General features: G+C 39.9%; 1 long non-coding RNA gene across 1 annotated transcript; it reads right to left on the bottom strand.

The window, feature by feature from the left end:
• Positions 1-29,664: 29,664 nt before the first annotated feature.
• On the bottom strand, positions 29,665-52,658 carry LOC141362164 (uncharacterized). Its single transcript, XR_012368167.1, has 2 exons — positions 51,416-52,658; positions 29,665-31,488 (listed from the first exon to the last, which is right to left on the bottom strand). It is a non-coding gene; the product is annotated as an uncharacterized lncRNA (long non-coding RNA).
• Positions 52,659-72,089: the final 19,431 nt, after the last annotated feature.

Here is a 72,089-nt window from a genome sequence, read left to right as displayed (position 1 = left end):
AACCACAAAGACTGCAGTGTTATATATAAAGCGGATCAGTGTGTTGCTGGTGATATGAAAGAGTAATTCAAATGGTGCTTGTGTGTATGGTTTTGTTACAAGAATTTCATTTTTAGAAAGGAGTGCTAAGTTTTGATTGCAGTGTTTCATTTTGGCATGGATGTGAGTTGTTAATCTCCAAGTGCTATGTCTGTGTGGCTTGTGTGTAGAGTTTTGACATAATGAGCCAAATTTTGCAAAAAGTGTGTAAGCAATAGGCAAAAACTGTAAGTGTTACAGAATAAAAAAAATTGGCATGGACTAAACGGTTACGGGGTTACCGGTGTTGTGTGGAAGTCTGTTCCCGCTATGTTTCCCTTTAGTGTAGTGTTTTTATAGCGTTTTTATCACATTATACGTTTATTTTTTATATACATTGAACGTTTTAATGGCTACTGAGATGTGTGTGTGTGTGTGTGTGTGCATATATGTAATGTATCTTGATTGTTCTTGATTGTAAATTATTTTTACAGTATTACAGTATGAATCATATTATATGTATAATTTATTATGTATGGAAACATAACAGTTTTAAAACAAACAGTAGAGAAAAAATGGAAAAAAGACAGGTTAAAAGATATAATCTGTCAAATAAGAAATATTTAATAAATTGTATAATAGAATACATGATATTATTGCTTTTAGTATAACAAATTCAAATCTTTAATATTTCTAAATAAATTATAAATGTAAACGCTATAAACATAGAGGAAACAGACTTCGATGGGGAACAAACTTCAACACCGGCGCCTTCTTTGATTCATTCTGATACCAAATAAAGTCAACTGCATAAATAGCCCTGTATCCATTGCAAACATATTTTATTATAAGTCTTAAAATGTCCATAACATAAAATCATTGTCAGCATACCATAGTTTGACTTGTACTGCGCTGCGCTGATTTCTAAAGACTGCGGCGATAGCGTTTTGCGCTCAAACAACGCTAAGAGAGAGCTTACGAATGGTCCAGACCAACCTTACGAAAATGTGACTTACAGAAGATATACTTAGCGTACGAACGTTTTGGGAATCGTGCCATAGAGTTAAGAGAGAAGTTAAGGAATAGGTTAAGAACTACTTAGCGATAAGAACATTTTGGGGAACCGGGCCCAGATCCTTCAATAGATAGATAAAGGGCCTGAATCTGTTCACTGAGCTTTGGAACAATGGATCCACAGAGAAATGAAGGAATAGGTTGAGGAGGAGAAAGAGGAGGATGGAAAGGATGTGGTGAAGGAGGAGAAAGAGGACATGGTGAAGGAGGAGGGAGAGGACATGATGAAGAAATAGGTCGAGGAGGAGGAGGCAGAAGAGGAGGGAAAGAAGGAGGATGTGGTGAAGGAGGATGGAGAGGACATGATGAAGAAATAGGTCGAAGAGGAGGAGGGAGAGGAAGAAGAGGAGGCAGAAGAGTAGGGAAAGAAGGAGTACGTGGTGAAGGAGGAGGAAGAGGACATGGTAAAGGAGGAGGGAGGGGACATGATGAAGAAATAGGTCGAGGAGGAGGAGGAGGGAGAGGAATAGGATGAGGGAGATGAGGAGGGAAAGGAGGAGGACATGGTGAAGGAGGAGGAAGAGGACATGGTGAAGGAGGAGGAAGAGGAGGAGGAGGTGGTGAAAGAGGAGGAGGGAGATGAAGGTCAAGGTGACAAGCAGTCTCAGATGAAATTCAAGCCACTTTAGTTGACCATGTCCTGGTCCATGACTATGAGGGAGGCTGAAAAAAGAGTAAAGCCTAATTTGAGTCGCTTCACTGTTGCCTCCATCTTCAGAGCCTTTAGGGAAGAAAACAGATAGATGTACTTACAGTAAGACTGTTCTGTACAGTAACTTTAGTGTGCATACACTGTTGGACTATACTGGAATAAAGAAATGCATCAAATTGCCTTCCATACAGATCAACATATCAGTAGATGAATGCAAGGGGTGGATCAGGCAAGAGGATTTTACCCTTGACGTTTGGCTAGGACCAATATAGTCTGTGAGGTGAATGAAATTCTCTGGCCTGACCCAGAACTACAGTTTTTTCCAATTGCTAACACACTAAAATGACATGAACAGCACAACTATTTAAACTGACACACAGAGAGCAACACCTCTTCTCAAGTCTCCAAAAGTCTAAACACATTTCCTGCTTTACACACATTTTGCAATTCACAATGGCACTTTTTAAATGCACTGAACACGGTTCTCTGCACAAGACACAACAATCTGACATAAAGTCACATGTTTGCCTTTTCAAAATACTACCATTCAAAATGACACTACACGAGCTAAATGGCCAATATATGTGCCACCTGCCCAAACACCTGAACGGTTAATTGTTAACACTTCAATCAGGATGTAAGCACTAGAAAAGACCACAGGTACGTCATTGGCCACAGAGCCATTATAGATGTTCCTGGCTAATGTGGTGGGAACATCACAATGTGTGCTGCCATCTCCAATATGGATGGTGTCCTCCACCGTCATGCCAACCTTGATACAACACAGCCCATATTCTCACATTTCTAGAAAGACTCCACAACATTCTCAAACCATAAGAGTGTATGAATGATGTAGACCAAAGAAACCGTTATGTTGTAGTATGGCACAACGTGAGCTTTCATCGTGTAGCTCCAGTCCAAAACTGGTTTGCTGACTACCAAACATTTATTGTGCAATACCTCCCATCATACTTGCCATTTTTGAACCCCATAGAAGAGTTATATGGAAGGTATATGACCACCAGCCCTTTGTGCGCATGCCTCTTTTACAGACTATGGAAGAGACATATGATGAGATTGATGTTGGTGCAATTTAGGGATGGATAAGGCGCTCAAGGTGCTTCTTCCCTCGATGTCTGGCAAGGGAATATATTGCCTGTGATGTGGACGAGGCGTTATGACTTGTTTGTGGAAAAATAAAAAAAAATCAACAGCATGTGTGTGTATCTGCAAATATTTTTGTGCATGTGAACAATCTAATACATATTTTAGTATTATGGCAAAGCATAATAAAGAAAAGTGCACTTTTCATTATGCTCAACTGTGTGTAGTTGGTTAGACAAAAATCTGGTAATATGAATGAAGTGTGTTCCAATTTGTGTCAAAGTTTGATTTTGATAATGTTATATGTAGTTTAGGTTGGAGTGCTTCATTTTGCAGGATATATGTGGTATTTTGCTATTTGGGTGTGTGGTTTTGTAAATTGTGTTATGTTTTTGTACGCACGCTTTATAAATGAGGCCCCAGGTGAAGTGCAAAAGCATGTGTATATAAGTCATTTAAATCAGTGAAGAGCCAAGATGGAATCCTAATCAGGATAAAGTACTGTTCTTTTGGAAATTTATTTCTTTGCTTTTCCATGTTGCCAAAGCTCCTTGAAAGTTTGTTTATTATTTATTTATCTATTTTTGTCTGTGCATTTTGTTTATATTGTATTTTTAACTGTATAACGGCACTGCTGAAAGTTTTAAATAAATAGACATTGGTAATTTAAATTGCTTTAATTTATATTTTGTATATTTTCTTTTTAATGTCACTCTTTTAACATGTAATTTATTAAAATGTAATTCAAGACATTTTTGTAATGTAAAGCAAACCACATTGTCTGACCATGTGCAAAACGTCTTGTGGTTGTAATAGGTCTGTTTAGCTCTCTACCTCAAATTGGTTTTAGTATGTGTGCCTGATTAAAAGAAAATAAAGGTGGGTTTTGATAGATTATCCATTAGTCTGTGTTAATATGTGGTATAAATGTGTGTACATATTTTTATGTATATATTTCTATATAATTTTACATTTTATTTAAAATATATTCTACCATATAGTAAACATACATGTGCCACTATATCTGTACATATATTGTTAATACATTTTTGCATATCAATCGGAATACAATATGGGGGATATTTATAAATATAATATTGCATATATTTTGAGATATATATAAACACATATATTATATTCACGTGCAATATATTAAAAGCAACAATTATTTATATTTATCAATATACTCCAATAAATTACATATATATAGAATATATATATATATATATATATATATATATATATATATATATATATATATATATATATCAACATATTACTCATGTATTTTAAAATATACTGCAATATATTGCATACATTTAGAATATATGTATCAACATATTACTCCATATATTGCCAATATAAACTGCAATATATTACATACATTTAGAATATATGTATCAACATATTACTCCATATATTGCCAATATATACTGCAATATATTACATACATTTAGAATATATGTATCAACATATTACTCCATATATTGCCAATATATACTGCAATATATTACATACATTTAGAATATATGTATCAACATATTACTCCATAAATTGCCAATATATACTGCAATATATTACATACATTTAGAATATATGTATCAATATATTACATATATTTAGAATATATGTATCAACATATTACTCCATATATTACCAGTATATACTGCAATATATTACATACATTTAGAATATATGTATCAATATATTACATACATTTAGAATATATGTATCAATATATTACATACATTTAGAATATATGTATCAACATATTACTACATATATTTCCAATATATTATGGGATATATTAAATAGTATAATTCAATTCAATTCAATTCAATTCAATTTTATTTATATAGCGCTTTTCACAATACTCAATTGTTTCAAAGCAGCTTTACATTAATAGAAGCAGTAAAAGCACAGAAAAATGACAGATAGCACAACATAATACACAATAGCATAAGCTGTCAAATTTGCTGAGGCTATGACTCGACATTATGAACGAGCGTATTACTAATGTAACGTCTAGGAGAAGAAGCTAAATTAAGCCCAAGCAGGCTACCTCCCCGGGGTAAAAAACCCCCTAGGAGAAAAAAAACAAAAACCCCGGGTTGTTTAGCCGAGGAAATAAAAAATAAAAAGTCCTAGGAGGGAAAAACCCTTGGGAGATATATATGTATATAAACACATATAAACGGATCAGGAGATTAAGCGGGGATTAAGCGGAGATTAAGGGGGTTCTGCCGGTGGTCGTTGGTCAGGCATCAGCTGGGCATCACAGTGATGGACGACCAGTAGATCAGAGGTGAGTCGACTTTCACATCTACCGGAACTGGGTCTGTTTGTCCCATTGTCCTCAGGGTCGAGGACAGGACAGGGAGAGAAAAACAAAATCATATTAGCGTAGGGGCCGTTCACATGTAATGCAAGTGTCACACAGTGATGTGGTTTAATCAGCTTAGTTTCAGACAGACTAACTATTGCGGCATAATTATATTATCCACAGTTGAGGATTTTGCAAATTGGGGGCCCACTGCGACGGTATATATGGTAACTAAGGGTCACCTTCTGATTTTTAAGAGAAAGAGAAAATGAAACCTGTCGACCCGTTTGACTAAGGCCTGTAACCCCACTGTCGTCGTTAATGCAGGTTCAGTGGCAAACGGGTCTATATTGCATGCTATTTACAAGATCACGAGAAAACGCCAGTGTTCTTGTGAATAGTATGCCATACAGCATCGCAACCTGACCATACGTGCCAACCCGTTTGACTAAGGCTGGAGGCCCCACTGTCGTCGTTAATGCAGGTTCAGTGGCAAACGGGTCTGTATGGCATACTATTCACAAGACACAAAAAAGCGCCAAAATCGCAACCCGACCATACGTGCCAACCCGTTTGACTAAGGCTGGAAGCCCCACTGTCGTCGTTAATGCAGGTTCAGTGGCAAACGGGTCTGTATGGCATAGTATTCGCAATATAAATAAAGCGCCATAAGCCCAACCCAACCGTACGTGCCAACCCGTTTGACTAAGGCCGGATGCCCCACTGTCGTCGTTAATGCAGGTTCAGTGGCAAACGGGTTTGTATGGCATACTATTCACAAGAACACGAAAGTTCCAAAATCGCAATCCGACTATACGTTAAGATAAGGTTTTTTATTTATTTATTTGGTTGGTCTGTTTTATGACCGCGAGTGCTTTGTTCGGTACAAATAACTATTTCGAGTTAAGTACTTTTACTAGACAAATTATGCGAATGCTTTGTTGAAGAGAAAAGTTTTAAGTCTAGATTTAAAATTATCGACTGTGTCTGATTCTCGGACATCGGTTGGTAAATCATTCCAGAGCTTAGGGGCTAAGTAGGAAAATGACCTTCCACTTTTAGACACTTTTGATAGTCTAGGGATAATCAAGAGACCAGAATTTTGTGACCGTAGTGTGCGTGATGGATTGTATTCTGATAGTAATTCTCTAAGATATGAGGGTGCTAGGCCATTTAAAGCTTTGTAGATGAGTAGTGATATTTTAAATTGTATGCGATATTTAACTGGTAGCCAGTGTAAAGATGCCAGAATTGGGCTTATGTGGTCATATTTTTTAGATCGAGTAAGTACCCTTGCGGAAGCGTTTTGAACTAGCTGAAGCTTGTTTACTTGATTTGCATGGCATCCCCCGAGTAGCGAGTTACAATAGTCTATTCTAGAGGTCATAAAAGCATGGATAAGCTTCTCTGCGTCAGATGTAGACAGTATATGGCGTATTTTCGAGATATTTCTAAGGTGGAAGAAAGCTGTACGGCAGACGTTGGCGATATGACTATCGAATGATAAGTTGCTGTCGAACATCACACCTAAGTTCCTTACCGTGGAAGATGGCACCACAGTGCAGCCATCTATGTGCAACGTGTAATCTGACATATTATGTTTGTAGCGATTCGGTTCAATAATAAGTATCTCTGTCTTATTGGAGTTCAGCTTAAGAAAGTTATGTGCCATCCAGTCACTAACATCGCTAAGGCAGTCTGTTAGCTTAGAAAACGTGTGTGTTTCGCTGGGATGTGAGGAGATGTAAAGCTGGGTATCATCCGCATAGCAGTGAAAACTTATGTTATGTTTCCTGATAATGTCTCCTAGAGGTAACATGTATAACGAGAACAGGATAGGACCTAAAACCGATCCCTGCGGTACACCGTATTTAACCAGGGAGTGATATGACTCTTCCTCGTTTACATAAACAAAGTGATAGCGATTGGTTAGATACGACCTAAACCATGCTAGCGCCTGACCACTGATACCAACATAGTTTTCTAGTCTATTGAGTAAGATTGTATGATCTATTGTGTCAAAGGCTGCACTAAGGTCTAATAATATAAGAATTGAGATTTCACCACGATCGGATGTTAATAGGAGGTCATTTGTAACTCTAAGCAACGCTGTCTCTGTGCTATGGTGGGGCCTGAATCCTGATTGGAACTTTTCATATGTACTATTATTTGTCAAAAATGTGCGTAACTGGCTTGCCACTACCTTTTCTAATATTTTCGAAAGAAAAGGGAGATTTGAGATTGGTCTAAAGTTATTAAGCTCTCCCTGATCAAGCTGTGGTTTTTTAATCAGCGGTTTAATAACTGCTAGTTTGAAAGATGTTGGAACATATCCTATTTCTAGCGATGAGTTAAAGATATTTAGAACCGGGGTTGACACTACAGGAAATACCTCTTTAAGTAGTTTTGTGGGAACGGGGTCTAATATACAGGACGATGATTTGGATGACGTTACTAGTTTAGAGAGCTCTTCTATTGTAGTAGGTTTAAATGAATCAAGATGTTCGTGTGGTAGTCTAGTGTTAAGTGAACTAACGGGTAGAGTGGTGGCTGCCTGTGTAGCTACGATGTTTTCCCTTATAGCCGTAATTTTGTTAGAAAAGAAGTTCATGAAGTCGTTACTATTGTGTTGGAGTTTACTATTGGTTTCTGTTTGTTCTTTGTTTCTGGTCAGTTTTGCAACGGTGCTAAAGAGGAAACGAGGGTTATTATGATTCTCATTTATAAGCTTGCTAAGATAGGTAGATCTGGCGGTTTTAATAGCCTGTCTGTAGTGTTTAACACTATCTTTCCATGCTGCACGCCATACTTCTAATTTTGTGCTTCTATAATTTCTTTCCATTTTCCTAGTTGCCTTTTTAAGAGCTGCGGTGTGATGATCATACCATGGAGCTGGCGGTTTTTCTTTGATTCTCTTTTTTCGAATGGGAGCAACGGCATCCAATGTGTTAGAACAGACATTGTTTAGGTTTTCTATTACAATATCTAGATCATCACAGTTATCTGCATGTTTAATTTGGGACAGGTCTGGAAGAGTGCTAATAAAGCTATCTTTAGTGGTGGAAATTATTGTTCTGGCTAATCTGTAGCATGTTGTGGATTGAGTGATCCTATCTAGAAGTACAGTGTATGACACAAGGTAATGGTCAGAAACTGCATCACTCTGAGGTGATATTGTGATGTCATTAATATTAAGCCCGAGTGACAGAATTAAGTCTAATGTGTGCTTACGAGTATGCGTTGGCCCTGTCACGTTTTGTCTAATATTGAGAGAATTTAGAACATCCATAAACGCACGTCCTAATGCATCTTTATGGTTATCCACATGAATATTAAAATCACCAACGATAAGAGCTTTATCTACAGTGACTACAAGCTCAGACAGAAAATCTGCTATTTCTTTAAGGAAATCTGCATGGTGGCCCGGAGGTCTATAGATTGTAGCTAAGGCAAAAGAGAGCTGTTTGTGGTTACGATCAGTTATTTCCATATTTAACAACATTAGTTCAAATGATTTAAATTTTAGTTCAGATTTTTGGTTTACTTTAAAAATTTTGTTGTATATTGTAGCTACACCACCCCCTCTCCCCTTTAACCTAGGTTCGTGTTTATAATAATAGTCTTGTGGGGTGGATTCGTTTAAACTAATGTAGTCGTCTGCTTTAAGCCAGGTTTCTGTTAAACAGAGTGCATCTAAGTTTTGGTCATTAATTATTTCATTAACAATAGGTTCTTTATTGGTAAGCGATCTAATGTTAAGAAGGCCGAATTTTAACATTCGAGGTTCATCTTGTAATGTATTGTTTTCTAATTTTATGTTGGTCAAATTTGTACGTGATGTGGCAAGCGGTGCTCTGTATTTGCTTGTTCGGGGAACAGATACAGTTGAAATGTGTTGATATTCTGGTAAGATCGACTCGAAGTGCTGGGATATATGTGATCTAGACATATCATGCCAGCTAACAGACGGACAGTTAAGCTGATCCGTCTGTTTCCTGACCTGGGCCCTGGATAGTCATACTATATCAGAATTAAGAATATTAATCAGATTTCTGGTGAGTATAGCACTTCCTTCTGATGTCGGATGAAGGCCATCTCGGGTTAGGAGAAATGGTCTACCCCAGAAATGCTTCCAATTGTCTATAAACCCTACATTATGCTGAGGGCACCACTTTGACATCCAGCCATTGAGAGACACTAATCTACTATGTGTTTCATCTCCCCGGTAGGCGGGGAGGGGACCAGAGCATATTACATTGTCTGACATTGTTTTTGCAATTTCACACATCTCCTTAATATTATCTTTGGTGATTTCCGACTGTCGGAGTCTGGTGTCATTTGTTCCGGCGTGAATAACAATCTTAGAAAACTTCCGTTTAGCATTAGCCAGCACTTTAAGTTTGGATCTAATGTCAGACGTTCTGGCTCCCGGTATACAGTCGACTAGGGTGTTTGGTGCCTCAATGTTAGTGTTCCTGAGTATAGAATCTCCAATGACCAGGGCACTTTTAACAGGTGTTTCAGCTAGTGTATTCCTTAGGGGATCGAATCTGTTAGAAAGTACCGTAACGTTATGGGTCTTAGATGGACGCCGTATATGACTAAGCCGCCTGACAGTCACCCAGTTAGACCGCCGACTTGACTCTGATGTCGGAACCGAGCCATGTGTATTATGATAAACACTATGCGCGCTCGATACAGTATTTGTAATGTTTACATTAGCATCTGATGTCGGAACACTATGTGCGCTCGATACATTGTTTGTAATGTTTACATTAGCATCTGATGTCGGAGCCGAGCCATTAGTCTTTTCGCTCGATACAGTATTTACAACAGTAACATTAGCGGTTTTGCTATCCTCAACTAGCGTTCGGATGCGCGATTCTAGTTCAGCAACCTTCTCAGTTAATCTTAATACTTCAATACACTTAGTGCATGTAAACCCATCTATGCTAACGGCAGAAGCTAAACTATACATGTAGCAAGTAGTACATGTTACAATAACAAGCGGAGTCTTACCGCTTTCATGCTGGGCGATGGCGTCTTTGTTTACCCGAACGCGCTCCGCGGAGCTGCATCGCGTTGGGGGTTTGGTTGTGGTACGCCTCAGTCGCCTGCGAACGTCTGGGTCCAGGGTGATGTTGGGCATGCTGAATCTGCGAAGGCCGGGCAGCGGCTCCTCCACAGCTTCCCGATCGCTTTCATGTTGGGCAATGGCGTCTCCGTTCACTCGTTTACGGTCCGTAAAGCTGCATCGCGTGGAGCACTCGTTTGTCGCATTCCTCGGTCGCTTGTGGACGTCCGGAGATATGGTGAAGTGGGCGCTGTAGCTCGCGTTGGATCTGCTCAAACCGATCAACTCCTTCGCAGCTTCCCGCTCAGGCGAGGACAGGTCAGAAAAGCATATATCAGATGAATCCGCCATTAGATCGGAAAATGCTAGCTTCAGTCGGCAGCGTTTGTTGAAGCTAGCGGGCTATATGCTAACACTGGGTGTTTATTAGTGATAAATAGTTTCACGTGGTAGTACTGCTCAATAATCCTCACGGTAAAGTATTCCTAGGTAAAACTTAATATATAAATAGGAATAAGATAGTAAAAAAGGCTTTTAGATGAAGAACTCGACGGAGCTCCGATGCACGATCTGTTCAGCGTGACGAGATGTATTTACTCAATATATGAAAACGGCAATAATTGCAGTATTGTTTAATATATTGCAATATATCAATTTCATATATATAATATATTCTTATATAATATATCATGATATATATTACTATGTAAATTTCACAATATATGGAGACACATGAAATATATTGTCATGTAATATATTGAGAATTATACAACAGTTCTTTCTGGTTCTCGAATCTGATTGGCTAAGAGGGGTGCAATATTCTACTGATAACGGCAAAGTAACCGCTTCACCGTTCGTATCATTCCGCCACCTAGTGAATGGAGGTCCTATAAACAGGCTCATCTCTGAATGGAAAAACTGCCCACACATGGACACACACAAACACGCTGTTTTGAATCACTCTCCGTGTGTCTCATTAGTTCACTAGCTCGTGAATCAGTGTGTGAATCCCAATCGGAAGTTATTATTCCGTCAAAGATCAGCGCTCTTGGATGTAACATTAAACTTAATGGAAGTTATGTCTTGTCACATCGTGTGGACGATTAACACTTGGAAAGAGGAATGTAAACAATTTTTTTTCTGGAGCTATATCTCTTCTCAGAACGCGAAAACACCGTAGAACTGCAGGTAAGCACCGCAGCTTTTAAATGTGGACACTGATCATTTACTTTATCGTGACGTGACTATTAAAACATGTTATGAGATATCGCCACTGATATATTTATAAGCAGCATGCAAAAACATCTCTGACACTTATAAAAAACGTTTTATATAGTACTGACAAGAACAAAGTTTAATAATAACCGAGTGCTCGTATCGGGTTAAGAGTAAATGGGAAAGCAATAGCAACGTTATACAGGTATAGTTTTATTAACTTTTACCTCGCGCCAAAACAATAACAACACAAAAGACACTAAATATGAATAAAAAAACAAGTAATAGTTTGATCATGACACCAAACACTGCTGATTTGATCTCATTTTGATGATCAAAAACAAACAAGGCTAACATGAGAGCCAGGGAATCCCTGTCAGAGATGTAGCCCAGAGAGGGCGGTGGTTAGCGGGGCGAGTGAACACTGACGTCCGCTCATGCTTTGGTTCTCATTCGTACAGAATCTCACTAAGCAAGCGTTCAAACAGGCGCTATCTTTACTAATCGACTGCAGATTTAAATATAATACATATACATTCTCGACTGAACTACTCTTAAAACTACACTTTGTGACCAAGAAACGGTAATATAAAGAAACGGCTTTTCCGTCCATTGAGTTGTTATGAGATTCAAAGCAACCGAAAGTGTTACCTGTCATTCTGGCCGCCCTCAAATCCGTGGCAGAAGAAGTAGTTCTCAAACAAAGAGCCTTTTAAAATAACTCTGTTGTTGTTTTCTAGTTTTCGTTTTTCAAATGTGTGCCGTCGAACTGTTGTATAAAAGCTATATCACACTCCTACTCAAGGGATATTGCTTAAATATATTTTTGTTGCATAAGGGTGAGCATGGAAGATTGTTGTCTAAATGTAGGAGAGGTCGTTGGGCATGAACATATCATGTCGGCCTCTAGAATGAACAGTGTTACTGTCATTTTTCTTAGTTCTGTTGATAAGGCAAATGAGTTAGTTGAGACTGGAATAGTCGTTGATAATCTTTTCACTCATGTTCTTCCTCTTTCTATGCCATCAAAAAAGGTGCTGTTGTCTAATATTCCGCCTTTTATAAGTAACGAAATGTTAGTGAGAATCTTGTCTCGTTATGGCAAATTAGTATCGCCTATTAAGATGATACCAATTGGAGGAGGCTCTCCTCTTTTGAAACATGTAGTTTCGTTTAGGCGATTTGTTTATATGATCTTGAAAGATGATGAAGATCTAGATCTCTCACTGCATCTCAAAGTTGACGAGTTCGACTATGTTATTTATGTTACTACAGACAGGATGAAATGTTTCAAATGTGGTGAAGCAGGACATTTAGTCCGTGCTTGTCCTGGCAGGAATAGAGAAAACAGGGCACCAGCTGATGACACTGTTAACGGTAGCAAGCCGGTCACGGCTGGTGCGCTAAATGCGGCTCCGTCTGTGACGGAGGCAGGTGCAATGGGAGATCTAGCAGCGGAGAACCCGCTCGCAGTTGAGGGAGCGGTAATCCAGGTAAATTGTCACAAAAATATGGATGTGGAAAATATGCTGGTTTTGTTGGATAACGTTGAAACATTGAATGCGCCTGGTTCGCTTTGTGATGGCATTGAAGTGGATACAGAGCAGAGTGAATTCAAAATTCCATCAAAAAGGAAGAATTCGGACGATTCTCAAACGGTCAGAGCTAAGAAATCTGATATTGATTATTTTTATAGTGACGGCGAGTCTTCTGATTCTAGTGTCGGTCTCTCTCAGAATGATTTCTTTAGCCGCGGTTGTGAAGTGGATGACATTAAACTTTTTTTAAAAGCAACTAAAAACAAGAGAGGGGTCTGTGTAAACAATTATTTTTCTGACACAAATAAGTTTGTGGATAAAACCAGGCTTTTCAATGTCGGAAGGTTTGTTTACAAATAAGGAGATTTACCGATTAAAAAAAGATAGTGACAAAACTCACTTCTGACAAGGCAAATGAAGGTGGTGAGAGAATATAATAACCTGACTAGTAATGTGATGTGGGTGTGTGGAGTACTGATATGTTTCTTAATCTATTTCCTTTTTCCAAACATGAGTGAAGTTAATATTGCAACTTTGAATGTCAATGGGGCAAGGGAACAGTGCCGGTCTTTCCTATACGCAAACTACGCAATTTGCATAGGGCCCCGCACCACTAGAGGGCCCCCTTGATCTCAGAATTATTTAAAACCATTATATCAAAGAAAAATTATTATTATGTTTAATGAAAACAAGACGCTATAATTTAAATAATTTGCAAACTTCCGAATTTATGCGGGTTTTTAAAAATACTTAATGATTTCTTAAATCAGTGATATACTCGGACAACATGCAGGCAGTTTCTCAATCCGAAGGCTGCAGCCTTCAGAGGTCACATTTGTAGGCTGCATATGCGTCATAAAAACGTATTTCAGAATATTAACAATTATAATGTTGACTATTATTCTTAGTTAATGGTTAATTGTTATATTATGTTTATGACTTGCAAATGAAATGCTCATTTAACTTAAATAAATCAGGCTTGATGACGTATGCAGCGCGCATATGCGACATCCGGAGGTTGCAGCCTTCAAATTTAGAAACGGCCGCGTGGATGACGCAGAAGAGTGATTTGGTAACGATGCGCATATTATATGCCCACCATTGATTTAAAACAAAGCTATCCGTCTGGGGCAGAATAAAGGGGAAAAAACGTGAAGCAAGGGAACAAGATAAAGGATTTGCGCGAGCAGATTACATATATAGTCAATGCAAAGACGCATCCACACGCGTCCTAGCATGGGGCGATGCAAATGACGCGAATTGGGCGACGCAATTGCCGCGAAAACACGCGCTTTTCCCTTTGAACTTCAAGAACGCGCTCTCGCGCAGGATAATTTGACATCATGAGAGAGAGAGAGAGAGAGAGAGAGAGAGAGAGAGAGAGAGAGAGAGAGAGAGAGAGAGAGAGGTAAGAATAATGCCCACGTCGAGAAAACTTATTAGAAGACTTGAAATTTGTAAAGGATTAAAGTATATGTCACTCGTTTAATTACAGTATGTTAACTGGATAACACTGGATATAACTCATTGTATAGTTTAATAAAACAATGTATTTTGATTACACAAATCAAACCTAACTATATGATTGTTTTCAGCTGCTGACCAGCATAGGGAATCTCTATGGCTAATTTATAAGACATGTTGCTGATACAGTACTGTGTGTTGTACCTTATCTTGTTAATTGAGTCTTTTTGGGCATCTTATGCCTAGAATTATTCAAGGAGATTGATTCTTTTAACTTCCTTTAAAGTTTGATCAATTGTGCATAATGACATGTGCAACAAATGGATATAGGGTGTCAAACTCATAGATTTCCAATATTTAAAATCAGAAACTATTTTTAAAATATTTGGGGTCAACCTCTATGACAGCTTTAAAGGGACACTTCATCATTTTCCATCATTGAAAGAAGGAAGTGCAATATCTTTGTTGAGGGAGTGAGACTACAAACACCCCTTTTCTTTGTAAAATAGGCACCAAATTCTAAATGTATGTTACATTTCGACTACAAATATGACACACTTTCAATAAAGATTAATGTTTCTACGGGTGAAATGCTCTTTTAAAGCTGAAACTTATCAAATCCTATCAGAGGTCCAGAATGTCATTGAAACACACCAGTGGCTTTGCTGTCATCAGTATTAAACATGTTACCCCTCGAAGTACCCCTCCCCACAGAGACCCCCCCCCCACATAACAAATCCCAATTTAACCCCTGTGTATTAACAGTATGTATTTATATTCAATTTAATTTGATTCATTACATTCATTTAGATCAGGTTAATTTTTTAGTGCTTCTCACAACACATTTTAAACCAAAACAACTTATCAGCAAATACATGTTTCATGTTATAATAAGCAAGTTAATCAGTCAGGGTTTAAAAGTAATGTGCATATGGGAATAATATACATTAACAACTAACTAACAGCAACATTGACTGGGTTTTACCCAGATAGCACAGGTACGTCTGTAAGATGTCTGGTAAAGATCTGGAGATCTGGAATACATCTGGTGTGTAAAAACATCTTATAAAGGAAAAGAGCTGCTTTACATACATTCTAAATCAAAAACGTCTTGCAGACATCTTCAATATGTCTATATGACATCTTTTAGGAGACATCTCACAGACGTATTGCAGATGAGAAAACAATCTAAATAAGACATCTTGCAGATGTAAACGCAGACATCAAATAGACGTCTTCAAGATGCATGTGTGCTATCAGGGTCTGAATGCACTGACAGAGGGCCCCTCACAAAGCTTTGCTTAGGGCCCCCCAGCATCTAGGACCGGCACTGCAAGGGAAATTAGAAAAAGAGCTGATATTTTTGAGGTGGTTAAACAAAAAGAATAGATTTGCTATGTTGCAAGAAACGCATAGCGATTTGAGGAATGCTGCTGATTGGGCTCAAGAGTGGAATGGGGTCTCTGTGTTGAGCCATAACACCTCACTTAGTGGTGGGGTGGCTATTCTTTTTTCTAAGAGTTTTAATCCGACCTCGTATCAGGTTGATGAGGTAGTTAAAGGTAGACTCTTAAAAGTAAGAGCTATTTTTGACAATTTTATTTTTGTTTTTATTTGTGTGTATACTCCTACTGCACCAATGGAAAGATTGTTGTTTTTAAATACTTTGTGTTCTGTGTTGCAAAAATGCTGTGAAGAAGAATATTTATTTTTGGGGGGTGATTTTAACTGCACTATGGCTAACATAGACAGAAATCATATTGAACCTCATTTGCCATCTCGTAACCGGTTAACCCAGCTTGTCAAAACGCATGAGCTCTGTGATGTCTGGAGACAGTTCCACGATACACAAAAACAATATACTTGGACTCATGTTCGTGACAATGTGATTTCACTGGCAAGACTGGATCGTTTTATGTTTTTAAGCATAATTGTAACATTATAAGAAAATGTTTCATTATTCCACTTTGTTTCTCTGATCACAGTATGGTGCAGAGTTCTGTATTTTTAAACTCCAAACTCCATAAAGCAAAAAAGTGCATACTGGCAGCTCAACACTACTTTGTTAAGTGACAGGTATTTTAAAGACATGTTTAGACTGTTTTGGGGTGAGTTTAGGGCTACAAAGGGATCCTTTAAGTCGCTAAGACAGTGGTGGGATTTTGGGAAAGCCCAAATAAGACAATTCTGTGTGCAGTATACTCAAAACGTCACTAGAGAGACTTTTTTGAATATGAACATCTTGGAGACCGATATTTTAAAACTTCAAGATTTAGTTGAGTCGACTGGTGGCCAGATTTATTTCGATTCTTTGTCAAAAAAGAAGACACAGTTGGCTGATCTGCTGGGTTTTAGAACACAGGGGGCTCTGGTCAGGTCGAGGTTCCAGAGTGTGGATCAGATGGATGCTCCATCCAACTTCTTTTTCAACTTGGAGAAAAAGAACGGGCAGAGTAGAGTCATCCATGCTCTGTGCGCTTAGTCTGGAGGATTATTGACAGACCCTGCTGCTATTCGTAATAGAGCATTTGTGTTTTATGAAAACCTGTACAAAAGTGAACTTGGGGCAGAATACAGGAGTGACAGTGAATTTTTCAACGACTTACCCCAGGTGTCTGAGGAAGTCAATGCTGAGATTGCTGGTGCTTTGAGTTTAAGTGAATTGTACAAGGCTCTCCAAGGTATGGAGTCTGGAAAAGCGCCGGGTATTGACGGCTTGCCAGTAGACTTCTATAAGTCATTCTGGTCAGAACTGAAAGTGGACCTGTTGGAGGTGTTGAATGAAAGCTTGGCTGAAGGCCAGCTGCTTCTGAGCTGCCGAAGAGCAGTTCTAACACTCCTGCCCACGAAAAGAGACCTTACGGATATTAAGTGCTGGCGCCCCCTGTCTTTACTATGTAGTGATTACAAATTGCTCTCAAAAACCCTGGCTAACAGGCTAGCAGGAGCGCTGGATGGTGTCATCCCTCCTAACCAGACCTACTGTGTTCCTGGTAGGTCGATATTTGACAATATTTCATTGGTTTGTGATGTTGTAGAGGTCTCCAAGATGCTAAACATAGATTGTGGCCCTGCCTAACACCTCTATGAGCTTTAAAAGGAGCACATAAACCGCCGTTCACTTTAAGAATGCTCTCCACGCCACTATAGAGAACTTTAATACAATTTATAAAATCTTTACAAAACCCAAAAGCCTTGTACGTCTGCCCAGACCCTGACGTGGCGCTAAGCACTTTTCCACGTCAAAGACAGTTTTTATAAATATGGACTTTGCCGTGGATTTTTGCGTACGCAAACTTTACGATCAAATCTGTGCGTACGCACGCCCTATAAACGAGGCCCCTGCTCTTTGTCTGGCATGCTCTATTCTTTAGCGATAGAGCCTCTTTTACAGCAAATACGGGTTAAACTGTATGGTTTATGTCTGCCAAACTGTGCACAAAATTTTGTATTGTCAGCTTATGCCGACGATGTCATAATTATGATTAGTAGGCAAAGTGATATTCAGGTATTGTCGGGTTTGCTTAAAACTTTTAAAGGGTTATCTTCTGCCAGGGTTAACTGGAGCAAGAGTGAAACTTTATTATTAGGTAAGGGGACAGGTGGGAAACCAGATCTCCCTACAGGGTTAGGGTGGGGAAAATCAGGTTTTAAATTCTTAGGAGTAAATGTTGGTGATAATTTAACAGTGCAAACGAATTGGGAAGGACTCATTGATAAAGTGAAAGGCTGTTTGGATAAATGGAGATGGTTAATTCCAAAGATATCATACAGAGGATGTATTTTAATTATTAATAATTTAGTCACTTCCTCACTATGGCACAGGGTTGCTTGCATTGATCCTCCCTTACAATTGTTAGCAAAAATCCAGGCTATTTTAGTAGATTTCTTCTAGATAAACTGCACTGGGTCCCACAAAGTGTTTTATTCTTGCCTAAAGATGAGGGTGGGCAAGGCTTGGTACACCTTCAAAGTAGAGTAGCAACTTTTCGGTTGCAATTTATACAGAGACTTCTTACAGGTTCAGTTGAATTTAAATGGTGTTCTGTTGCATATGTGATTTTACACAATCTGGGGTTAGACAAAACTTTTTTTTACTTGATCCAATGAAATTGAACACTTCTGGACTACCAGTGTTTTATAAGAACCTTTTTAAGGTGTGGAGTCCGTTTGTTTTTAAAAAAGCAGAGAACTCTGAGTCACTTTATTGGCTTTTAGAAGAGCCTTTAGTCCGAGGAGCACGACTGGATTTGTCTGCAAGTGGACTTTATCCAGGCCTTAACAAAGCACTTATTGACAGTAAAATTACCACTTTGGGACAATTACTGGAAATATCAGGACTTGATTTTATGAATGGAGAAGCAACGGCTCAGCATCTGGGAATTCGATCAACCCGCCTAGTTGCACAGTTATTGGTGAAATGGCAGACGAGTCTTAGTGCAACGAAAAGAACTTTATTGTCTGAGTATCGCGATGGTCTCTGTGAATCGGAGCCTAAAGACTCTTTTCCTTGTTTGTTTCTTGCAGTCAATCTGGAAGAGGTTTCTGGAGTGTTTTTAAAGACTGTTGATGAATTGTGTGAAGATTTCTTTTCTTGCTCTGGGAAAACTTTATACAAGTATTGTGCTGTCATTTTTAACAAATGAATGTTAAATAAGAAAGTTGATACTCCATGGCGTGATTTTTTTTAAACTGAATGTGAATATAAAACCTGAATGGAGAGCACTTGAGCCACCGTTGACGAAAAAGACAGGGGATTTACAGTGGAGAATCATCCATGGTGCTGTCGCAGTCAATGCTTTTATCTCTATTTTAAATCCTGAGATTGATGCTGAATGTCCTTTTTGCACTGAGAGAGAAACCATTTTTCATGCATTTGTAAAGTGTGAAAGATTGAAGGTTTTATTTCTGTTTTTAGGAAATATTTTTCAAAGGTGCAATGAACCTTTTCTATGGTGTCTTTTATTTTGGGTTTTAAATATGTGATGAGGAAAAGATTTGTATGCCAGTTGTTGAATTTTGTTCTAGGCCAAGCAAAATTGGCTGTGTATATAAGTAGGAAGAAGAAAGTTGAACAAAATTTGAGACAGAATGTAGTTGCAATGGTTTCAAACATGGTGAAAGCAAGAATATTGATTGATTTTGCATATTACAAACTTATTGAAGGTATTTGGTGTTACAATGAGGCTTTGTGCTCTTTATCTGAAGAAGGTGATTTGGTTTTTGCACACTTATTGTGAGTTGGTTTTGACCTTGATCTTAATATTTATGTACATTGTAGTGTAAAAATACTGTGAAATGTATTTGTAATAAAAGTTTGTTAAAATTCAAATTCTCTCTCTCTCTCTCTCTCTCTCTCTCTCTCTCTCTCTCTCCCTCTCTCTCTCTCTCTCTCTCTCTGCAGCCCTTTTACTCCAGCCCTGCTCCATTTTTAGTGCTGGCTGCACCCTGATTCTCTGTGAAATAATTGATTCTCAACTCTTCTTAGTTGCCATGAGTTTTCAAGGCGAGTTACTCTGTCACTCTCCATCTCTCAGCAATTCCTTCACGAGTTCCTAATGGCTCCCCTGTGGGTTCTAATGGGCATTTGGATGAATTGCGATTTCCACATTCATTCCTACCTTACTTACTTGCAGAAACTAAAGTGACTTTATCTTCACAGACAGTGAATTTACTACGGTCCTGCATTTCTGATTCTGCCTGTTAAAGGAAAGGTGGAGGAAAGGTTGCGCTGGATTTGAACATCAGTCCAAATTATGTAAATAATTTTGGCTATCTGCACTGTGGCCATCTGCTTTATCTTATTAAAGCTGTAGCTTCTGACATCAGTGTGAATAAATTATAACTTTGCAAATTAAGGCTGTTAATGAAATGTCAAACAGTGTTCATAAAGATATCTCAAGAGAAATGTTAAGTCTTATTGGATAAACAACTTAGAACGCAACAACAATTTCACTATATTACCAAACCCAAAATACATGATGACATTGTTTGTTTTAATCATGTTAGAGGATAAAGGTAAAAAAATTAATAATTTCAGCATCTCTTAAGCATCGGTTATATAAATAAAAATATTATTTAAAAATGCTCATTTTCTAAAGAAATCAAGAAAAAGTTAGGTTCTAAACAAAAGGTCTTAGTTAATAAAATAACATTTTTAATTCTGTGTATGCGACTTACAAATATTTTGGTATTCAATCAGTGAAAATGACAAATGACATTTTAGCGCTCACTAAAGTAATAGTCCTTGGATTGCCTGCTAAGAAATAAACAAACAGCCATTTCTATCTCAGGAGAAAAATCATTATTCAGCTGTAATGGTTTTCTCAAACACTCTCAATAGCTTTCCTGGAAGGGACACTGTTCCCAAATGCAGATGCATTGGGATGCTGACATAATTACCAAACATTCATCAGGATAAACTTCAGTGCATCTTCACTCAGCGGGTACAGCACCATTAAGCCTTAAATTAATGGAATATGAGATGTGTTTGTGACAGGTGAATAAATAAATGACCACGCAGTGAAACAAAGCAAACAGATTCCCAAAGCAAAGCCAATGGTGCCTTTGTGTTCGGTGCAAGACCAAATTAGGATGTCCAGTGATTGGCATACTTTTCCTCATCTGCCATTACATAATAAACTGCATGATTTTGCATGATAATTTGACTAGTGGACCAATCATAAAGATTATTAAAGCTAATGGAGAAATCAAGCATTTAGTTTAGACTCAACAAAGCAGCTGGAAACGTCAGCATGCATTACACAATTAGATGTCCTGTATTGTGTGTTTTCTGTTCATGGCCTTTGGCACCAACTCATTTGATTCTGCGTTTCCACTTTTTCATGCTCACACCAAAATAAAATCTTTCACTTTTACAACTAATAGCAAAACATTGTTCCAAGCCTATTAACATTCACACATTTGGCATACTCTTGTCACAGGTCGGAGCGGACCACAGATGTTGCGAGTCATGCCCCTTTCTAGTTTCCACCTCGAGGAGTTCCCAAAGACACCCCAATGACCAGACACACGAGAGAATGTAGGTATAATTAAAACAAACTTTATTAATTTACTTAAAAGAAGGTTGGAGGGGGGAAAGGGGAAACTAAAATCCAACAGGTTGGAGGGCAGTCTCGAGTCTCCGTGACTCGGTCGCAGGTAGGTCTCAGGTGGGTCCTTTTCTACTTCTCCTATCCTTGCGACATTAACAGTTTATTCACTGGTTTCTGGTGTGTTCTGTTTGCAGGGTACCGATCCCAAGGCTCCCGCCTTTTCCTGGGCGTAAAGAGAACAGAGGGTGAGTAGTTTGAATGGTGGAGTGTCAATACCTGGGTTTGTATGTGCACCACCGGTTCCCTAGATGGAGGCACAGGTAAGTACTGCGGGAGGGAGGGCACTCGAGCTGCGGTGGGAAACACAGGTAAGTAAACAACAAAATGGGTTTGAGAGAGAGGCACAGAGTGCTCTTCGGCCTGCAAGGAGATGTGCAACGCAGTATACTTGCTCTGAGTGGTTCCCGAATGGCAGACCCTGTACAATTTAGCTGGAACGGTGCTTTGACTTCAGGCGGCACTTTACAAAATACCCTGGCTCTTCGCTTGTTCACACCAGGTAAGTTCTTCACGGGTGACTGGGGCTTTGCTTTCACTTGGGCGGCGTACAACACAGTCTAGTGGCTCTTGGCTATGGGCAAAGGTAAGTTCTTCACAGGTGTAAGGTGGTGCCAAATCCTGACAAAAGGTATTTCTAAAGCCAGCAGCAAATGGCTGAATCCACAGGGAACCGCTTCCTAATTCCTGTTGAATTATCATCTGAAACCTTTCTCAAAGAATTCACATCTACCCCCCCCCCCAAGACAGCTACCCCATGTTGTGGGACAGAAGAGTCACACCCTACCACACTTTCTCGTCCCCCTCTCCTCATGTTCTAAAAGCAAACTGTATATGAAATGCTACATTCTACATGCACAAAGAATCTGAGACTGGTCTCGTTTGGTGTCATATGAAGTGATTTAATGCAAGTGGTACATTTGGGTTTATTAATATGACAACAGGATTCAATGTTAATCTGTAAACTTAACCTAATGTTGGGAGACAACTCCTACCTTGGACATGTTGACCAATCACCCATTGTATGTGTATTAGGCAACACCCCTGAGTTTTACAACAACCAATCAGGACCCCAGTCCTATCTGCTTTGTCTCTCTGGATATTTAAGGAAATGATGTAAAATGGTTCAGCGGGTCTTTCTGTACATGGAAACTCACCCCCATGATGCTGTATCTCCTTCCAGTCGTCGGCTAAATCCTCTTTCCTTCGGTTGCCCAATGCCGTAAATCCTCCTTCAATGGCGCTTCCGGTGAGTATTCCTGTTGCAAACACTCAAAACGTATCACTTATTTAAATGGTTTGATACTCAGCCCAATCTCGTGTGCCCCTAGATCCTTCTTCGCCCAGTCAACGTTATTCCTCCGCCTTCTCAATGCTGTGCTCACCGAAACACTCAACTCCTCTCACCGGATCGGCTGTAATAAACTGCACCGTTTGTAACCTCTGAGGCTCTTTATATACTCCTCCTCTTTTCTTCGTTGTCCAATCCATGATCGCCACACTCGCTTAACATACCTGTGCCTGATAAAGCCTAATTTTCCCTCCCGGAGTTTCCCGGAAGTGCCGATGTTTGCATTTTTCTGTCCGGGCGGAACCAATCTTCATCATCTTAGTTCCGCCCTCAGAAGTCACCCCGTGACACTCTTTCTCCAAAGCAATTCCATGAATACCACATTTAGAAAATCCATTTGTTAAATCCACTTGTAGAGTGTGTTAAAGGGCAGCTTTTTCATTGCTAAAAAACGTTATTTTGTGTAAAAAAACACACATTATTTTCCACATACCGTACAGTTTTGTAGCTGCAGATATCCCTGGCATCCTGAAACTAATAAAGCTCATCAATTTGAAAAGCGCTATGTCCCTGATTGGCCAGCTACCTGTACATTGTGATTGGCCTGAATACCTCTGACGTCAGCCGGAAATGTGACAATGGAGGACAGCGCCTCCACTTAGTGGAATAATACTGAAATGTCGTATCAAGCTATTTATACCACAGGACTGTTGAAGGCTTTATTCTGATTGGCTGAGAAATGTATCATGGGTGTTGATTATTTTTCTGTAAACCGCACACTAGTGTTGTTTTTTAAAGGTCTTAGTCTCTGTCTCAGACAAAGAGGACTCTGAATTTTATTTCAAGACCGGTCAAGACCACAACTGATGGTACATTACAAATTTATTTTTTATCATTAATTTTATGCAGTTTATTCAGGTTTCGTTGCGGCACATCGTTGGAAAGCTTAGACTTTCGGGTTTCCATTAAGCGCACACACAAAGCATAATATGATTTTTACCAGTCATAAAACTGTAATCTAGTTGTTAGTTAACTGAACCAGGCAGCGCCGATAAAGGATATTTACATACCTTCAAAATCTTCCCTTTATCCGCTTCGGTGAAATTGTCATACAAATTGTTCATAAATCCCCAAAAGTCCAAGGAAATGGAATATCCAAGCCTTTTAATCCAAACCGATTTGTTCGTCTCACAATCTTGACGTTGCTGACCGAATTACGATATAAATAGTGTATACAATTAGTTCACTAACAGACATTCATTCAAATCTCACTTTTCATTCACGATTTATAATGAATATATTTGGATGTCACGTTTATTGTGCAACGTCTGAGATACAAATACGCCCCCTTGTGGAATTTCAGCCGTTCCATAAGAGGCTACGTTGATTTCAGCTCTTTCGTGTTTCTTCACTTTTATTTGCTTATAGACAAAGATAAATTCCCACATATCTGCAATGCCTTTGATTATTTTATCAACTTCTCTGATGGCACACACACACACACACACACACACACACATTCTGGTTTCCATGTTTTGTGGGGACATTCCATAGACGTAATGCATTTTATACTGTACAAAATGTATATTCTATTCCCCTTACCTACCCCATTCTCTAACCCCAACCATCACAGAAACCCTTCTACTACTTCACATTTTCAAGAAACATCATTCAGTTTGATTTATAAGCTTGTTTCCTCATGGGGACATCAAAATGTCAATTGGTCCCCACAACGTGATATTTAACAGTCACACACACACACACACACACACACACACACACACACACACACACACACACACACACACACACACACACACACACACACACACACACACATAGACAAGAAGTGCCTAATCATATGCATATTCCACATTTTATCATAAATGTATTAGTGCAGTGACTTTTGCACTGGACTTGGTCTTAACTTGGTCTCGGCCTGTCTTGGAGTTGACTTGGTCTCGGCCTGTATTGGTCTTGGTCTTGACTTGGTCTCGACCCTTAAAAGTCTTGGTCTTGTCTCGGTCTCGGCCTGTCTTGGTCTTGGTCATGACTAGGTCTCAGTTTAGGTGATCTTGACTACAACACTACCGCGCACCTAATCTGTCAAATGTCTTAAAAGTAAGCACCAGAGCAATGTTTGTGGTAAACGTGGTGAAGTGGAATAATGCGGTTACTTTTCAGGAAGTGAAAGAACACCATATTTGCGCAGAAGTAATATCTTAAAGTGAATGCGTGACACCACAGGTAGCCAGTGAAGATCATGCAGTATTGGTGTAAGGTGAGCAAAACGCCTGGTGGTGGTGAGAACTCTTGCTGCAGAGTTTTGAACATACTGTAACCTTGCTATGAGTTTTTAGCCAGACCAAGAAACAGTGCGTTGCAATAGTCCAGACGTGATGTGATCAGTGCATGGGTTAAAATTTCAGCAGAGGTGTAAAAAGTACTCAAAAATGCAGAGCCGGACAGTAACGGAGTACATTTACTTGAGTACAGTACTTAAGTAGAATTTTGAGGGATCTGTACTTTACTCGAGTATTATTTTTGGGGAGTACTCATGACTTTACTCAAGTACATTTGAGAGGCAAATATTGTACTCTTTACTCCACTACATTTCTATCCATAACCGTGAGTACACGTTACTTCTTCTAAAAAAAAAAGGAAAAAAGAAAAATCTCAGAAACACTCGATTTGCTGTTTCCCTTTTCTCAAATGTGATTGGATTGTACAGGCGCCACTGATTGGGACAGCCTATCAGCAATCACCTTTAGTTTTCCGCCAAAGTCACCATAGTCAGATTAAGATAAGAGACGAAACCATGGAGTTAACAATGGATGAAGACACAGCAGGTCCATCCTGGGAATTTGACAACCCATGGCTCCACCTCGCAAGACTATTTCAATTTTCTAAACAAGTTAATGATAGTTTTCACTTCAAGTGTTTGCTGTGTTTACCAAAACCACTTACAAAAATTCAACCCCTTGAGCGGCAGGGATCACTGGTGATCCCAGATTATTGTTGTTCAAAATTAATTACTCCCCAAAACATCACACACTTACTTGATCTGGACAAACTCAGCATCACAAGAAAGGTTTAGCTTCGACATTTTATCACTGTTTATGATTAAACTGGTTTGCAGTGACATTAATTTCTTAATTTATTCCAGGAGTGCAAAATAATTAATCCGTAACATTCATTATTTTGAATAAAAATCATCACTCATAAAACATTAATTCTCGTCTTCTCCAGTTTATTTGTATTCAAATACAGGGCTATTAGTACAATGGTGCGCATATTTGAAGAAATAATGATTAATTATCACATGTTAATAAAATATTTAGTCATACAGAATAAGATTTCTATTCATTTTCCTCTGAATTATACGATTTGAAGAGCTTAAAGAGCGGACGGAGCGAGATGTGTGTCTCCTCTTCCTGATTTGCATCAGATTTGACCTCAGAGCTCTATCATTTGCTGTACAGCTGTCAATCATCTCACATGATTCAACGTGCACTGTGGCAGTAGTAATGCAAAATTTAAAAATGTACTCTTGTACTCTTGATACTCAAGTACTTTTAAAAACAAGTACTTTTTACTTTTACTTGAGTAAACCTCTGACTGCTGTACTTTTACTTGTACTTGAGTAAAATTTAGCAAGGGGTAACTGTACTCTTACTCAAGTAATGAAGCTGTGTACTCTGTCCGCCCCTGCAAAAATGTTACTCAAGTGAAAGTACAAATACTGATTGTAAATTTTACTCAATTAAAAGTAAAAGTATCTGGCCAGAATCATACTTGAGTAAAAGTAAAAAGTACCACATTAAAATTGTACTTGAGTATTAAAAAGTAAAAGTAACAGGAAAAAATTTAACTAGAGATTCTTGTTTAAGCTTTTAATCTCTAAAAACATGAAGTGAATGCACCACATACAAGGTTTTATCTTGCTTTACAACAGTTTGTATTTAATTGTATTTCATTATTAAACTATAAAACAACCTAATTTCAGTGTGCAAAATGCTACTCAAAGTTGTGAAACCTCGAATTTAACTAAAGCAGAAGCTGATTTTCAAAATTGAGTATCAAGCATCTCACAGACAGCCAGTGCAGAAAGAGTTGTATTAGACCTTGTTCACACTGTCAGTCCAAATCTGATTTTGGTGCATATTCTATTGGAATCTAATCACATTTAGAACGTGTAAACGGCTAAAAACCAAATGAAATCTGTTTTTTTCTTTTCCGTTTCAAGCTATATCCAGAGTTGGTTTGAAATACTTTTCAAATCACATTTCCAGAAATACATTTAAGTCTGACCACTCTGATCGTATTTTTGTAGCTTTTTGGTTACGTCATGCTGTTGCGTCACGTACAATGTAAACACGATTGTTGTGCCAGTGTGAAGTCATTGCCATAGAAACAGTCCAGATAATCCAGAAAATGGCAAAACCCTACAGGACGCACAGATCGGATCTAAACAGTTGTGATACACAATGTGGACAATGAGTCTGTCCAGTCAGGCATGCAACAAAATCAGATTTGGACTGACAAGACTGAACAAGGTCTTAGTCTTGATAGAGAGGCTGCAAATAGCAGGGAACGTGAGCAGAGACTTCCTGGTGTCTGAAACTCAGGCCAGATATCCATCCAACTCTTTGCTGGCTTAATGTGTTGTCGGTTTCAAAGAAGCGAAAAAATCTTCATCCGACGAGCCCACTCGCCAGTCTCTAGCCCTTTTCCGGGCCGAGATATGGCCAACCCTTCCCGGATTTTTCCTTGGCCTTAGCTCAGGCACCTTAAGTCCAGGGAGTTCGCCCTTCGGGTCCCTTATCCTACCCAAGAGGGCCTTTCCAACAAGCCACCCACGAGTCTCTAGCCCTTTCCCCTGCCGAGATACGGTGGTCCTTTCCCCGATTTTCCCACGGCTGTAGCTCGGGCACCTTAAGTCCCCTTGGGTATAAGCGACCCAAAGGCATTAAAGCTACGGTCGTGGGAAAATCAGGGGAATGGCCGCTGTATCTCAGCCGGGGAAAGGGTTAGAGCGTCAGGGTTGGCTCATTGGAAAGGCCCTCTCAGGTAGGAGAAGGGATGCCAAGGGCGAATGCCTCGGACTTAAGGCGACCGAGCCACGGACATTTGAAATTCAGGAGACCGTCGGCCGCAGAAAGGGTTAGAGAGTTGGGGGTTGGCTCGTTGAAAAGGCCCTCTCGGGTAGGATAAGGGACCCGAAGGGCGAACACTCCGGACTTAAGGTGCCTGAGCTACGAACGTATGAATTTCAGGGAGTGGCACGCTATATCTCGGCCAAGAAAAATAAATAACATTTAAATTAAACTGGCCGTCAGCACAATTCAATTGGTTTGGTAAGAGTAAGGGAAAATAGAATAAAGTGATCTCTAAAAAATAAGTGTAAATAAAATTGTAAGGAGTAAAAAGTACTTTTTATTCTTAAAAAATGTAATTAAGTAAAAGTAAAAGTACTGATTTTAAATTGTACTCAAGTAAAGTAAAAATCCCCAAAAATAATACTTAAGTACAGTAATCAAGTAAAATTACTCAAGTACTTTACACCTCTGAATTTCAGTGTCACCTAAAGTGAGAGAAGGTTGAAGATGAGCAATATTACGGAGATGGAAAAATGAGTTTTTAACAACAGAAGAAATATGAGAGACAAAAGATAGAGTGAAGTCAAATAAGACACCAAGATTACCGACGGATGAAGGCGGCTTAACATGAACCCCATCAATTTCATAGGAAAGGTCCATCCTTTTGACTGAGGTAGTAGAGCCAATCAGTAGAGTTTTGTTGTTATTTATTTTAAGAAAATTCAAGCTGTGGTGAATTGAAATGTATTTTGGTGAATATAGTAGGTCGTCCCTCATGCATAAAGAAAATTTGCATAAAACCCAACAGTATCTTTGAAGACCATAACAAATTTTTTAAGTAAAAAATGACCTACTTTTCAGTGGGCAGAAGTGTATCATATGCTGATTGAAACATACGCACCAACTATATCTGAAAGCTGCATTTTCAATAATCCTAGCCTCATTTTTCACAAAAGAAGTTTCATGAAATCAAGTCCACGTACTTCATTTCAAGATCTCTCTGTCTGGTACATTCACTTATTTATTCCTACTTGATTTTCAATCAGAAATCTCGTATAATACACAAAGTGAGACTTAAAGACTTGATTATGTGATAGCTCAGTGGCTATTTTTGTGACAGTGTTTCTTTTTGACCCCCTTTAAGTATTATCACCAAAAGTGGCTTCAGATTTTCAATATTCAATATTTGCTATTCAGTTTAGGTTTAGTAAAAGTATTTTTTGCTTACAATTGTTTCCTTGACAATCGCGTATGCGCATGCAGAATCAAGTGATTAGTTGTTGCAATTTTTTAAAAATATTTTATTGTCAGATGCTGTCCAATTTTGTCAAATTTGTATTTCTTACTTTCTTTCACTCTGCTTGGTGTTTAACAAAGTTCAATTCATGGGAGCAACGGCATCCAACGTGCTAGAGCAGACGTTGTTCAGGTTTTCTATTATAATATCCAGATCTTTACGGTTATCTGCTACATGTTTCATTTGAGACAGGTCTGGAAGAGTGCTAATAAAGCTATCTTTAGTGGTGGAAATTATTGTTCTGGCTAATCTGTAGCATGTTGTAGACTCAGCGGTCCTATCTAGTAGTATTGTGTATGACACAAGGCAATGGTCTGAAACAACATCGCTCTGGGTTGATACTTCGATGTCATTAATATTGAGTCCGAGTTACAGAATTAAGTCTAATGTGTGCTTACGAGTATGCGTGGGCCCTGACACGTTTTGTTTAATGCCGAGAGAATTTAGAACATCCATAAACGCACGTCCTAATGCATCTTTTGGATTATCCACATGGATATTAAAATCACCAACGATAAGAGCTTTATCTACAGTGACTGTAAGCTCAGATAGGAAGTCTGCTATTTCTTTAAGAAAATCTGTGTGGTGGCCCGGAGGCCTATATATGGTAGCTAAAATGAACGAAAGCCGTTTGTTGTTACGATCAGTTATTTCAAACGAATTAAATTTTAGGTTGGATTTATAGTTTACTTTGAATATTTTATTGTATATTGTAGCTACACCACTCCCTCTCCCTTTTAGACGAGGAACGTGTTTATAATAATAGTCTTGTGGGGTGGATTCATTTAAACTGGTGTAATCGTCTGCTTTAAGCCAGGTCTCTGTTACACAGAGTGCATCTAAGTTTTGGTCAGTAATTATTTCATTGATAATAGGTTCTTTATTGGTAAGCGATCTAATGTTAAGAAGGCCGAATTTTAACATTTGAGTTTCATCTGTTAATGTATTGTGTTCTAATTTTATGTTAATAAGATTTGTACGAGACGAGGTAAACGGTGCTCTGTATTTATTTGTTAGAGGAAGAGACACAGTCGAGATGTGTTGGTACTCTGGTAAAAAAGGCTCTATGTGCTGGGATATATGTGATCTTGACATGTCAGCTAACAGACTGATGGGTAAGCCGATCCGTCTGTTTCCTGACCTGGGCCCTGGATAGTCAGACAATATCAAAAGTAAGATTATTGGTCAGATTTCTAGAGAGTATAGCACTTCCTTCCGGAGACGGATAGAGGCCATCTCTCTTTAGCAGGTCAGGTCTTCCCCGGAAATGCTTCCAATTGTCTATAAACCCTACGTTATGCTGAGGGCACCACTTTGACATCCAGCCATGGAGAGACACTATCTACTGTAAGTTTCATCCCCCAGGTAGGCGGGGAGGGGACCAGAGCAAATTACATTGTCTGACATTGTTTTTGCCATTTCACACACCTCTTTAATAGTATCTTTGGTGATCTCCGACTGGCGGAGTCTGATGTCATTCGTGCCGGCGTGAATAACAATCTTAGAAAACTTACGGTTAGCATTAGCCAGCACTTTAAGTTTGGATCTAATGTCAGACGCTCTGGCTCCCAGTATACAATCAACTATGGTGGCTGGTGCCTCAATGCCAACATTCCTGAGTATAGAATCTCCAATAACCAGGGCACCTTTAACAGATGTCTCAGCCGGTGTATTGCTGAGTGGAGAAAATCTGTTTGATATTAAAACAGGAACGTGATTTGGATGCCGAATGTGACTATGCCGCCTGACAGTCACCCAGTTAGTCAGCCGCCTTGACTCTGAAGTCGGAACCGAGCCATGTGTATTACGCTTAACACTAGGCGCACCTGAAACAGTGTTCGTAACATTAACATTAGCGGTCTTACTGTCCTCAACTAGCGTTCGGAGTTCGCTTCTAGTTCTGCAACCTTCTCCGTCAGCCTTACTACTTCAATACACTTAGCACATGTAAACCCCTATATGCTGACGGAAGAAGCTAAACTGTTCATGTGGCAAGTAGTGCAGGTTACAATGACAAGCGGAGTCTTACCGTTTTCATGCTGGGCGATGGCGTCTCCATTCGCCCGAACGTGGTCCGTGAAGCTGCATCGAGATGGGTGCTCGCTCGTTGCATGCCTCGGTCGTCTCCGGGTGTCTGGAGCCAGGGTGATGTGAGGCACGCTGTACCGCCTGGTGCGAATGCCGGGCCACAACTCCTCCACAGCTTCCCGCTCTGGCGAGGAAAGGTCTGAAAAACATACATCGGATGAGTCCGCCATTAGATCGAAAAGGAAGGCAGATTTACAGTAAACAGACAGTGAGCAAGTGCTAACTTCAGCCGGCACGTTTGTTGATGCTAGCGGGCTATATGCTAACACTAGGTGTTTACTAGTGATAGATCGTTTTACTTATTAATACTGTTCAATAATCGTCACGGTAAAGTATTCCTAAGATAAACTAGTACGTTATATTATATAGATAGGAACGAGATAGTAAGAAAATAGGATTTTAGCACGGAGCATGGAGCAGCGTTGCCCCGTTTGCTGATGCTAGTGGGCTATATGCTAATACTGGGTGTTTACCAGTGATAAATCGTTTCAGTTATTGAAACTGTTGAATAATCGTCACGGTAAAGTATTTCTAAGATTAACTAGTAAGTTATATTATATAGATAGGAACAAGATAGTAATTTGTTTAAAAAAGAATGAACTCATAATCCAAGATCACATGGTCACAAACTTCAATCACTTCCCTGAAGTGATCAATGCATGTACAGTGCCCTTTGCCCTTCTCTAACAGACTTCTGGAAAGGCCCTTCCTGAAAGGATTCATGTGCTTTCCTTTGATACACCCCTACAAAGAGCATCCCCTATCCCGAAGTGTCCTCAAAAAGTGCAAAAATGCTGTTTGGAATTCATGTTATCCCAAATGTGTCCAGGTGTGTATGTCAGTGTTCGAATTGAAGGGGGTCTGGGGGGTCCCGGACCTCCTATAAGCCTTAAGGGACCCCTCATAAAGCACAAAAATATAAATTAGGGAGGTCCCCTGGTATTTATTACAATTAAAATACTACATGAATTTTAAATTCTCATGTTGCGTGTCACAAAGCGAAACTGTCTTTATTTGTCCCAATTTTGCAATAAACTAATTCAAATGACTTCTGTCTGAAATAAATAAACTCGAAAGTCCGCCTCATGCTGTTTTCTGGAGGAATTGACAGACAAACAGTGGCAAAAATCTATCCTCTCAGTCTGATGGCTGGTCCACCCAGTCACACAAAATATTTTATTGGGAAAGCAGAAGAAATCACGCTTAAATGATAATAAATGATAGTCTCTTTAATACTTAACACCAGGGCACATAAACTGCACTTGAGCGTGATTGTGACCAACCCTCATTGACGACAAGCACACATACATAGCCTCGCGCGTTTGTGAGCGGCATTGACAAGTACACAAACCCTGCGTATGTTTGCTGTGATTGTTTTTAATGATAGAGAACACGAACCATTTGATATTTAAGATTAAATAAAACTTATCACTAAGTTAAGCAGATCTTACTTGTAATTGTCATGTGACGCGACAGTCGGCACTCAGCAGCACATCATCATTTCAAATTCGTTTACAAGATGAATTCTCTTGTTATGTTAAATATGAAGTTTACATTGCGTTGTAAAAATAATGAAATTATCTTCATTCGTGCTTAATTCATAATGAGAACGTATTAATACAAGCTTTTTATGCTGCTATAATATATAACAAAATAATACATGTCATTTTTATATACAAACTATGAAATTTACATTGCGTTGTAAAAATGATGAAATTATCTTCATACGTGCTTAATTCATAATGAGAACGTATTAATACAAGCTTTTTATGCTGCTATAATATATAACAAAATAAACAATAATAAATGTCATTTTATATACAAACTATAATTCTATCTTGACATGCACATTATCTGCTTCATGTTGGTCCGGTTTAAGACTCATTGCTTTGGTGTATTCATTTTCATTTTAAGAATTTAAAAAGTAATTATTTTAGATGCAATTTTGTATTATAGCTTAAATTATCTAATATAATTTTTAAAACATTAAAATTCATTTTGCAGAATTCCGCAGGTTTTTCCAAAACATTTCCAGAGATAAAGCAAAAAAAGTCTGCATATTTTGTCTGGCCCTGTTTATCGCTCAAATACGCATCATTCAGAAATAAATAACTATATTTATAGAAAGTATCTTTTGCATGTGTTTTTTAAACCTTGCAAATGTTAACATGCACGCGATTTTAAACAATTTGAGCAGAAGATGTTAAAGTGGGCTGTTTTATGTGCGCAAAGACAATGACGCACACACATACTTAAATGGACGCGCAACAGTTATATGTCACGGTTAATCCGTGTCATGTCTTGTCTCTGTTCCGATTGTTATCACCTGGACATTCATTGATTAATTACCTGCCTCATCACACCTGTTTGTCATTTAGTCTGTGTGTATATATAGGTGTGTTCGACTTCATGCGGCGCTGCGCAGACCGATCGGTGGCAGACTTGAAGCAGTGCATTCCGGTTAGTAATTTTGTCCGACTTCAGCTGGCGCTGCAGGCACGTGACTGTGTCATATGGTTTTTAAGTACCGCGAGAGCGATTCGAGATCAGCCGCCTGAGTTAGCCAGCGCAGTTCCCGAAGAGGAGCTGCACGGGCTGTAATGACGACACAGCTGTTTCACGATTGGTCAGATTCACCACATGACAACAATCACGTGTGTTTCGTGTGTATTTTCACGCCCTCAGTTCCACAAATGCTTACAAATCTGTATTTTTATAACAGTTAAAGCTCTTTTCATGTAGTCGCGATGTTATATTGTGTCATCTTCATCAAAATAAAATGGATAAAAAACGTAGACAACACTACATTAGTATTTAAATAATATATGCTTATGTTGAACTTTGTTCCTGTAGAAACAGATGATGTGGGCCTCTTCGGTTCCACTCGTGCTCATACACGGACATTCAAAACAGTATAATTCACTTTTTATATAGTTTACATCTTACAAATCATGTTTAATGCGATTTAGCAAGCAAACGGCACGTGATCAGCCATGCTTGAAGTAAATGCCGCAAACTACTGGAACCACAGCGCGTCCGACTTCACGTCTCCGTTTTCAGCTCCTCCCCGCCTGCACTCGGCTAATCTCGCCGATCGGTTACATCCAGCCACAGCCGATGTCGAACACACCTATCACCTCTGTCTTCTGTTTGCTCACTGCTGGATCATTAGCCGTTTCTCAATACCAAGTACGCCAAGTTCGGACTTGTGTCCTTCCTAGTTCGGACTTGCAAGTTCAGACTCGGAAGAACGAACTTCTGACGCGAAATGCATTCTGGGAAACTTCGCTGTCATAAGTCCACACAAGTCTCCTCTGATGCATCCTCGATAAAATGGGCGGATCAAGAACACATCCGGGGATTTTATGTGAACTTGGGCTTGATGCGAACTTTGAATTGGAACAGTACTTGGGCCGCGACTGATGACGTTTCACAAGTCCACAACAACGCAAGTACAGACAAGAACGCATATTGAGAAACGGCTATTGTCTTCGATACCCAGTCTGTTTCCTGTGTTCATGTTCCTGAGTTTCTGTATTCACCTTGTCAGCCCTCGTGTTTTTATTATTAAATGTTATTTATTTGGAACCTTGCGTTTGCGTCCTGTCTCTCCTATCCTGTCGTGACATTATAAGCGGACGCACAGAGACGCGCGATTCCTAAAGCATGCAAACACAAAATTATTTGCAAATACCACAGTCTTGGCACCTATTCTCATAAAAACATTCAGTTATGTTTTAAAATAAGTGCAATCAGTTCAGAAAGAAATCAGATGTTTGTGTTGGTCTGAAAGTTGTGTTTCTGTCATTTATATTAATTAAACAACAGAAAACAAAGGAAAATCACTTCTGTATCTAAAAAAGATTAATTATACGATGAAGAAGACAGTGTTATTATTCATTTTATTCTATTTATGTACCTAAATATATCTTACTTTATTTGTAACTTTGTTATTTTCTATTTTTTATGCTCATAATTTCTTAATTTGTTCTTATGTTATTTTCCCACCCCCAGTTTTGCTGATCTGAAAAGTATTCGATCTATGACTCAAAAAACGCAATGTAATCCATTTAACCACTACTATATAGTAAAATTATGTAATTTAAAAATGAGGTCCACCCTATTTCACCCCTATTCTGTGTAAAATCTCTGGCCTTGAAGTGTTTGCCTTCATGTTTTGAGCAGTACATTACAATACCTGATTATTATCACTTTTTTAATAGAAGAAAACACAAGACAGCTACTTGATCATAAGCTGATTTAAAAAGTAATAATGGTTGTCATGGGAACTTCTTTGACAAAACTGCAAAACATCTTTCAATATATCCTGTTTCTATAATAAAGACTTATCATTCATTTTTTGCACTGTTAGTCAAAGCCGCATCTAATATTTTATGAAAAATGGTTCATGGTAAACAGAGAGCAACAACTTTCATTTATCCTTAACAAAACTGGCATTGCTGTTTCTATGTGGGATTGAGGTGATACAGCTTTAAAGAAGCATGTTTAATAATCACTCAACAAGTATTTTGCAGGGTTAAAGTTATATGACAAGCTATATTGTTCTGTTTGCTGAATTGATATAACACGGTGCAAGGTAAATATGTTATGTTGATATGTTGATGTAAGACCATCGTACGTGCTCGTCCCTAGGTTCGCTTTCTGCACATGCGCACTTTGAGGTAAATATATGTGTGGTGGGCTACGGCTTCAGCCATTCATTGAAGCTCGTGTTCTCAGTGTTTGAGGTTCGCAAGAGAAAAAGTGTCTACGAATTGCATGACGAGAAAGGCCTCTGAAGAAAGAAACAAGACCAGAGTGTTTTTGGGAGAATATTTCACATGCTGGCATGCGCTAAAAGAACAGGTTGGGCTTCCCACTGATGCCTCAGTCGCGAAGTTTCTACTCGACAGCTAAAGTTTGTCATGCTATTTGGAGAAATCCATTTAAAATGACTGTTAGTAAAAGTTAGTAAGCTATGATTTGCGATGCTACGAACCGCTTAAACGAAAAACTACGGCTCAATTTTTCATTTTTTATTTGTGGTATACAATTCAGTTCATGGTTTCTATATTTTATTTACAGCAGTGGTCGGTGCTAAAACACCCCTTTCATCTGATTGACCAAAACAGGGCCTGGATTTTTTTCTATCAGGCAGAATAAGAGTCCGCAGGGTGCTGTCAAGTTCTTAAAGTTTCCGACGTGAAGCAACATTTAATGTTAATGTCACCAGTCGGGGATAGACCACTAGTGTCTCTCCCCTGAGTTCCACCTCGAGGAGGTCCCCAAAGATACCCCAATGATTATCCTGAGAGAGGATAAGTAATTTTAAAACAAACTTTAATTAAAAATATTCTTGGGAAGGGGGAAGGGGAATCTAAAATGACGTCTTGGTGTCTTTGCAGACAGGATAGGCCCGGGCGCCAAGGGCCACGTGCCCACAGGGGAAAGTGGGAGAGGGGGCTCAGGGCTCCTTTGTTTCCACGGCTGGTGAGTATTATCCTCCTAGGGCCTCCAAGTGAGGTTTTTGACACGTGGCGCCCTCCTCTTTTCCTGGAGGCAAAGATACAAACACAATGAGTGTATGGAAACGAGTATAAGCTGCTACCTTCAACCAGGCAGGAACAAGATTCCAAAAGTCAAGGCTGGGGAATAACTGTCCCTCTCTTCCTCTCCACAGGGCCGGAGCGGTGTCTCGCCTTCCAGAGACAGGAGCTGCCCACACGCACCACGGCCGAACTCCTATACTTTCAAGCACAGGTAAGTCGATGTTGTTACCAGCTCCACTTGAATTAACCGACTTCTCTCTCTTCACAGGCGACTTCGTCGGCTCTCTTCCTTCCTGGGGCTTCAAGGCCCTCGCAGCTCATGGTGCGGCGCCCCTACGGTCACAGCAGGAAAACAAGGTAAGTATTACTTTTAACTTTATTCGGCACCTCTCCGTGTTCCACTAAGCGCGCCGTTCTGGACTTTGCAGGGCTTCCGAGGTAGGTATAGCGTTAGCTCGATACAATTACTCTGGGGTTTCACTGGACGTGCTGTTCTGGGCTTTACAGGTAGGTATAGCATTAGCTCGATACAATTCCTCTGGGGTTTCACTGGACGTTTTATTCTGGGCTTTACAGGGCTTTACAGGTGAGTATGACTATTTACTTCACTATGGACAGTGTCTTGCTTCAGTCGCTATATCTGGATTCCGGGACTACACAGGTGGGTATTTTACAAGGAAAACCATACATCACCTTGGCTTCGTTCAAGGGCTAGGGAGGGCAGGCTATTACCAACTTCCACCGCTACTCGTTGGACCGGCCACCACTGGGGTCGTCCCGGGAGGGGGAGATGAATGAACCCGCAATGCTGTACTCGTGCCGTCACTGGTGCACCATTTCCTGAGCCTTCCATGGGCCGGTTGGATACCCAATTCAGAGCAACAGATAGCTGGATTCTCCACAACACAAGATATACACACAGGTGAGTAGACTCGTTTGAAAGCCTTCACCACTCCCTGTCGAACAGTATGGTTTTTCCCACACAATACCTCACTCGGCTTCCTTCTTGCCTGGACACACGGGCTGGAATTTTAGGTGGATGGTTACAAGGAGATGGTTGCTGCCACCGCAGTCCACGTAGCGCACACACAAGTTGGCTTGACCTAGGTGTAGGTACAGACAGCAAGAGACACGGCACAACACTGCAAGACTTCAGGTGCACACTTGTCAAAAAGCACACTCACCCACTGCAATATACACACACTTTAGTGATCAGAAAGGCCGGTACTCCACACCACATCAAGACGTCTCGTGAGAACCACTGAAGCCGTGTACTCAGGTAGCGCTGTTGTTGTATCAAGTAAACCACTCGATGGTATATGTTGCCCCGTTTGGTCCCTGGCTCGCCCACACACAGAATGAATTTTCACTTGCTGATGTTCAATGCAATAACAATACACTGTACTCACGATTCCTGTACGGTGGTCCTTCTCTTACTCGTTTCCTTCTCCCAATAGACTTCCGAACGGCCAGAAATGCTGCCTAATGTCCGCCGTGAGACTGGCTGTATACTCCCACTTTAATGCAACACACATGCAGGTGAGCACATACCCCTTTAACTTTTGGATTCTTCAAATCCGATCCGTTATGTCTCTCACAACCGTCTCGTTCTGCCCACAGATCCTTCTGTAATGCTTCTGCCTGTTCACCCCGTGTCTACAACAGCTTCGGTGCCCTTCGCCCACAATAGCTAGTTTCCAACACACAACAGCAACAACGTCAACACGTTCACCGTGTCTCAACGGCTTCCTTTATACTCACTTCAGCTGCGAGTTGCCCAGTCAACAATCGCCACGTCATCGCTTGCACCTATTTACCATTTACACTGATTCGGTTGCCCGGGGTTACCCGGAAGTGACGGGTGTTTGCATACTTCGGTCCGGGCGGAACTCTCTCTCTCGAAAATATGCACACCCAAGGTGGTAATGCGCTTAGATCAGGGGTGTCCATTCCTGCTCCCGGAGGGCCGGTGTCTCTGCAGAGTTTTATTCCAACCCTAATCAAACACACCTGATCCAGCTAATCAAGGTCTTATAGGCAGACTAGATACTTTGAGGCGGGTGTGTTGAGGAAAGTTTTAGCTAAACTCTGCAGGACACAGGCCCTCCAGGACCGACTTTGGACACCCCTGGCTTAGATCAATAAAATAGGGCCCTAGGTGTGCGTTTTGCTGAAAAATAATCAACACCCATGAAACATTTCTCAATCAATCAGACTAAAGCATTCAGCAGGCCTGTGGTATAAATTATTTTAGCCTCCTAAGACCCGAGCTTTGGTTTGGCTTGCATTTTGGATTTCTTAAAGCTATTTGGGGTTAGGAAGAACCAAAAAATATAATTACCAAATATTTTATGTGTACAACAGGTTCCACTAACACATAATTAAGTATTATGGTGCAAACAACAAAAAATGTGATGTGCACGTATGTGGACATAATAATCCATAATAATAATATATATAAAATTGTCAGAGAACTATTGAAAAGCACAAATGCAACTTTGCAATTAAAGGTGATGGCAGCAATGCAGACCTCTGCAGATGGTTAATGCTTTGTGCCAAATGACTTTTGTAGTAAACTTCGGGAAAGTTAAATCGCACATGATTATTAGTATCCTTATGCAAGCTTAACTTTAGACCTGTGGGTTTTGACTAGTGGGTTGAAACCTAAACTAGGGCCAGATATGTTTATGGAGAGTAGAGGAAAACAATGCTAAATTGTGCATAGGTAAATTAGCGCTAAATAAAAATTAGTGCTGGGCATAGATTAATCTAGATTAATCTCATACAAAATAAAATTATTTATTGCATAATATATGAGTTTGTGCTGTGTGTAATTATTATGTATATACACTCACCTAAAGGATTATTAGGAACACCCTACTAATACTGTGTTTGACCACCTTTTGCCTTCAGAACTGCTTTAATTCTATGTGGCATTGATTCAACAAGGTGCTGAAAGCATTCTTTAGAAATGTTGGCCCATTTTGATAGGATAGCATCTTGCAGTTGATGGAGATTTGTGGGATGCAAATCCAGGGCATGAAGCTCCCGTTCCACCACATCCCAAAGATGCTCTATTGGGTTGAGTTCTGGTGACTGTGGGGGCCATTTTAGTACAGTGAACTCATGTTTCATGTTCATGAAACCAATTTGAAATGATTCGAGCTTTGTGACATGGTGCATTGTCCTGCTGGATGTAGCCATCAGAGGAGGGGTACATGGTGGTCATAAAGGGATGGACATGGTCAGAAACAATGCTCAGGTAGGCTGTGGCATTTAAACGATGCCCAATTGGCACTAAGGGGCCTAAAGTGTGCCAAGAAAACATCCCCCACACCATTACACCACCACCAGCAGCCTGCACAGTGGTAACAATGCATGATGGATCCATGTTCTAATTCTGTTTACGCCAAATTCTGACTCTATCATCTGAATGTCTCAACAGAAATCAAGACTCATCAGACCAGGCAACATTTTTCCAGTCTTCAACTGTCCAATTCTGGTGAGCTTGTGCAAATTGTAGCCTCTTTTTCCTATTTGTAGTGGAAATGAGTGGTACCCAGTGGGTAGGGCTGCAGCTATCAATTCTTTTTGTAATCGATTAATCTAGCACTGAATCGATCGATTAATCGAGTAATCTGATAAAATTTTTGTGTGTGTTTTTAAACAACCAAAACAAATAATGCATAACGAAAATGACGTGGCTGTAAAATGTTCAAGCATTTGGCTTTTATTTCTAAACAAAAACAGAGGTATTGACATTTGGCTCCAAAAAATAAGCAGTTGCACTTTATTTTACAGTACATGTACATACCTTGTACATATATGGTAAATAATTTGTACTTACCGACAAATGCGTGGTACTTACTTTTACATCCATTAACAACAGGCTTGAACTTTTGATCACACTACATAACGAAATAAAAGAACTCCGGTCAAGTTTGGAATTTGCATACAGCCACATTGAAAAACTAGAACAATCTAATAACTCCCTACAAACTACTGCTAAAACACTAAATGAAAGGATGGACGAAGTTACAAAAGAAAACAGAATCATGAAAGAAACCACCCTGGACATTCAAACAAGAAGTATGCGTGATAACCTGATTTTTTCCGGTATCCCTGAACATCCACCCGAAGATCCTGAAGCAACGATAAGAGACTTCATGAAAACACAACTCAAACTCTCACCGGACATCATAAACCAAATCACTTTCCACCGAACTCATCGTCTCGGCTCAACCAAAAAATCTCCCACCGACCCATCATTGTAAAACTGGAACACTACAAACACAAAGAGCTGATAAAGGTAAAGAACTGAAAGGAACACATTATGGAATAAATGATCAATTTCCACGTGAAATAAACGACCGGCGAAAAATCCTGTACCCCATTATGAAAAAACATAGAAAGGACAATACGCGCACAAACATAATTGTGGACAAGCTTTACATCGAAGGACAGCTTTACCGGGATTCCAAAGTCACCCCATGGCTCTGTTAACTCCATATGCAATATCCTAGTAACTGTCTTATATGTTTAAACGTTAATTCTACGCACTACCCTCTCTCCATGCCCTAAATGCACAACCTTACTCTACTTACAATTTCTATGTACTTGTTTGTCCTGTCTTGTTATGAAATACCTTTTTCGTACATGTCCATATGTATCACTCTATAAATTGCAAACGTTTACACATTTTTACATCAAATATGCATACCCATTATTCAAAAAATTCCTCTAAAGATGTTAATTAAAAACTATGCATTCACTTAAATTTGTGTCATGGGTGTGCGTGGCTTCTGGTGTCAGGCGAAAAGAATTAAAATAATTAACCACTTAAAGAAATTAGGTGCAGATATAGCCTTTTTGCAGGAAATACACATTTCAAATTTAGAACATGGAAATCTTACATTAAATAATTATTATAATGTACATTCATCAACATACAACAGCAAACAGCGAGGAGTCTCAATATTAATAAATAAGAAAATTCCCCTTGCTATTAATACATCCATTACTGACCCAGATGGAAAATTTATCATTGTCAATGCGTCTATACACCAAAATACATATACGGTAGTTAATATTGTCACAAGGTGACGTTTTGCGGAGGGCGGAACGGAAAGTAGGAGGGATGAGTTCCGCCCGGAAGGAAGCAAAACACCGGAACTTCCGGGTTTTCCCCCGAAGCCAAATCAGCCCGTATTAGACGCAGGTGGGGTTAATAAACGGAGCGATCACCGATAGGACATTGAAGAGGAGGAGCCGAATATATAAGGAGGTCTGAAATCACAAACGGTGTGCTTCTCTGTTGTGCCGGTGTTGGCGTGCTGTTTGCTGTGTTTTGGCTGCGCTATAGGCTGGGGTGCGACGAAACCATTCCCTTTGGGAAAAAAGAAGTGGAAAAAGGTACATGCTTACTGCAAGAAGGAATTTATGTTAAGGATAACTGGGTGAAGAAAGAAAACGCAGTACGGGTTTGCATGTGAGTAGAGTTGGAATATTGTGTAAACATTGCGAAGGAGGAAGTGTTTGGCATATGTTTTGAATGTCAGTCTATAGTTCCGGCCCCACCGGAGAAAGAAGCGTGGATGAGCTGATGGACGCTTAGTGAAGACAAGCCAGGAATCCATAGGTAACCATTTATCACCTTTCCCTTGCACTGGAAGCCACGCTCGACGAGCCGCACGTGAAACCTGGGACTAAGCTGCCTATATCCCTACATCACGAAGTGTGTGTGTGTGATGCTGTGGGTGAGTCTTGACTTTCAATTTGTGTAATATCACTGAAGCTTGCAGTGCAGTGCTGTGCTTTCTTTTTGGAGATAGAGACTGTTTTATCCCAGAGATCCCGTGTGGGAGTAACAACACGTTGTGCTGACCAATGCAAGTGAGGGGAACTAATTACCAGTGACGCCAGTGTGCCCCGTGGAGCCATCGCTGATCCTGAGTGAGGGCGGTGGTGAATTACTTGGACATCTGCGTGAGTAATCTTACGAGTATTCACTGTTTGGGCCCAAGGCCCTTGTTGTGGGCGGTCCTCCACATCACCCATCTGTGTGCGGAGCCTCTCCAGAGAGTTCGCCCCTGCTCAGCATCCCTGGAATCAGTACAGGAAGAGTGAGAGCTAGTGTAGGACAGGTGGACAAGTTTTGGTTTTGGAGCTGGACCATAAAAAACACATTCTGTGTCTATTTTTGAGAGACGTGTTGTCTCTCTCCACAGGGGTCACGGATACCCAGGAACTGATCTGTATTTCACCCCCTCTCTCTTCTCCTTTAAGGTTTTGGTTACTGGAAATATACTAAACACATGTAACAGTGGGTATATCATATGGTGTGATGCTACAAAGGTTTCATCTTCATGTTTGGTTTCGTTTTAAAGGTGATTGTGCAATGGTTAAAAAGGTCTAATTTCTATAATGCTAAGAGAAAGTATATCAAAGTTTAAAACTTAAGACATAATCTGTACTCCTGTGATGGGTGTCACCTCATGAGAAGATCTATATTACAGATGGTTAACAGTCCCATTTGGTGCTCCTTCAGGTCACGAGAACCGACCAACGAAATCCTGTTTTGAGATGTTTTTATTCTTTGTCTCGTTCTGTGTATATAATGTGGCTTGGCAAGAGACTCTGGGAAGTATTCTTTAGCAAGAATCTTCCCCACACTTTGGGTGTGTGTATTCAGACATTAGGAAAGTATTCTTTAGCAAGAATCTTCCCCACACTTTGTGTGTGTGTATTCAAACATCATGTAAGAAATCTTTAACAAGAACCTTCTAAACCATTTTGGGTATATTATATTCACGATGGAAGTACTCTGTAGCCAGAGTGTCTATTGCCAGGTATGACTTTGTAACTTTTGCAACTGTTGATCATTTTAATTAATTGGAATTGAATCAAATTCTGTATGATATTGTTTAATTTATGTTTGAAGCTGAAACCTGCCTGGTATAATAAATTGTTACATTTGATTCATCTGAATTCTTCAGAAATTGTATTGATTTATTTTAATTATTTCAGAAATTGTTATGACCAGTAGATTAGAAGGAGTCTGGTATTACCACAAGATTATTCTGTCAGGATATGATCACACTAGTGTTTTGATGGTCGAATGGAGCATGGGCCACATTCATTAAAACTCTCAGATTTATGTCTATCACCTGCCTTAGCAAGTTGCATGATCGTGACTAAAGTACCTATTTTTATGATCGGAGCAAGCATTGAGCGGCCAGACATAAAAGTATTAGTTTACCCGGCAACCTCTGACTAAGATCAGACTGACAATTTTGTGTCCGTGAGATATACGCAAACGGCCGGCGTATGCTCTGTGCGATACCGGGTCCCTAATGAACGAATAACTAAGATTATGGGAATATATAAATAATCAAACATCTAAATTATGATCAACAGATAATTGGAATAATGCACTAAATTCTTAGTATATTAAATTGGAGTCAGATTATAATTTAAACACAGAGATCAAAGAAATTAATTTAATCATGATATGGAATTATTCTTCTAGAAGCACTGAGGAAGGAACGAACACGAGTCCCCTTCACCCACTCCACTTGTATCTGTCGTTGGGCTTGTGGGTGGTACCTTACACTAGGGAGGCGTTCGGCCCCGCATGCCCTTTCTGCTATGGCCCTGTAAGTCCACCGCCCCCGGGAGAAGTGTTGGGTGAGCAAACCTGTGAGGAAAGACGAAAAGCCTCAGTCTGTGAGTCACGTTCCTCTATGCATATTAACTTACCTTTGCTTTCAGTAAACCTGTGAGGAAACACGAAAAGCCCCAGTCTGTGAGTCACGTCTGTCCATGAATGCTAACTTACCTCTGCTTTCAGCAAATCTGTGAGGAAACACGAAAAGCCCCAGTCTGTGAGCTACGTCTGTCCATGAATGAAAACTTACCTCTGCTTTCAGCAAATCTGTGAGGAAACACGAGAAGTCCCAGTCTGTGAGTCACATATGTCCATAGATGAAAACTTACCTCTGCGTTCAGCAAACCTGTGAGGAAACAAGAAAATCCCAGTCTGTGAGTCACGAATGTCCGTGAATGATAACTTACCTCTGCTTGCAGCGAGCTTGTGAAGAGACCTGGAAGGAACCTAGTTTGTGTACCACGTATGCCAAAGCAATCTAACTCACCTCTGCTTTCAGTACGCCTGTGAGGAGAAGTAAAGAGCCCCAGTGTCCGGTAAACTCACCCTTGTGGTGTCTACTGACCTCTAACCGCAGTACGGCCTCGAGGAAGGACGAGAGGTCCTGGGACGCAGATCCTCGACTCCTGTTCCAACACGGCCTGGACGAGAACCCTGTGGGCGAGAACAGAAAACACCATCTGAGATACAGTCTCTGCGAATTAGCTGGCAAGTAGCTGAGAAACACCAAGCCCATTATTCATTGCTTTCTTGTGTTCTGCCTCCAGGAGAAGCGGAGGGCGCCACGGACAGTAGAGAACCCCTAGACAGGAGTCCCACCCCTTACGTCTTGTGGAATTCAGTCTGAAACCAGAAAGAGAGTTGTTTTAAACTGCCCTTTCCCCCTTGCTTTTAAATATTTAATAAAGTTGTATTTTAATTTATAGTATACTTGTCTGTCTGGTCATTGGGGTGGTCTTGGGAACCTCCTCGAGGTGGAAATTAGGAAGGGGCGTGACCCTTTAGCTGTCGCGGGTCCGCTCCGACCTGTGACAATATCTATGGTCCAAATAATGATGACCCGTCCTTCTTTCATAACTTTTTCTCATTATTACGTGACACAAATAATACAGTATTATCATGGCTGGAGATTTTAACACCGTCATCAACCCACAAATGGACAGATCTAATTCACCTAAATGTTCGAGAACTTCCCATTCTACCGAAATAATAAAACAATACATGACTAATCTTGGTCTTGGCGATAGTTGGAGGATAAACCACCCTCTTCTTAGAAATTACACCTACTTTTCCCCTTTTCATCAGTCTTATTCGCGAATTGATCTTTTCCTCATCAGTAACTCATTTACACAACATGTAAAAGAAACTACAATCCACCCAATTATAATTTGTGATCACGCTCCAATTTCTCTCACGCTAAACTCTCCATCTTGCATTAAATCATCTAGTAGATGGCGCTTCAATACTTCATTACTTCATGACCCTGACTTTAACAGTTTGATCAGGAGAGAGTGGGCATTCTTTCTGGATATAAACGAGTCTCCAGAGATATCACCAACACTATTATGGGAAACGGGTAAAGCAGTGATTACAGGGAAAAATAATATCATACTCATATCTCTTATCAGAACACGAAAACACCGTGGAACTGCAGGTAAGCACCGCAGCTTTTAAATGTGGACATTGATCATTTATTTAATCGCGACGTGACTATTAAAACATGTTATGAGATATCGCCACTGGTATATTTATAAGCAGCATGCAAAAACATCTCTCTGACACTTATAAAAAATATATAGTACTGACAAGAACGAAGTCTAATAATAACCGAGTGTTTGTATCGCGTTAAGATGAAATGGTAAACCAATAGTAACATTATAGAAGTTTAGTTTTATTAACTTTTACCTCGCGCCAAAACAATAACAACACAAAAGACACTAAATATGAATAAGAAAACAAGTAATAGTTTCATCATGAAACCAAATATTGGTGATTTGATCTAATTTTTGACCATCAGGCCAACATGAGAGCCAGGGAATCCCTGTCAGAGATGCCCAGAGAGGGCGGTGGTCAGCGGGGTGAGTGAACACTGACGTCCACTCATGCTTTGGTTCTCATACGTACCGAATCTCACTAAGCAAAGGTTCAAACAGGTGCTAAAACTACACTTTGTGACCAAGAAATTGTAATATTTAAAAACGGCGAATCCGTCCATTGAGTTAATATGAGATTCAAAGCAGCCGAAAGTGTTACCTGTCATTCTGGACACCCTCAAATCCGTGGCGGAAGAAGTAGTTCTCAAACAAAGAGGCTTTTAAAATTACTCCGTTGTTGTTTTCGTTTTTCAAATGTGTGCCGTCGAACTGTTGTATAAAAGCAATATCGCTCTCAGAGTCGTGTGATATAGCTCTATATCATCACGGCTGTGATTGCCTCCGGCACTCGGCCACGTGCCTCTGGCCTAATCACAGCCGTGATGATATAGAGCTATATCACACTCCTACTCGAGCGATATTGCTTAAAGAACCACTGGCGGCAGCAATTAGACAAAATAAAAAAATTTAAGGAATACAAGATTTAACTACAGAACACAAGATATGTCTATATGCAGACGATCTATTATTATGTTTACAAGACCCGCACACCTCATTAGAAGAAACCTTTAAAATTATTAATACTTACTCCAAGATTTCTGATTACACAATTAACTGGAACAAATCAACCATACTACCTCTTTCCGAAGACGTCTGGGATTCTACAGCTCATAATATGTCTCTTCCGCTTCAAACGGACAACATTACATATTTGGGTATCAATATTTCCTCCAAACTGTCAGAGTTATTTAACCTTAATTATTCACCCCTTTTAAAGAAAATTACTGATGATCTCAAACGTTGGACTAACCTCCATTATCACTTATTGGCTGCATTGCTACAGTCAAAATTAAGATTTTACCACAAATGAATTATTTGTTCTCAATGCTCCCAATAACACCCACAGATAAATGGTTTAAAACATTAGATACATTAATTTCTCATTTTTACTGGAAAAACAAAACACCTAAAATATCGCTGGCAAAATTGCAGAAAACAAAACCACAAGGTGGTCTAGAAGCTACAAGAGCACATCAATTTGTGATTTGGGTTGTGATTTTGGCGCTTTCTTTATATTGCGAATAGTATGCCATACAGACCCGTTTGCCACTGAACCTGCATTAACGACGACAGTGGGGCTTCCGGCCTTAGTCAAACGGGTTGGCACGTATGGTCGGGTTGCGATTTTGGCGCTTACTTGTGTCTTGTGAATAGTATGCCATACAGACCCGTTTGCCACTGAACCTGCATTAACGACGACAGTGGGGCCTCCAGCCTTAGTCAAACGGGTTGACACGTATGGTCAGGTTGCGATGTTGGCGTTTTCTTGTGATCTTGTAAATAGTATGCAATATAGACCTGTTTGCCACTGAACCTGCATTAACGACGACAGTGGGGTTACAGGCCTTAGTCAAACGGGTCGACAGGTTTTATTTTCTCTTAAAAATCGGAAGGTGACCCTTAGTTACCATATATACCGTCGCAGTGGGCTCCCAATTTGCAAAATCCTCAACTGTGGATAATATAATTATGCCGCAATAGTTAGTCTGTCTGAAACTAAGCTGATTAAACCACATCACTGTGTGACTGACACTTGCATTACATGTGAACGGCCCCTACGCTAATATGATTCTGTTTTTCTCTCCCGGTCTCGTCCCTGGGTCCCATTGACCCTGAGGACAATGGGACAAACAGACCCAGTTCCAGTAGATGTGAAAGTCGGCACACCTCTGATCTACTGGTCGTCCTTCAATGTGATGCCCAGCTGATGCCTGACCAACGACCACCGGCAGGACCCGCTTAATATCCGCTTAATCTCTGCTTAATCTCCGCTTAAGCTCCTTATCCGTTTATATGTGTGTGTATACATGTATATCTCCCAAGGGTTTTTCCCTCCTAGGACTTTTTATTTTTATTTCCTCGGCTAAACAACCCGGGGTTTTTGTTTTTTTTTCTCCTAGGGGGTTTTTTACCCCGGGGAGGTAGCCTGCTTGGGCTTAACTTAGCTTCTTCTCCTAGACGTTACATTAGTAATACGCTCGCTCATAATGTCGCGTCATAGCCGCAGCAATTTGACTGCTTATGCTATTGTGTATTATGTTGTGCTATCTGTCGTTTTTCTGTGCTTTTACTGCTTCTATTAATGTAAAGCTGCTTTGAAACAATTGAGTATTGTGAAAAGCGCTATATAAATAAAATTGAATTGAATTGAATTGAATCAATAGCAGATCTTCCCTTTTTACCTACTTCAATTAAAAAAATGCATTATTTTAAAAATATTACAATCACTTCGACTTTAACAGCCTGGTGGAAAATTAATAAAATTACTAATTCATCACTAACACCATCAAGACATACTCCAATTTGGCACAACCCAGATTTTCAACTAAGTAATAAACCTATATATTTTCCCCTATGGCAACAAAAAGGAATCACTCATCTCAATCACTTATTTCAAGACAATAAATTCATATAATTTAAAATACTAACCCAGAGATAAGGTATTGGAGTAGATCAATTCTTTCAGTATCAACAAGTTAAATCCATAATTAAATCGAAGATCAATATAACTAATAATCCACTTAATCCCTCTCAGGTAATGGAAAAAAATCTTAAAAATTACAACATTCAAAAAATTAGTATCCAAACTTTATAAACTCATATCAATTAATTATGATATAATAGAAACACCAATGGCAAAATGGGAAAAAGATTTAGCGTTCTCCTCCACCGATCTCTGGAAGGAAATCTGTAATAATACATTCTCTATGACTACCAATACAAATCTACAGCTCATACAATATAAAACTATTCACAGGACACATATCACTGAAAGAAAACTGTTTAAAGATGCAGTTTGTATTATTTGCGCCGCTGGATGGCGCCAGATCAAACAACAACAATGATGTTGTTTAATGACGCTCTGAAGCAGCGTGGAATTATGGGATTTGTAGTCTTTAACTCAACCGCTGATGGCCATCAATCAGACTAGAACGAGAAATCACGTTGATGGATAAGATAATCAAGTCTTATAAATGTTGCGTTTGATGACATCGTTTATTTCATTATGTAAGTTTATACGTGATGTTCAAAACGAAATTTTCAGTCATAGATATTACAGTATTAGTCCAAATTCGATGGTTAACACAGCACAGAATTAAGTTTTCAACTTACAATCTACAATGATTTGACAGTACAAATCTTATTGTGAAGTGTCTTAAAATGACCATTTATATTGCTGTACAATACCTTTGATGTGCATATCGTCCGCGGGAAGACACGCTGATTACAATCGACACACTAATGTTGTGATCAATATAATAGCATACATTTTTTGAAGGGTTACGAATCAAAACAACTCACCCATCGCGTAAAACACAAGCAGGATCAGAATCTTGGTCTAGTTAAATGTTGTCGTGAAGCTCTCTCCATCCAGATAATCAGGGCCGGAGTGGGGCCACTTTTCAGCCCGGGAGTTTCAGGCCCAAGACCGGCCCACTTTTTCCATAGTGTTATTCCAAATTAGCATTTTTTTCAAATTGGATAAATAAAGCAACAGTTCAGCTCTTACTATAGTTTTTATTAATATCATGGTTCAACAAATAAGGTAAAAGTTAAATAATATTTCACTTAAGATGAGAAGTTAACAAAATATTCCTCTACACTCTAAAAAAGGCTGGGTTATTTCTTTACCCATAATGGGTAAATATTGGACAGAACAAATGCTGGGTAAAAATAACCCAATGTTGGGTTGTTGTTATGCAACCATGGATTATAGTAACCCAACAGTTGGGTTAAAACAACCCAGCATTGGGTCAATTTTAACCCAGCAGCGTGTTCTGTCCAATATTTACCCATTATGGGTCAAAAATAACCCAGCCCTTTTTAGAGTCTATTCCACAAGGAAAGGTTGATAAATTATTAGCATTGCTAATGCTGTGAGGCCTATGATTAATCAGGTGCAAATAGAAATATAAAACCTAGTCCTAATTAAAAAAGAAAACAGTTTGACAAAAAATATTAAATCCAATATTGGGCATAAATATATAGCATAAAAAGTGATTTATAAGCTTTTTTTGGGCTGCTCATTTTTGACTGGGAACACAAAAGGTGTTATAGGGTTCTGAACACAACCTGAGGGTTAAATAGGGTTTGCCAACTTTCTGAAAAGGAAATAAGGAACGGGGGGGGGGGTATGTTGCCTGGGCCCGGTGACATGCCCCCACGGAAGAGAATTTTGAAAAAAAATACCCCTGAAATGAAGACTTCTGGTGAAAATAGTGGAAACTAATTAATAAATTTAGATAAATATATTTCATACAACTTCTTAGGCCTAAATATTTAATGAAAAGCAAAGTATGCCTAATAAGTATACAAGGCTAGCCTGACGTTGTCATACTCAATTCTAGTCAGAATTGGTGGGCGGGGCTAAGATCGGCTGGCACCCAGGCTAATACAAGACTGAACCACATGTGAAATATAAAGGCAATCATGATCATTTTGCCAACAATGAACCATGGTTTTGTTAAGTTTATAATAAGAAATCACCCCCCTTTTAAACCTTGCGCAATCTAGATCCATAATTATTTAATAAGAAACCCATCAGAAATGATTGACACATTATGAGATGGGAGCGACCGGTACACAGGAACAGAGGGAGAGCACTGGAGAGATAGGCTAAACCTGTACTATCTCTTTTAATATAATCACTTTCTTATCAACTATATTTGAGTTTTAAAAATTTAAATAATTACATACCATATGAGCCTCTGGAGACGACTGATGGACAATGAACATTGACATTGCTCCATCCTGTGCCCGCAGTCTCTCGCTCCTCTTGTGATTATCTCCTCATGCGTGCTGCTTTATATCACACACTCCGCCGTGACAAACAGAAAAAACGCGACTGCATATGGTACAATTGGCCTTGTATTCATTGTCCCTCACGCATTTCAGCCAAGGGTATTCATTTTCTCATTCAATTGTATATTTTTGTGCTCGTTTTCTTTTCGCCGGCTGCTCGGATGCAGTCATTTTTACATTTCCCGCTGTTGTCACTTGTCGTCATCATTGCTATGATACGCGACATCACATGACAGAAACGACCAATTAAAAGGGCATTCCCTGATGTGGCTGCAAGATGTTAAAAACGCTACGCTGATCATAGACAAACAGAGGGGGAAATTACCGCACCGTCAGGGTTTTCTTATACAAATGACGCGGTCTTCGTTCATGGCTGACATGTTATAAGCTATGTGTCTGTCATGTATTTGCACTGAATTAATTTTCATAAAATACGGACCAAAGTGCGTTCCGTATCAGTTCAATACGGAACAAGAATTTTATGTGTCAAATACGGGACGATTCCGTATTATACGGAACGGTTGGCAACCCTAGGGTTAAATAACTTTAATTCATATTGTTTACTCATTGCCTCCTCGTTTTCAGCGGGGAACTGGCTTATCTGCTGCTCAGAACCTGCTTGCATAATATTTGCAAAGTCTATGAATCGCATGTATAGACAAAAGGCTAATATTTTAACAAAAAAAATGTTGGCTTGTAAATAGTTTGAAAACGGTATTAGCCGAATAATTACGTTGCTAATGCTAACCATTACTAGGCGTATTTCTCTTTAAGTTACCTGTTGTCACTTTTGTTTGTCCTCTTGAAAATAAATCTGTAAGTTTGTCACATTTGGCAGCATCATCCTAATGGATTTTTTCTTCAACCTGTTTTTTTTCGCCCTCCTCCTTTCAGACGCGTATTGTTACGGTAGGGCCGGCCCAGCAAACCGGAGAAAAGTTTTCTGGACGCGCTATGGACCGAACCAACTCTATGGGAGGGGAGGGGAAAATTCCTTCACATGGTACAACCCATGCAGAGGCTGCGCGCTGCAGTGTCAATGGGAAACGTGTGAAGTGTCATTTAAGAGAAGACAGACTCACTAACGTGACAAATGTAAAAAAAAAAACTCAATCGGCCCAAAAGTGAAGCGGCCCACCGGGAATTCTCCCGGTTCTCCCGATTACCCACTCCGGGCCTGCAGATAATGCAACAACAGATTGATCCTCTCTCGTTTTGTTCCAAACTCTTCTTGGGTTGTTTGGTTGGCCCGTACGCTAACAGGAGCTGACACAACCAGCGGCAGACGGTAAAGAGTTATCCATAAGTCCATAAGCAAGCGCATAGTTCCACATTTGTCCACAACACTGGCTGCATCCGAAACCTCAAGGCTGTGAGGACTTGTTGCCTCGCTGCCTCATGAGGACATGACTTCGAACTCGGAGGCCTGAAGGCAGCTCAGAGAAAGGCTTTCCGACGCACTTCAAAGGCAGCGTGTTTGAAATATGAACTGAGAGCGCCTTTGTGATAACTAATCACATATTTGAAAACTACAATACTAATTTCTCTCTAGAAATGCAATTAAAATGTGTAAAAAGTGAAAATATACGTTTAATTACACTAAATTTGTGCTCCAGTCGCTTCCTTGGCCGCCATTTTATTTTTTCGAACTCGACCAGTGTTGTCATGTGGGTTATGTCAGTAAAGGCGGTGACAAAGGGTCACATGGATATTAACGTCATTGACAGGAGACTGCACTGCCCCGTAACAATGTTTTGAATGGAAATTTTCTCACGATTTACAAGTAGTTGAAAACATTACAGATATTGATAGTAATCAGCTGGACAAAATATATAACACTGGCCTAGTGGTTTTTGGACATTTTACTGCAAATATCTTACAAATTGCACCTTTAACATGGGTCTGAGCAGTGCTTTAAGTGAGCTTTTTTATGTTCAAAAGCTCTACAGTAGCTCTTTCTAATGGTATTTTTTCAAAATCCTTTTGCACATTTTATTTATGTTCAGTAGCTATCTAGCTCAAGCAAATCCACAAACTTATAAAAGGATTTATTATTTTTTACAAGGTTGTCTGTTGACTGCTGAATATAAAACCCCTTCAATAGAGGAGTCGAGAAAGCAAAAAAAACAAAAAACAATAGTGTACCGGCACCTCTTTTGGGCCACTTAAAGCACTGGGTCTGAGGGACACAGATATTTGTTCACAATGTACATTGCAAAGCGCAGATGACTATTTTCATGCCATATGGTCCTGTCAACCTGTTTATTCATTCTGGATATCTGTTATTAAGAAACTCTCTACTATTATGGGCTGTAGAATCCCTCTTTCCCCATCACTCTGCTTGCTTGGCAATATTACAGAAATAAAAAACTTTCCATTCAAACATAAAAATACTATACTTATTTCTCTAACTATCGCCAAGAAAATAATTTTAATAAACTGGAAATCAAAAAACTGTCTACACATTAACCACTGGACCAATACCCTAATAAAATACATAACTTTAGAAAAAAACACATCCATTTTCCTTAAAAAAAAAAATTTACTCCTTTCTTTTTTTTAAATTGTATTTATTTATTTTTGCGCAGAAGTACACCCATTGGAGATATAGTTCTATCACGTCTACAAAACGATGTTTCTTTTTTTTATCTTTTTCTGCACTTGTTTATAAATATATAATCATAATATATATTGTTCATTATTTAACCATTCTTATTATAAATATTAGTATCATTTTTATTTTTATTATTCACACTGCTATACATAGATCTATTCTCCCTTCCTCACTCTTCTATCTAATTAATTGTCTATTTAAAAAAGAGTGCTATTATTATTATTATTATTATTACTGTTGTTGTTGTTATTATTATTGTTGTTTTCTCCTTTTCTCCTCCAAATACATTTCTGGGATGAGGAAGATACATTGATAATGTTATTAGTATTGTCAATCTATTATTATAATTATTAATATTGTTACTTATTATAAATATATCGAAATGTGATTATCTTTATCCCCTCTTCCTTCTGTCTCTGGCCTTATCTTTTCAGTTTTCTGCCTGATGATGGTGGATGGGTGTGGCATTGAGTTTGAGGAAGTTGCCACCTGGTTGTCCCCATAATCTTTCCTCCGTTGTTCCCAGCCTCAGTCTGACCCAGCTTTTCCTGCCTACTCCCTTTATTATTATTATTATTATTATTATTATTATTATTATTGCTATTATTAAAATACAATACACTTTAGAAATCCAACATCTACATCATAAACAAAATATAGGGCAAGTGTGGCGTGTGTGCTGGCAAGGCTTTTACCCTGACCTGGTTCAGCACTGCACATCACACTGTTTTTAATGCACTAAACACCAGTAGATTTTTTAATTTTTCAGTCAACATATTAATTCAGTATAGACCCTTTGCAAACACGTGACCTAGACCACGTGACGACGCCATGCTGGACGGCAAAATCACTGACGCACTAGGTTGATTAGTAATAGACGAGCGGGATTTTTGATTAGTTTTAAACAGTTTAAATATATATTACACTAAAATACATGGCTTCTTATATTAAGGAAGTTGTTGTGCCGTTATCGGTCGAGGTAGGGCATTTGGTAAGTCCTCACAAAAAGCGCTATTTAGAGAAGTTACAGATAGCGGGACTGGATACCGACCCTTACCTTCTTCCTCCTTCAATTTTCACGGACCTCATTAAACGCTGAGTCTGCCCGACTTCAGCCCGCATGATTTGTACCACTAACGTTATGTGGTAAACGGGATATCCCCATACACTGGTGCTGATTAAGGCTTTTAAAAGTCTGCAGAGCTGCCAACTTCTGAGTTCAGCTTGGAGTGAGATTTTTTTGGGGGGGTGGGGGTTTGTGGTAATAATTTTTTATATAAGTCCTAACCATTTGCCAATTGATAATAGTGTGGATTTTAGCTATTTCTGTGTTAAATAGTTGGAAAAGACTGCGTTAAAATAGTTCACAATACAAATCGAATAATATTTTAGAAATTAAATTGAAATAAAAGCTTTTACTGAGTTTAAATGCCTGAGATTAGAGTCTTTACTATTATTGTACACACTTCTATTGTGCTTTCCTTCTGATAAAAGTGCCAAAAAAGTTCAGTTAAAATCTAATGAATAGGCTACTGGTCTCTGTAAAATGTATAACTGCAGATAACAGCAGCTTTGATTCAGTTTATCCACTTAGAAAGAGAAGCGTAAAGTGATGATTTGTGATTGGTGATAGAGGGACTGTCACAATCAAATAAACCAAATGAGTAGTTTATATTAAACTAAAGCAACAGATAATGTGTATGTCAAGACCATATAATTATATTTCGTATATATTATTGTTTATAGATATCAAATATCAATTGACTTTTTTATCTTTTATTAAAACCTGTCACCGCAAACATCACGCAGGCTTGTACTGCTTGCAAACATGCACACGCGAGTGATGGTTGATTAAAATTGCTGTTTTCTGAGGGTATCTGCGTGCGTGGAATCCGGGCAGGTCTCTGCTTTTCATCCAGACCTTGATGCTTTGTGTGTTCGACTGGTGCGGAGCTGACTGATCGGCGTATGACATCAGAGTACCGCGAGAGCAAAGGTAAAGGCGGAACCTTTTGTAACATTTCCACTTGCTCTCGCGGTACTCTGATGTCCTCGCTGCCGAACTTCCTGCGCAGCGCCACATAAAGTGAAATGCTCTTTGACTCTTTGCAGCAAAGTACCAGCAACGTGAGAAGTGGTGGCACGCAAAAGACAGTGAAGGTACGCTAAAATATAAAAGTGTCAGTACTGCGAGCACTGGTTTAGCTACTTACATCGTGAAAATGGATGTGTGGCGTGAGAATGGGGTCAATTGCGTGGGTCTCATGGTGAATGCGTAAGACTTGGCAGCTATGAAATTTATGGTGTCACTGCAGCATTAAACAATAACATTCATGTAAAAATAATGTATTTATGCCACTTTTCTGTAATGGTAGGTGCATCATAGCAACACGAAATAACCATTTTTTGACCCTAACGAACACAAACACGTACTTGTTCGCCTTGACGTCAGTCTACAACATAGCACTTCCGCCGTCCGTCATGGCGTCCATAATTTGCGCGAGTAGAGCGTGACGTCACGTGCAAGGGGTCTATCAACTTAAAATTACAAATAAAACATAGGGTAAGTGTGACGTGTGTGTTGACCTCACCACTACCCGGGTCTGGATCTCCACTGCATGTCCATTTTTTTTTAAATGCACCACACATTAGAGGTTTTCATTTATCATCAACATAACAAAACAGGGTAGGCCTGACGTGCAAGTGGTGGCCTGAAGTGGGAACTGTCCTGTGGGGTCATGGGGGGCTGCTCCTTGGGCCCGGTGCCACATTTGTCCCCAACACCTCAAAACACAAAAGGGCTAGATGCCTGTGGCGTATGTATTTCCCTCATCTTTTAACCCATCTGTCTGTGCTACCTCTCCCCTTTTTTTCCTAACCGAATGAATCTATCTAAATGTATCTATTAATTGGATTACATACTTCTAAACATGTATGCATTACGTTAAATAACCCTTCATTCTTTACACACACATACACTTACAACATGTTATGTCTGGGTAATGGCTGTATTTATTGTTTGTTTGTCTTATCTGTTTTCTGTTTTGTTTAATTCATTTTTACCACATGTAAATAGAGTCACTTTCTGTGTCTGCAATATATGAATAATAATTGAAATACAAAATAAAATAAAAAAAGGGTGTGGTACCTGCAGGGAAGTTATACTTATACCATACGTATGATAACTAAGAACAAACATTACTGATGTGCCATTTTGGTACTCAGACTCAGTATCTTCGTCCTTTAAACAAAGCATTAAATAACCGTATGCATTAACTAGGGATGGGCGATATGGCCTAAAATCCATATTGCGTTATACATTGCAGCCTCTTGCGATAGCGGTATATATTGCGATATAATGATTTCAATAGACTTAAACAGCTTATATAGATCCTTACAAAAGCCAAACTGCTAAAAAGTAAGTAAGAGTAAACCGTTATGTCCAGATTAGTCTTGTTACCTCTCTTAGCTGGAACTTTTGCCTGACACACTGTAGGAAAAAAAATATAGGAATTAATTACTTTGTCACAACCCCCATTTCCATACTGTACCATCTGGATTCCTGTGCCTACTGATGGTGATCACAGACTATTGTCACAGCTGTTTATTCAATACAGTGGGGGTTAAAGGTGTGGTCTTCTGATTGGTCAGTTTGAATGTATGATGTTAGGTTTAGTCACATGGTCAAGGGATAGAGAATAAAGGTCTTGATTTTCATGAGCTCTGGGCTTTTGCCTTTAGGCATTTGCCATTTGCTTTCTGCCCTCTGCTTTTCTTCTTTACCTGAGTTCTTGGGTTTAGGCCATTAGGCCGAGATTCCAGTTCTTAATGGTGATTCTCTTTCTTCTAAACTTTATTTCTTTCTCTATCTTATCAGGTAATATCTCACATACATTGGAAACAGTTAATTGTTTGTATTAAGTACCATTTCATGCATTTAAAGTGTAACCATCTCAATTGTAACTTTAAGTCATTGCTGTTATTAAACCTTTTAATTTACCAATCTGTTGTTTAGCTTTGATGTAGTGTTAATACTTAAACGCTACATATTGCAATTCAATATATTTATATTCTAGCAATGCTCTCCCACATATTTTGCTATTATAACTGCACTTATTTCCGTCGTTGGTATAGGTTGCAGAAGGGTGATAATTGACCAGAAATACACAGTTTTATAATATCTTGCTTTTAACATTTCTCAGTCATTTCGGCGTTCCTACAGACTGAACCACTGTAGTGAATCCCCCCTTACAGTTTTGGTGCCGAAACCCGGGATCCCTTGCAGTGAGTTTTCTGAGTTGTACTTTGTTTGATCAACTGAATGAGGACTTTATCACAGTTTATCCTGTGAATGTGTTAAAGACCTTCTGACCACATAGTGGGCGAAGTCTGTTTTCATTGTTTCATGGCATGGTTAGTAAAATCTCCATTTGCATGAATTGTATGAAACAGAAATTAGAAGGACCCTAAATAGTCCTATTATCATTGTACCGTAGAGATTATTTCAGATTATCTCCTCAGGGATGGAAGGGATTAATTTAAGTAATGATATATTGTTTGCTTTATGGAGCGAGAAAGTTAAACCTACACTTTCTAAATTATATAAAAAGGGTTTGAATTACAACGCTACCACTAATGATATTCTTACATGGTGGCACACAGTTGGTAGTGAACAAAGAAAATCCAAACATGCTGAAATCATTGAGGCTTTGAATTTCATGACGTGCAAGCAGCTACGTAAAAATAATGCAATTTTTGACTCAGTCCTAAATGCTAAAAGTGATGAATTGAGAACCAAAAACGCTGAATTAAAAAAGTCAGAGGCAAAGATCCAAAATCTTCAAACTCAGATATATCAACTATCATCTGAGCAGTTAGCCCTGGCTAAACAGTGTGAGAAGTATAAAGACATTATTGCAGATGTAAAGGCTAAACTAATTGTGCGAGACACTAAGTCTCCCCAAACGCTTAACAGCGATGGGACTAAAAAAGACGCTACTTGTACTAAAGAGAATGTATATTCCAGAACCCAGAAAAGTGTTCCTATTTCAGCGATTGGGGTGATGCATCAACATGCTGGAACAGAACCGCATGATGTGAATGAAGCATTAGAGAGTCACAGACCTCCTGAAGCTCCAGGAGAACCAAGCTACAGACCCGGTGGCAAAATGAACAGGCTTTGTAATTCCTGTCATAAAATAGGCCATACAGAGGAGAAATGCTGGTCACTGGGCAGGGGCAGACCTCCACCTTATTATTTGAAATGTAGGAAATCACTTTCTAAGGGCAGATATAAACAATCTGGTTTTGCAGGTAAAACCATTACTGAGTTAACTGCATTGTTCATGCAAGGACTCCAGCTGTTAACCTCACTTGCTAGTGGCTTAGCAGCCAGTTAGCATGTGTTTAACATTCTTATAGATGATCCTGTTTGCATTTCCTGATTTGTAATTGTTCGTAATGCATTGCTGTTTCTATAGAACACAAATTCTAGTTGTTTGTTGTACTATATGTACACATAGGCTAATGAAGTTAATTTCTTGTAACACTTGACTGTTTCCATTGTAAGTGTTGGACAAAACATTTAAGTGAGAGGTTGTTGAAGCTACATGTATTCTAGACCAGTCGTCTTGTGTTAATGGAATAACTTTTGCTCTTGAAATTGTCTACCAGTTTCAAGTTGTATGTGTTTCTATGTTGAAAGATTTGTCTCCTAAGTGGTAAACTCTGCTATTCCTTGTATAGCTGCAGTAAGACCCTAAAGAGGAGCACAAAAATGCCATGTGGCTACATTGTGTTATACAATTGCATTAATGAAAATGTTTTACCTCACAACAGGATCCAGTAGCACTTTTACCATGCTTTCTAACTAAAAACACGGCTTTGAGAAGATTAGAGTCAGATCACACACAATTTGCCTCACTTTAGTCATTTTCAAAATGTGGTTTAAGCATCTGTTTTGGTTTCTTTTCAAAAAGTTTGATTAGTTTTGTCCCAAATATTGAAATCTTGATAAAGAGTAATTTTCTATGTGTAATAATTTCATTAATTTTGCTATTATGTTTTACATTTAATTTGCTCTTTATGCAAGACATTTAAAACTATCATGTTCTTTGTTTTCATTTTGTTCATCTCATTTATAATGGTTATACTGGAAAATTAAGATCTTTAAATATCATGTATTTGGTTACACTGAATATATTGTTGTTGTTGCTTCTACTGACAAAGTGGGTTGTTAAAACTAACATTTGCTAAGTTTAAAAAGAAGCATTTCATTTACGTGTTTCCAAAACAATGTTAGAGCTTTTATTATTTTTTTTTTCCCTTTTATTCTCACCTTGACCATGTTTTAATGTATTTGACAGGGATTTAAGGCTGAAGACCAATATGACCATTTAAAACTTGAGTGACAAATGCCATATGCTTTGCTGTTTGTTGTGCCATTTGCTTGAACCACAGGATTCCTGCTGTTTCACATCGTGGGTGTTGCCTCAAATAGAGAAGGACAAAAGTGAAGTCCCCCTTCAGGGCCTGTTCTTGTGAAAGTGTGAAGTATCGATGGAAATCTGCATGATTATGAAAGCAGCAATTCCATTCGATGAAGCCTTTGATGCAGGGCTGCAAGGAGAAGGACGTCTTCAAGTCTCATCAGCAACCAGTTTGGACAATAAGTCTGAAGATGACCACTGCACACAACTGAAAGCATAATCTTATGAACTGCGTCACCATGGGTCTTCTTACGTGTGGCCCACGCTGCCAAAGGGCGGATTTGTAGGAAAAAAATATAGGAATTTATTACTTTGTCACAACCCCCATTTCCATTCTGTACCATCTGGATTTCTGTGCCTACTGATGGTGATCACAGACTATTGTCACAGCTGTTTATTCAATACAGTGGGGGTTAAAGGTGTGGTCTTCTGATTGGTCAGTTTGAATGTATGATGTTAGGTTTAGTCACATGGTCAAGGGATAGAGAATAAAGGTCTTGATTTTCATGAGCTCTGGGCTTTTGCCTTTAGGCATTTGCCATTTGCTTTCTGCCCTCTGCTTTTCTTCTTTACCTGAGTTCTTGGGTTTAGGCCTTTAGGCCGAGATTCCAGTTCTTAATGGTGATTCTCTTTCTTCTAAACTTTATTTCTTTCTCTATCTTATCAGGTAATATCTCACATACATTGGAAACAGTTAATTGTTTGTATTAAGTACCATTTCATGCATTTAAAGTGTAACCATTTCAATTGTAACTTTAAGTCAGTGCTGTTATTAAACCTTTTAATTTACCAATCTGTTGTTTAGCTTTGATTTAGTGTTAATACTTAAACGCTACATATTGCAATTCAATATATTTATATTCTAGCAATGCTCTCCCACATATTTTGCTATTATAACTGCACTTATTTCCGTCGTTGGTATAGGTTGCAGAAGGGTGATAATTGACCAGAAATACACAGTTTTATAATATCTTGCTGTTAACATTTCTCAGTCATTTCAGCGTTCCTACAGACTGAACCACTGTAGTGAATCATCCACCCTTACACACACTCTACAGCAGGGGTGTCCAGACTTTTTTGTGTGGTGATCTACTTTTAAAATGATAAAGCCGACAAGATCTATCTGCTAAAAAACACAGTTAATTATTTTTATAACACTAAACACTTTAAATGCTTGTGGGGACTATACTGCATATATTATATATATTATTGCATGTTGCACAATTACTAGACCATAATGCCAATTTCGCGGTGGAGCAGCAGTTAACTTATGTAACTTATGGCTTAAATCCCAAAAATAGGTGTTGCATCTGTCTTTTTCACGAGTTCCTCTGTTTCGCTGACGCTTTCATCCATGTTTATTCGGCTGCAGCTCGTGGCTCTAAAGTTCGCGGGTAGATTATTCATTATCGCAATTATTTAAATTCTCTATCGTATGCTAATTTTCTATCGTTTATATTGCATATCGTTTATATTGCCCATCCCTAGCATTAACTACTGGGTAAATTCACTAGTACGTCCATGGTAACTAGACTGTAACATAAGGTGTTGCTTTTTACACAGTTATTACATAGGACCTGCCACCTAAGATATAGCATCATATACATGTCACTGTCCGGCAAACCCAACCATTGACTATCATACGCATTAACTACTGGGTACATTCACTAGTAAGTCTATGGTAACTGCATGGAAACAGGACTGTAAAATAAAGTGTTGCTTTTTACACAGTTATTACATAGGACCTACCACCTAAGATGTAGCATCATATACATGTTGCTATGAGGCAAACCCAACCATTGACTATCATACGCATTAACTACTGGGTACATTCACTAGTACATACTTATTGTGTATATACAATTTGTAAGTACAGAAGTGTTTGATATTAGTTATCATATATGTACACTATAAATACCTGCCATTAACCGTAACTTGCCTGTAAATACTAAATACTTAAATTGTACATTTATTTGTAAGTACAGTAATGTTTCTCATTAGTTACAGTATACCTACACTATAAGTATGCATCTGTTATTACCCAGTACTTATCTAGAGTTACATAATAACTACCAAGTATGTACCCCTGGTAAGTACAGTAATGATACCAGTTAAATACCATGTAAAAGTAAGTACCACACATTTGTCGGTAAGTACAACTTATTTACCATATATGTACAAGGTAAGTACATGTACTGTAAAATAAAGTGCTACCAAATAAGCCTATTTATTTCAATTCTTACCCATTTAGTGTTTATAAGTGCCAGTGCCAACAATTAAGCACTTGAATGTATTAATATGCACAACAAGTTTTATGCTGTAATCTAGCCCTGACATCAAAGTAAATATCTGGTTTATGTTCATTTCTACACCTGCAGCATTTACCATTAGGCTACTAACAAATAATATATCATTTCTGGGGGGAGCCTATTTGCTATGGTAACAACCATGTGTGTGCGCGCACGTGCACCTGTGTTTTATGTGTGTGCACGCGTGCTGTGCGTGAGGAAGAGTTTACTTCTTAAAACATCAAAGCTAAACATCATATCTAGTCAAAGCGCATAACGACATCGCTACAAATACAGTATGGGATTAAATCAGCGAAAGCTACATTACCTTGATTCAGCGACGCTTGGTGAAACAGCAGTGGATGTTTTCGGTTCAGATGCTGAATGTAATGTAATGATAAGAATGTAATGATCCCAAACTTTAGACATTCTCTCTCTGCCGTTTATGGACATATTTACTCTCCGCCTCCATGTATCACGCGCTATGATGTGCTTTCTGAACATTGAACACGGTCCGTGTGTATCAGATCTCGGCACGTGTAGTGCAGGCTTCGAGACAGAATTTCTTCTGCTGTTGTAGCCCATCCTCCTCAAGGTCGTGTGTGTTGTGGCTTCACAAATGCTTTGCTGCATACCTTGGTTGTAACAAGTGGTTATTTCAGTCAAAGTTGCTCTTCTATCAGCTTGAATCAGTCGGCCCATTCTTCTCTGACCTCTAGCATCAACAAGGCATTTTTGCCCACAGGACTGCCGCATACTGGATGTTTTCCCTTTTCACACCATTCTTTGAAAACCCTAGAAATGGTTGTGTGTGAAAATCCCAGTAATTGAGCAGATTGTGAAATACTCAGACCGGCCCATCTGACACCAACAACCATGCCACGCTTAAAATAGCTTAAATCACTTTTCTTTCCCAATCTGACATTCAGTTTGGAGTTCAGGAGATTGTCTTGACCAGAACCCCACCCCTAAATGCATTGAAGCGACTGCCATGTGATTGGTTGATTAGATAATTGCATTAATGAGAAATTGAACAGGTGTTCCTAATAATACTTTAGGTGAGTGTATAAATACACACACATATTCATGTATGTATTTTAGAAACATTTACACATGTACATATATTTATTTATATTTATATATTATATATAAATAAAATGATATATAAATAAAACATTTCTTCAAGAATTTAGGATTTCAGATGACATTATCAAATGATGTAAATGATGAGACTCTGCAAAGGAACAATTGAGAAATTAAGAAAAGTATGAGGCACAATTCAAAATCGAACTTGTGCACACTGGACAGATTTCAGACTGGTTTGTCCATCATCCTCAGATTTGCACACTAAGAGGTTGGGCACAATTATTATTGCAACGTTATGTGTTTTTTTCTTTAATAATTTATTGGTGAATAAGATAAAAGGTAAACTTTAGCCAGGTTTTAAATTAGCATACAGTATCATTTAAACATGCGGTTAGCGTTTTCTGGTAAACATTGTTGATATTTTAAATCACCAAAACAAACATGCCCCTACCCCCAAAACGCAGACAAACGCCTGGAAACAGGAGATGTAAGGTGTGTTCGACTTCATGCAGCTGTAATGACTTGTAAGAGACGGAAGCAAGCGCAGGTGTAAAATAGAACAATGTTTATTAAATATAAACAAAGAGAGAGTATTCAATGTCAATGCGGAAGTAATCCAGTCCGGTGTTGTTGATGGCAATGGTGACGATGACTACGGTGGAAGTAGGTGCTTTGAGTGCGACGTTGGTGGAGTGGTGAGCAGTGGTGAAATCCAGACTGACACGGAACATCCACACGAAGACGACGACGACAATACACATCCAAAACTGAAACACGTAATCCAAAGCACAGGGAACAACCAAGCAACACGGAGACTGAGCAAACAATAGAATCTGGCAGGGAACAGAAGGTCAGGTGAGTTTTTATGGAGATGATGTAATGATGAACAGCTGGAGCGAGACAATCAACACACAGGTGAAAGGGATCGCTCTAACGAGCACATGGCAGGGTAAGTGAACAACACACACACACAAACATGACACGGAGGAAAACAATGGATTTTCCTACCGTGACAGTACCCCCTCCCCTAGGAACGCCCCTCGGCGTTCCCAGCCTGCTTTACCTGTTGATTGAACTCATCAATAAGGCGGTGATCCAGTATGTCCCGAGCAGGAACCCACCTTCTCTCCTCCGGACCGTAACCTTCCCAATCCACCAAGTACTGAAATCCGCGTCCCCTCCGTCTGGAGTCCAGAATACGGTTAACCGAATAAGTGGTCTCCCCATTAACGATACGAGGCGGAGGGGGAACCGGGGTATGCGGATTAAGACGGGAAGAAATCACCGGTTTAATTTTGGAGACATGAAAGACGGGGTGAACCCTCCTGTACGCAGGAGGAAGGCTAAGACGCACTGTTACCGGATTAATGATTTTGGTAACAGAAAACGGGCCAATAAATTTGGGAGCAAGTTTATTCGAGACGGAACGCATCGGAATATTCTGGGTTGAAAGCCACACTCTTTGACCGACGACGTATCGGGGAGGCTTCGACCGGTGGCGATCGGCCTTGGCCTTGGTACGTGACCTTGCCTGGAGCAGAGCTCTGCGAGCTCTGGTCCAGGTGCGGTGGCACCTCTGGACTAGTGCGTTTGCGGAGGGAACCGACACCTCGGATTCAGTACTGACAAAATTAGGTGGTTGGTACCCTAAACTACACTTAAATGGAGACATGCCCGTAGATGACACCGGCAGAGAATTGTGTGCATACTCCACAATTGAGAGTTGCTGACACCAGGACGAAAGATTCTTGGAAACCAGACATCGCAACACCCTTTCGACGTCCTGATTGGCTCGCTCGGTTTGACCGTTGCTCTGGGGATGAAACCCGGATGAAAGACTAACAGTCGCCCCTAGCAATTTGCAGAACTCTCGCCAAAATTTGGACACAAACTGGGGACCCCTGTCAGAGACCACGTCTGTCGGGAGGCCATGTATTCGGAAGACGTGGTCAATGACAGCTACCGCTGTTTCCTTGGCTGATGGTAATTTGGGCAAGGGAATGAAATGGGTCGCCTTCGAGAACCGGTCCACTACGGTCAAAATCACCGTATTACCCTTAGAGGGTGGGAGGGCGGTAATAAAATCTAGCGAAATGTGGGACCAGGGTCTCGAAGGGACAGACAGCGGTAAAAGTAACCCATCTGGAGGACGATTGGAAGTCTTACCAACGGCACAAACCGAACAAGCCAAGACGAAGTCGTGGACGTCACGAGCCATACCAGGCCACCAAAATCGTTGCTTGACTAGAAACCTAGTTCTACTAACCCCTGGGTGACAAGCAACACTGGAACCATGACCCCACTGGAGAACGTCTGACCGTAACCCTTCCGGCACAAATAAACGGTTCGGTGGGCAGCGAGCCGGGGGCGTTACCCCTTCTAAGGCTGTCAAAACCTTCGATTCGACCTCCCATCTGAGCGCAGAGATAATGATTTTCTCTGGTAAAATGGGCTCGGGAGTAGCAGTACGATCGGAACGCTCAAAAAGACGGGATAAAGCATCGGGTTTGATGTTTTTGGATCCCGGCCGGTAAGAAAGTGTAAAATCGAAACGACCGAAAAACAATGCCCACCGAGCCTGCCTGGAGTTAAGTCTTTTGGCAGTTCTAATGTATTCGAGATTCTTATGGTCCGTCCATACAATGAAAGGTACACCCGACCCCTCAAGCCAGTGACGCCATTCTTCCAGTGCTAGCTTGACCGCCAACAACTCTCGATTGCCAATGTCATAATTAACTTCCGCAGGAGATAAACGATGGGAAAAATACGCGCAAGGATGAACCTTTCCGTCTGAGGATGCGCGCTGGGACAACACTGCTCCTACCCCCACCTCTGACGCGTCGACCTCCACTATGAATTGACGTGAACGATCAGGGGTAACGAGAATGGGAGCTGAAACAAAGCAGCTTTTCAGTTTGGCAAACGCAGCCTCAGCTGCGTCTGACCACCTGAACGTCAAACCAGGGGAAGTCAAAGCGGTCAGAGGTGCGGCTAGTTGGCTGAAATTGCGAATGAAACGCCGGTAAAAATTGGCGAACCCCAGAAATCTCTGCAGGGCCTTGCGAGACTCTGGGGATGGCCAATCTACCACAGCCTTAACTTTCTCAGGATCCATGCGAACACCCTCAGTCGAAATGATGTGTCCTAAAAAAGAGACAGACTGTGCATGAAAAACGCATTTTTCCGCCTTGACAAAAAGCCCATTCTCTAACAACCGCAGAAGCACTCGTCGTACGTGTTGCAAATGTTCCTGGAGAGACAAAGAAAAAATCAATATGTCATCCAGGTAAACATATATGAACTGGTCTACCATGTCTCGCAACACGTCATTAACGAGTGCTTGGAAGACTGCCGGCGAGTTCGTGAGACCGAAAGGCATCACGCAGTACTCAAAATGGCCACGAGGGGTGTTAAACGCAGTCTTCCATTCATCCCCCTTCCTGATGCGAACCAAATGATATGCATTACGTAAGTCCAATTTAGTGAAAACGGACGCTCCCTGCAACCTCTCGAAAGCTGAAGACATCAACGGCAAAGGATAAGTATTCTTTACCGTGATGTTGTTCAACCCTCGGTAGTCAATACAAGGTCGCAAGGATCCGTCCTTCTTCCCCACAAAAAAGAACCCCGCCCCCGCTGGAGATGAGGAAGGGCGAATGAACCCCGTTGCCAGAGAATCAGAAATATATTTCTCCATGGCCTCCATCTCCGGAACGGACAGAGAGTATAACTTGCCCTTAGGCGGAAACGTACCTGGCAATAAGTCTATCGCACAGTCATAGGGACGATGAGGAGGAAGAGAATCAGCCCGCGACTTACTGAACACCTCCTTCAGGTCGTGGTACTCCGCGGGCACGGTAGACAAATCCACTGCCTTCCCCTGAAACACAGACTCAGACACAGAAACACAAGCAGAGACAAGACAGGACTTATGACACTCCTCGCTCCAGCTGGTAACAGAGCCCAGTTTCCAGTCAATTCTTGGGTTATGGGAATGAAGCCACGGATGACCAAGAACTATGGGGGAGAGAGCAGTGTCAGTAATAAAAAATGAAATAGTCTCTGTGTGGTTTCCGGAAGTGATGAGTGTGATAGGTGCTGTGGTGTACTTGATAGTGGGTAACTGATGTCCATTGAGGGCGAAGGGCGCAATCTGGTGGGTGAGTGCAGTGAAAGGTAACTTGAGCTTACGTGCTAGTGAGCTGTCGATGAAGTTGCCCTCCGCCCCCGAATCCAGAAGTGCGTGCCCTGAGTGTGACATAGTGGACCACCGTAGTCTCACCGGAAGGAGAGTGGATGTAGTAGAGGTCTTCTGTGCGGAGATCCTGCCCGATAGTAGCCTCTGTCTTACTATCGGGCTTGGTCTTTTACCGGGCACCTCTGGCATTGGTGACCCGACTCACCACAGTACAGGCAAAGACCCAAGGATCTCCGCCGATTCCTCTCCTTCCAGGGTAACCGAGCTCGACCCACCTGCATGGGTTCCGGATCTGAGAGACCACCGGCGGAAACTTCGATGAGAGGATCCGTGGACTCCGCTTGACGTAGGGGCAGAACTTGAGTCTTCCTTCTGGCAACGGTAGACAGGCGTGCGTCAACCCGGATCGCCAAGTCCACCAGACCGTTGAGCGACTTCGGTAATTCCGCCGTGATGATCTCTCGATGGATCCGATCCGCCAACCCATGCAGGAAATGGTCCCACTGCGCTTCCTCGTTCCACCTGCACTCCGCCGCCAGGGTACGGAACTCGATGGCATAGTCCGAGACCGACCGCTCCCCCTGCTGGAGATCCGTGAGGAGCCGGGCGGCCTCCCTCCCGGTGACGGAGCGATCGAAAACCCTCTTCATTTCTTCGGAAAGCGAGGCGAACGAGGAACAACAGCTGTCCTTGTTTTCCCATACCGCCGTCCCCCAGAGGGCAGCCTTGCCCGAGAGCAGCGAGAGCGTGAACGCTACTTTGGTCTCCTCGAGCGAGAATGTCCGGGGCTGTTGGGCGAAATGTAGAGAACAATGAGAGAGAAAAGTACGACAGTAGTTGGGCTCACCGGCATATTTCTCCGGGATCGGCAGTCTCGGTTCCTGGATGAAACTACCCCCTGGAGGTGAAGATGGTGCGGGCGGCATGGGTGGCGCAGTGGGAGGCGTGATGTTCAGAGATCGCTGAGAGAGCTCGGAAACCTTCGCCACCATTGCCTGGACGGCCTTCCGCATGTCTTCGATGGTTTGATCCTGATGATCCATACGAGCCAGAGATCGCTGGAGAAACTCCTCCAACGCGGAGATCGGCTGACCACCTGCTGCTTCCATGTTGGCCAGATTCTTCTGTAATGACTTGTAAGAGACGGAAGCAAGCGCAGGTGTAAAATAGAACAATGTTTATTAAATATAAACAAAGAGAGAGTATTCAATGTCAATGCGGAAGTAATCCAGTCCGGTGTTGTTGATGGCAATGGTGACGATGACTACGGTGGAAGTAGGTGCTTTGAGTGCGACGTTGGTGGAGTGGTGAGCAGTGGTGAAATCCAGACTGACACGGAACATCCACACGAAGACGACGACGACAATACACATCCAAAACTGAAACACGTAATCCAAAGCACAGGGAACAACCAAGCAACACGGAGACTGAGCAAACAATAGAATCTGGCAAGGAACAGAAGGTCAGGTGAGTTTTTATGGAGATGATGTAATGATGAACAGCTGGAGCGAGACAATCAACACACAGGTGAAAGGGATCGCTCTAACGAGCACATGGCAGGGTAAGTGAACAACACACACACACAAACATGACACGGAGGAAAACAATGGATTTTCCTACCGTGACAGCAGCACTGTGCAGAACAGTCAGCGGCAAACTTGAAGCTGTGCATGGCGATTAGAAATTTTGTCCAACTCGAGCTGGCACTGACAGCATGTGATTGTGACGTATGGTACTGCGAGAGCGTTTTGAGAGCAGCTGACACAGCTTTTTGTGATTAGCTGCCTCACTGATGACAACGATCACGTTCGTTTCATGTTTGAGCTTAATCCAACCCTTTACACTAATAAACACTATAATTTTATGTTTTTTTAACAGATAAAACTCGTAAAACTAATATAGCTAAATATGTTATATTGTGCTATGTTAAAAAAAAATGAAAAGAGGTGAATGATGAAACTATTGGTTTTAATAATCTAGGCTTATGTTTTCCGGGCATAGAATATAAACAGCAACTAAAATATTTTATATAAAGTGTTGGTTGCAACTTTTATTGAAAAATAAGTTTTTGACACATTCACCATGTAAATCACTTCATTCGCGTAAAAAAAAGAAACATGATGCCCCCGTCACTACGGCAAGCAGCAGGTGTCCGACTTGACAGCTCCGTCTTAAACTTCTCCCTCAACTGCAAGCGACAAACCTTGTTGATCAGTCTGCGCAGAACTGCATGGACTCAAAAACACCTATAGAGCGCATTCCCATGTTGTTCGACTTCACGCGGCGCTGCACAGACCGATTGGTGGCTGGCTTGAAGCAGTGCGTGCCGGTTAGAAATTTAATTTAACTTAATTTAACCTTTAATTAAGGATAAGAAAAGAAAATATTTCAATAAATCAATATCTTTTAATATATTTTATAAAAAAAGTTAAATTATGAGGTGAAACACTTTTAAACTGCAGGCCACCACTATTTGAAATAACTCACTATTTGAAATGAACGAGACTATGCTCAAGCCATTTAGTTTAAATTATAATGGTCTTGAGCAATGATTCAGTGCCTGTGGTACATTGACTATTTTAGCAGGTTTTATCCAAAGTCACTTGAAGTGCATTTACAGTATATATTTTTTCAATGTGTATGTTCTCTGGGAACCAACCCCACAACCTTTTGCATTGCTAGCACAATGCTCTACCAGTTGAGCTTCAGGAACAGTGTGGTAAATATCTTTGTGCATAGCAGAAACAGAAATGCAGAATAAAACTATATTTCTGTTTTTGGTTGCCTTCTGAAGCAGTATATCACTTTAACAGTCTCTACCACAAACATCTCGATACCTAGTTATTTTACATCCCCGCTGAATTCCCTCTGGTTGTTTGATGGTCTTTGGGGCAGTCATACAAGAGATTTAATGGTGTTTAAGTAGGATATGGTCCATTTCTTTGACTTATTGGTGTAGTGCCACAAACCCAGAAGTAACATTGTGACCTAACAGCACTATTTGTCCAGTGATTTACTGGAGAATGTAAAGGGAATGGATTGAGTCTAAATGGCAATTACGATCCAGCAGATGTGGGCTGCAAACTCATAGCTTCATGTGCTGGTCTAGGAAATCCCAATAACACAGTGTCTGCTCTGGGATTACTCTAGCATTTGTCATTGAAGTGCTAGCAAACTCTATATGCATACCTAGGGATATACTGTATTGCGAATGTCAAGGTTTTTTATAAACTTAAACTATTTCTTTCATAGAACAAACAAAGCCTTACACAGAACCTAATACTGTACCAAATTTATCAGAGGAAACACAATGCATTCATTCTTGTCATAATAGGACAGCCTATGGACATGCTATGTGGGAGTGACCTAGTTGTCACACAATTACATTTTCAAGGGTTATCTTTTAAATCTCAATCCTTTAAATGGGTTATGCTTATAAATGATGTCAATAAGATTTAATTATGCCAAATATGACATCTAAATGTTCTCTGTGATTCAAACATTTCATAATAAATGTTTTTGCATAAACTCGCTGTAACTTAAAATTGCTTTATACAATGCATGTACCCGCATTATAAAAATATATTACTTTATACAGTGAGGATGTTATGTACATAGGTAAATAAATCTGCAGTTGTAGAGCTGTTGCATTGAGAGTTCAAATTTGGCATTCACAATTTGAAACTGACTGGTTTTGCAATCCAGTCTCCAAAATTAATGAGACATTAGGAAGGATCACATATATCCCAGCACATAGAGTCTATTTTACCAGAGTATCAACACATTTCAACTATGTCTGTTCCTCGAACAAACAGATATAGAGCTCTGTTTACCTTGTCTCGTACAAATCTTATTACCATAAAATTAGAAAACGTCTCGGTTACGTATGTAACCC

Source organism: Misgurnus anguillicaudatus, chromosome 25 (assembly GCF_027580225.2).
Source record: "Misgurnus anguillicaudatus chromosome 25, ASM2758022v2, whole genome shotgun sequence".
Lineage (NCBI taxonomy): Eukaryota > Metazoa > Chordata > Actinopteri > Cypriniformes > Cobitidae > Misgurnus > Misgurnus anguillicaudatus.
The sequence above is the reverse complement of the archived record's forward strand: the minus strand, read 5'-3'. Positions and strand labels throughout refer to the sequence as shown.